The sequence below is a fragment of the Megalobrama amblycephala genome, linkage group LG6, assembly GCF_018812025.1.
Source record: "Megalobrama amblycephala isolate DHTTF-2021 linkage group LG6, ASM1881202v1, whole genome shotgun sequence".
Lineage (NCBI taxonomy): Eukaryota > Metazoa > Chordata > Actinopteri > Cypriniformes > Xenocyprididae > Megalobrama > Megalobrama amblycephala.
Window position 1 is genome coordinate 14,015,137 of NC_063049.1, and position 72,089 is coordinate 14,087,225.

At 37.8% G+C, this 72,089-nt stretch overlaps 2 protein-coding genes across 4 annotated transcripts; both read right to left on the bottom strand.

Moving 5' to 3' along the window:
• Positions 1-2,843: 2,843 nt before the first annotated feature.
• Positions 2,844-42,478, bottom strand: si:ch211-141e20.2 (nectin-3). Of its 3 annotated transcripts, XR_007185216.1 has the most exons (10): positions 42,178-42,478; positions 19,498-19,845; positions 18,902-19,204; positions 16,669-16,774; positions 15,451-15,593; positions 12,109-12,199; positions 7,426-7,476; positions 6,235-6,280; positions 5,939-5,986; positions 2,844-5,841 (listed from the first exon to the last, which is right to left on the bottom strand). XR_007185216.1 is itself a non-coding variant. In XM_048193047.1 (9 exons), exons 1-8 carry the CDS (start codon positions 42,245-42,247, stop codon positions 5,969-5,971), a joined length of 1,125 nt encoding a protein of 374 aa, XP_048049004.1. In that variant the 5' UTR covers positions 42,248-42,478; the 3' UTR covers positions 2,844-5,841; positions 5,939-5,968. The 3 variants fall into 3 exon arrangements, 1 of the variants encoding a protein (XP_048049004.1); XM_048193047.1 differs by lacking the exon at positions 7,426-7,476; XR_007185217.1 differs by lacking the exon at positions 2,844-5,841 and having other exon boundaries at positions 5,938-5,986; positions 6,235-7,476.
• A 17,053-nt stretch (positions 42,479-59,531) lies between these two features.
• Positions 59,532-61,768, bottom strand: LOC125269491. Its single transcript, XM_048192388.1, has 5 exons — positions 61,516-61,768; positions 61,006-61,314; positions 60,761-60,872; positions 60,405-60,453; positions 59,532-60,298 (listed from the first exon to the last, which is right to left on the bottom strand). The coding sequence occupies exons 1-5, from the start codon at positions 61,583-61,585 to the stop codon at positions 60,215-60,217; spliced, it is 624 nt and encodes a 207-aa protein (XP_048048345.1). The 5' UTR covers positions 61,586-61,768; the 3' UTR covers positions 59,532-60,214.
• Between the last annotated feature and the right edge of the window lie 10,321 nt (positions 61,769-72,089).

Genomic DNA, 72,089 nt, shown 5'->3' on the forward strand with positions numbered 1-72,089 from the left:
CCTGAGAAAAGTCTGTTGTTAAAGTGGTTCTATATCATTCCTGCCCAGAAGCGCTTCACAAAATTGCATTCACAAACAGCAGACATGACATTATTGGGTTTCATCTGCACCTTTAGGCACAAGTAATTTATTATACAGTACATGAAAATTATTATTATTTTTTTATTTTTTTATTATGCAAACAGACAATTATAATATTTACAGATGAGAAATGGAATGCAAAATACAAATACAAATACCAACAAAACATTCATAACAGCCAGTAAGATTTGTGTGTGCGTGTGTGTGTGTGTGTAACTCTAAGTGTAACTGGGTGTGGGTGTGGAAATATATGAATAAAAAGAGCATGTAGGGAAGTACAACAGACATAACCAAGTTAAGTTAAAAAAATATATATATCAAAGAGAATAATAAATAAAATAAAAAATAAATAAAAATCAATAATAATAATAATAATTTTAATGACAATAATGATGATGAAGATAATAATAGTATCACACAAAAAAAAGAAAAAAAAAAAGAAAAATGGGTGATGAGGAGGGTGACAATAGCAATAGTAATAGCAATATATTAATAATAACAACAATAATAATAATGTTAAATTAAATAAATAAGAAATGACAAATAGTAATAATAGTATTAGCAATAGTAGTAATGATAAACATATTAACAAATATACTAATTTCATGAAAATTATTAATACAGTGGGTTCTACCTCCTCTCCTGTTTGGGAACACTTCAGTTAAAAAAAAGCTCTGAGTTTCTTTTTTTTTTTTTTTTTCCATCTTTCAAATTCAATCCATCATGAAATTCAAACAGAAAATGCCGTTTTGACGCTCTTTAATGTGGCGTGACAGATGATAATCTCTGTATAGGCGCCAAAAGCGGCCTTCAAGTGACAGCGTGGAGCGTTACATATTACATGTTCAAGTAAGGGCTACCTATATAGTTTACAGCATTAGCAGACATAACTGCTAAAGTTTTTATCCTTAAAGGTGCTAAAGAGGTTCTTTTTGTCGACTGAGTTTTTGAAATGAGCGCATGGGTAAGAACAACCCCCCTCCTTCACAGCTCATTTAGAGGGAACGCCTCCCAAAACTCGTGCACGAGTATCGGAACACGAGTGTTTACCACCGGCATTCGCTGTGTTATTAAGCCGGGCACACATTTAACGACTAGCTAAAACATTCTGACTATGCTCAACATACAGCGATTGTTTCCTGCTCCTGAAGCAGATTTATATACTTTCACATGGAATTTGAACACCGACTGTAATCGCAGACTGAACGCAACTGGCTCTGACTGGACGCGTTTGAGCGCGATCAGTCATAAGTATCAATTTACATTCATAATCGGCCTTACAATCATTAAGTGTGTGCGCGACCTAAAGCCGTGGATTCATTATGTCGGACTCACCGCAGGTAACTCATAATCTGCAGTTGTTACTCCTGTCTCCTGACAAAAACATTGCATGCGGCGCCTGTGGAGTGTGGAAAGTTACTGGAGCGCGCAGCCGCGCACGTCTTGCACAAGGAACGTCATGGCAGTGATTGACAAGCCAGAGGGCCAATCATCGCGTAAACGATTGGCTGATGTTTTTAAGGCCCTACCTCATGCACAGATGATGTATATTAATATTGTTACTTTCAGTGCACCTAATAAATAGTCTTTTATTAGTTAGTAAAGACAGTTTCAAGTAATATTGCAAAAATGTATAAAACAAAACATCCTCTTTAGCACCTTTAAGAAACTTTTAGTTATAATTTTATTTATTTAAAGACAATTAGAGACAATTTGTTCAATAAATCACTGTTTAATGAAAAAAGTTTTTAACCCCTGCTGTACCGAACCCGTACTGAACCGTGACTTCAAAACCGAGGTACGTACCGAACCGTCAGTTTTGTGTACCGTTACACCCCTACCGTTTATATACTGTTGGCATTTTAAGCCAATATATTAAAAAGTATTATTGCTTTGCATTTATTTAAAAGATACATACGTGTATGCTGGTGATGCTGAGAGCAAGGGTCCTGAGACAAAGACTTTTGCTGTGCTCATGTTTTTCTCCTTAGCTAGAGACTTTGGTGTTTTCATATTTGTCTCTTCTAAAGTTTAAAAGAGATCTCAATAACATCAAACACTGCGCTCATATTTTTCTCCTTAGCCAGTGACTCTGGTCCTCCTACTCTAGTCTCCTCTAAAGTTTAAAAGAGATCTCAATATCACACACTGTGCTCAGACTTTTCTCCTTAGCTGAAGACTTTGGCATTCTCATATTTGTCTCCTCTAAATTTTAAAAGTGATTTTAACAACTTTGCAATGTGTATACCAAGTCAAATGTCTCAATGTGAATTCAAACATTACTATACTATGTATTAATAATCAAATTAGTCAAGGATTGGGTCTTAAGCCATTTAATGTGCCTTTCAGCAAAGAAAGTGAAGGGATACTTTATTGGTGCACAATTTGTAAAGTTGTTGAGATCTCATTGAAACTTTAAGACGAGACAAATGTGAGAGTTTTAGCTAGTCTTTATCTTAGATAGAAAAATCTGAGCAGAGTGTGTGATGTTGCTGAGATCTCTTCTGAAGCTTCAGGTAAGAGAGATCTCTTCTAAACCTTTAAAGAAGACCATTGTGAGAGTGGTAGAGATTTGTCTCAGGAGACAAGTGTGAGAAGGAGCAAACTTAACCAAAAGTCTCCATTTGAAGATAATTTAACCTCATTTATGTCTAGCAGAAACATTTCAGATATTAAAAGTTTTTTTTTTTTCTTTCTTTCTAACATTTGGGTAGCTTCTATCTCATTCATGCACACCATTTCAATCAAGCACAATACAAGCATTTTCATATTTGAAGTTTAGTGTAGACAGTTTTGTTGAACAATGACTTGGAGGAAAACATGACCTATATTTACATGCATGCAAAATGGGTTGTACAAGACAAACTTAGCAATGTTAAATGAAGAGAAAAAAATAATAATGCAACAACCATGAAGCACTGTAATAACACTAGTATTACATTTGTTAACAAGAAACAAATGTAATACTAATACATCAACTGACCACAGGGGTTCCTCAGGGTTCAGTTCTTGGACCCCTCCTCTTCTCCATTTAAACTACATCACTTGGTCCCATCATACAGGCACATGGTTTCTCCTACCATTGCTATGCTGATGACACACAAAGCTCTTCCTTTCATTCCATCCAGATGATCCCACAGTAGCTGCACGAATCTCAAGCTGTCTGGCGGACATCTCAGCATGGATGAAAGAACATCACCTGCAGCTCGACCTGGCAAAGACTGAGCTTCTGGTCTTCCCTGCCAATCCCACTCTAAATCACAATTTCAGCATCCAGCTAGGTACATCATCAATAACCCCATCAAATTCGGCCAGAAATCTGACCAACTGACCTTCAAAGACCACATTGCAAAGACAGCTCGGTCATGCAGATTTGCACTATACAACATAAGGAAAATCAGGCCCTTTCTAACAGAACATGCAACACAACTTCTGGTCCAGGCCCTGGTCATGTCTAGGCTTGATTACTGCAATGCTTTTCTGGCTGGACTGCCATCATGCACAATCAAACCTCTACAAATGATTCAGAACGCTGCAGCACGTCTTGTCTTTAACGAGCTCAAAAGAGCCCACGTCACACCTCTCTTCATCTCTCTGCACTGGCTACCACTTGCTGCTCGCATCAAATTCAAGGCGTTGACGCTTGCTTACAGATCTACCACAAGCTCAGCACCCTCCTACTTCCACTCACTCTTACAATTCTACACTCCTACCAGAAGCCTACGCTCATTAAATGAGTGAAGGCTCGTGTTACCATCACAGAGAGGCACGAAATCACTCTCCAGAACATTCTCGTTTACTGTTCCTTGCTGGTGGAACGATCTTCCTACTCGTGCTGTCTGAGGAGCTGCTGTGTCTCAATGTTGATGTGCGGTCCACAAGGCTAAAAAAAAAAAAAAAAAAAGCAACCTCTGAAAATATTTTTTACAATAAACAGATTTCTTTTTCTCATTTTGGACTCCTTTTCTCACAGATATTTCTCATGTCTCAGTTGTGTCTACTCTTATTTCTCCTTATTAAACATCTGAGACAGTGTTGATACTACAATGGTATATGAGAATCACAACTAAATTTCATGAGCTTAAAAACAGCAACCTCTAAGCAATAAAATGGAGTCTTGAAAGAGACTACAGCAAGTCAATAAAGAGATGTTCTAAGTTTCTTCCACCACTCTCTCAGTTTTGACTCCTTTTCTCTCAGATATTTCTCGTCTCATTTGTGTCTATTCTTATTTCTCTTAAGGAATTTTAGGAGAAACATCTGAAACTCTATTGATACTAAAATTAGGGATATATGAGAATTGCAACTAAGTCTCATGAGCTTAAGAAAAGCAACCACTGAGCAATATTTTTTTTTTTCTATGGGACAGGCCAAATTTCAAAATGATCAGCCTGTATTAGCTGTTAAAACTTGATTAGCTGATGGTCATGTTTGACGATTTGTCTGATAGATATTTGATGAATGGGATAGCATTTCTACCAAAAAAAGTACTACATTTCCATGATCAAACGGTTGTGAACTGCTCACTGCGTTCTGTTGTGTTTAGATTCCACTCCCTCACTCTTTCAGACCTACTGTCTTGTCAAAGAAAGAACACAAAGGAAGAAAAGACAGTTAGACAGTTGGTCTACAGCCCAAAGCCAACATCTGCCTGTGAAAGCGATCCCCCACCCCTATAACCACCCTGCTCTATCAGGTTTAACATACATCTGTTGATCTAGGATATCCTGTTCTGCCTTTTGTGCTGATGATTCACTCACAACATAATAAATAACGGCACATATGTCAAGATGTGGTTTGTAATCCAGCACACTTTCAGCAGTTTAAAGAGATGAAACACAACAAGTAAGCTCAAGTACAGCTCAAGAAATGCTTGCCAGATCTGTCTAAGTTTCCAACGCCTAACAAGCAGACAAAATGGGAAACTGCACCGAGCATATTGTTTTGCTCTAATTTTTTATTAGTCAGCTGCTAAAACAATGCAGACACAGACAACACAATATGAATGTTATTCATTCCGCCTCTAAATAAAGCTCTAGAGTCAGGAGAAGGGAAGAGGTACATAATGCTTAAAAAATGGTATCGTTTTGCAGCTTGAAAAATAATATCACTATCTGTAACACGGTTAGTAGATGTGGGAAGAAGGAGGCGGGAACCGGCGAACGTTCAACAAAAGTTTAATTCAAAATAAACAAAGAACAAAACGAAAGTAATGCCGGCAGACCCTCGCGGACGTCTGCCGGCCACACAAACATAATAAAACATAAAATAAAGTCCAGGCCTGGTCCTCTCTCGTCCTTCACGGTCGTCGCTCCTCCTTTTATGCCTCCGGAGCTCCTCCGTGAGAGACTCGAGGCCGGCGCGCCTCGCAGGTGATGCTCATTATCACTCGCGAAATAAATATCCCTCACGGCTCTCGCCCGCCCTGCTCGTCACACTACCTTTTTATTGAAAGTAAGGTACTTTCCTGTGCACCACTTCTACTTTCAACTTAATCTGATAGCTTATCTATTAGCTTGTCTTCTTTAGTCAAAGTCTTGTGTGATCTATGTGATCCCCATCATGTTAGTTGAAGTCTACAGTGATTTCTCTCTGAATCCTCCCCTTATCAGTCCTTAAAAACTTAAGGAACTTTGTTCCAATCAGTATTATTCTTCTCTCTAAACAAAGGCACATCCGGTAATTTAGTACTTTTGGTTTGTGATGGAGCGCTGACCTGCACATAGCTGTCATTGTCTGTAAACTGAAAGCCCTCCATTCCTGTGAAATCACAAATCAAACAGACCACAGTTACTTATTTACATCTATGGACAAACATATTTGTTATAATGATGACAAATCAAAAAATATCACCAGCCTGTTCATCACAGCCATCTTCCCATCTTGTTCAGAGTTCTCTACTGTCCTGTAGGAAAAGTTCATACAAATTTAAACTTTTTACACTACAGTTCAAAAGTTTGGATCTAAGAGATTTTTTTCTGAAATAAATTATTATCTGAACTTTTATTCAGCCAAAAATAAATTAAGCCTTGGTGAGCATAAGAGACTTATTTGAAAAACATCTTACCAACCCCAAACTTTTGAACAGTGTATGTACAGTATACAGTATATATCAAAAAGTATACACAACATGGAATTTTAGAACAAACACACCTGTGCTCCTTCGTCATTGTTACGCAGTGATACTGGAATCCATTCTCTAAAATTAAAAACAAATTAACATGGCAGCCCAAAATTGACTAAATATTGGCAAAGTCTGCTGTAATGTTTAAATACAGTATTAGCGGTAACACATTACAATAAGGTTCATTTGTTAACATTAGTTAATGTATTAACTAACATGAACCAACCATGAGCAATACATTTGTTACTGGATTTGTTAATCTTTGTTATCGTTGGTTAATAATATACAGCTATTCATAGTTTGTTCATGTTAGTTCACAGTGCATTGACTAATGCTAACATACAACTTGATTTTAATAATGTATTAGTAAATGTTTAAATTAACATTAAAAAAGATTAATGCTGTAAAAGTGCAGTTCATTATTAGTTCATGCTAACTAATGTAGTTAACTAATGCTAAGTAATGAACCTTATTGAACCTTATTAAAATGTCACTGTATTAGCTCAGTGGTTCTCAACCCTGTTCCTGGAGCCCCCAACACTGCACATTTTCAATCTCTCTTTGGGTGCACCTCATTCAGCTACCTAAGTCAGTCAGTCAGCAATTAAAAACCCCCACAATGCACCACAAAAAATAAAGGGATCTTCTATGCTCACTATGCTCCTTTACTGGAAAATACGTCACATTTCTGAAGCGTGAAACATAAAATGTACGAGCCAACTCAAATATAACGACAAACCATTTTTTTTATTTTTTTTTTACTATTATACGTCAGCATAAACACTAGTGTTGTCAAAAGCACTGACTTCGGTACTAAGTTGGTACTGAAATTTAAAAAAATGTGACGATATCAGCATCTCCCCCTACCATTTTAAGTACTGTTGAGTGGATTCTTAAACACCTCTGATTGGCCATTGTGTTCACATGTTGTGAACTGTACAATAAATAGGAATAAATATACAACAATATTATCAAGTAATCATCAATCAGAAACAGCATCACACTATAAAAAAACACTTTATATGGGACATAAGTTACAATCAAGAAAAACTATACATAGACCATGATAATCCCATTCATAGAAAACAACTTAGATCAGAATCGACATTCCGGTATGTATAAATACATTGGCTGCATGTGCCACATCGAAAGTTACCTTCAGGCATTGATGTTAATATAGTTTGTGTTGTGACAGGTGGAGGAGGTAAATATGATCTCACCAAATGATCTCTCAAGTTACATCCGCGCCTGAACACCATGAGAGGAGGATCCTGGAAGGATTCAAGTTTTTCATCAGTTTTCAGAATACACCAATGTTTGTTAATTATCTTCTTAAATTGTTCTGCAGATTTAGTATATTTTGTAGTAAAAATCACAGAAAATCTTAACAGGTCCAAACGTGACTGACCCTCAATTTGTTGTTCCACTGGTTGTATTTGCTTTATAGTTTAACCTTTATAATTAAATTATTTTTTTAAATCATTAAAATTCCTATTAAGATCACCTGGTTTGCAACAAATTATCTTTATTCGACACATTTGACTAAACTGTTCTTTAAAGGTCAAGAATGATAGTCAGCTCTCAGAAAAGTGTTACGAGCCGTAGGTTTCCTAAAAAGATTTTCACTAAATAACGCCTTGACATCATGTTCAACCAATCTACATGAAGTTTTTGAACAGAAACTGAATTCTGTTCAAAGGTGGATTAAAAGAACTTGTAACTTTAAAAGGGGTTCTACTCTTCTCAGCTTGAGTTGAGATTATACATTCTTGTATATGTGATTGAGAACTAAAGAATTCTTTAATCCAGATGTTTCTAAAGAATTTGCACAGGACCATCTTAATATCAAAATCTTTTGCTTCAAAACACAGAACAAATGATAATTCTTTATTCAGAACAGAAATGTGAGAGGAATTCAGTGTCTTATTAGAAAGGTTGAATACAGTCATTTCCTGATCGTTGTCCTTGATCGGGTCCAAGGGCCTCGATTTGCAGTTCCTCTTTCCCCGTCTGGCCCGTGATGTACGTTTCCTTTTTGATGTCTTTTCGGGTCGTGTCTGCGTCGATTGACAGATAAAAAACTCGAACTTGAGGTAGTCGATGAACATAGGGATGATGAGTCAGATGCTTGCATTCTTTGCGGTCGTAGTGTATTAGTATACCACCGATCAGATCTGGATTCTGAAGACCTCCAAAAGTAGGTTCTGCCTTCCTGTTTCTCCCTTTTGTCCCGATTAAACTTCTTTATTTTTAATTCTTTCAATTGTTGAGTGAGTTTCTGTTGTTGGTCTTGACTTTCATTCAAAAAGTCGGTTAGTGTGTCCTCAGAAATTGAGGTTTGCAGAGATTCAACTTTTTCTTCATATTCCTTCTTCATCTCTTTGAAATCCTTCTTAAGTTGGTCCACTAACAGAGTCATGAGCATTTGTTCAGGATAGCGCACCAGCATTCACAATTCATTCAATTCCTCAGTGCGTTTACTCAGCATTGGCTCCTTTTTCCATCTTAGTCCTCGGGGAATAATCCCTTTTGTAATGTAATCACTGAGGGTAACAACATGCAGGTGAGTTTTAGTTTTTCTTTTCACAAGATGGAACAGTTCCGTATGGGTTTCAGAATCCAATCGATATGTTGCATCAAATAGTGATTCTTCTGTAACAATCATGTTGTTGTCTTTGGCTATATTAAAAAAAAATCACTTTTTTTTCAATATTCAAATGCTTGCTCTGAATTCTTGACATTTACAATGGACTTTGATCCAAATAAAGTTAGTTTTTTGGATTTGTGGATAATCAGAGAAGGTAACTGTCTTTATACAGATCTTTTTAGGAAACCTACGGCTCGTAACACTTTTCTGAAAGCTGACTATCATTCTTTACTTTAAAGAACAGTTTACCGTATAGTGAAATGTGTCGGCTAAAGATAATTTGTAGCAAACCAGGTGATCTTAATAGGAATTTTAATGATTTAAAAAAATCGTTTAATAATAGGGGTTATACTGTAAAGCAAATACAAGAAGCGGAATCCCAAGGTTGACTCGTGTATGGACATCTTGTTAAAGTCGTGTGCTGTTTGCTGAACATACTAAGTTATCAAAAAGACATGGACAAACGCACTCCGTCTGAGGTGCAGGTCAAGAGAGATAAATCTATATATTTGAGATCTGACCACACACTCACTTGCAAAATGTTTTTTTTATTATCCAACATTTCGGCACAAAGCCTTTGTCAAGGTATGATTTCTCTTAGAGTGAAGAGAGGTATAAGTAGACAATCATTCACAGGTGCATACAATAAATCCCAGTTAAATATACAATCAGTCAATTAGCAACTCTGAAAAAAACCCACTGTCAAATAAAACATGACAAAAATAGGAATAAATATACAATATTATCAAGTAATCATCAATCAAAAACAGCATCACACTGTAAAAAAACGTACACTTTATAGGGGACATAAGTTACAATCAAGAAAAACTATACATAGACCATGATAACCCCATTCATAGAAAACAACAGATCAGAATCGACATTCAGACCATAAGGAACCAGAGTTCTCAGCTTATCCAGTAAGCTTCATGTTTGAGTAGAATACAATCAGGGTCACCCCCTCTCCTTGGTAAAGAAACTCTCTCAATACCTACATACCGTAGAGAGGTAATGGGATGGTTAAACTTAACAAAATGGGGAGCCAATGGATAGTTCATGTTTCTACTTCAAATTGTGCTATGATGTTCAGCAATGCAGTAAAAAAGCACGTACGCACATGCGCACTCTTCAAAAACGGTGAATTAAATCTCATGACAAACTAAAATATAAAAATGACATTTGTATATTTTCGAAATAAAAGATATACATTGTACTTAATGTCAGCTTGCTTATTTTGCTCAAGATAAGAATTTATTAAGTCCACGTCATAAAAACAGGAAACTATGCTTCTAACTACAGCTCGAGAATGCAAGCATCTGACTCATCATCCCTATGTTCATCGACTACCTCAAGTTCGAGTTTTTTATCTGTCAATCGACGCAGACAAGACCCGAAAAGACATCAAAAAGGAAATGTACATCACGGACCAGACGGGGAAAGAGGAACTGCAAATCGAGGCCCTTGGACCCGATCAAGGACAACGATCAGGAAATGACTGTATTCAACCTTTCTAGTAAGACACTGAATTCTCCTCACATTTCTGTTCTGAATAAAGGATTATCATTTGTTCTGTGTTTTGAAGCAAAAGATTTTGATATTAAGATGGTCCTGTGCAAATTCTTTAGAAACATCTGGATTAAAGAATTCTTTAGTTCTCAATCACATATACAAGAATGTATAATCTCAACTCAAGCTGAGAAGAGTAGAACCCCTTTTAAAGTTACAAGTCCTTTTAATCCACCTTTGAACAGAATTCAGTTGAAACTTATTGTAGATTGGTTGAACATGATGTTGAGGCGCTATTTAGTGATTAAATAAACACAAAGACGATATGATAATTTTTCTAAAGAGGAAAGAGATGCTCTATTTTACTTACACACTGATAAGACAATTATAGTAAAACCAGCGGGCAAAGGAGGGGTGATTGTGATTCAGAATGTTAATGATTACGTAAGAAAATGTGAAAGACAACTCTCAGATCTGGATTTCTATGAAAAACTTCCAGGAGATATGACTCAAACTTTTAAAAAACAAATAAATGCTGTTCTTGATTCAATGTTACAATTAGGTGAGATTAACAAAATAGAATTTGAATTTCTTAAAATAAAAAAATCCCATTATCTCATTTTACACCTTACCTAAAATTCACAAATGCCTTGAATCTCCTCCAGGACGTCCAATAATATCAGGAATTAATCATCATTAACATCCTCTACCTCTACATTTGTGGATGTCTTTTGACCATTCCGTGAAAAAATACCTTCTGTTTTGAAGGATACCATGCATATGTTGTCTTTCATTGACTCATTGATAAATCCAGTACCTGAGAATATATTATTGGTTTCTTTTGATGTTCAATCTTTATATTCCATACAAAGAAGGTATTGAATAGGTTCAGAATTTATCTGAACATGATGATCTAACTCCTTCTAATGAATGTATTAATTCACTATCTGAAATTGTACTTTCTATTTTATATTTCGGAATGTTTAACCATCCCATTACCTCTCTACGGTATGTAGGTATTGAGAGAGTTTCTTTACCAAGGAGAGGGGGTGACCCTGATCGTATTCTACTCGAACATGAAGCTTTCTGGATACATAAGCTGAGAACTCTGGTTCCATGGTCTGAATGTCGATTCTGATCTAAGTTGTTTTCTATGAATGGGATTATCATGGTCTATGTATAGTTTTTCCTGATTGTAATTTATGTCCCCTATAAAGTGTATGCATTTTATAGTGTGATGCTGTTTCTGATTGATGATTACTTGATAATATTGTTGTATATGTATTCCTTTTTATTGTAATGTTTTATTTGACATTGGGATTTTTTTTTTTATAGTTGCTAATTGACTGATTGTATATTTAACTGGGATTAATTGTATGCACCTGTGAATGATTGTCCACTTATACCTCTTTTCACTCAGGGGTGCGTTTCCCGAAAGCATCGTTGGTGAACTATGGTCGTAAGTCCCATTGAACTCTATTGGTAACGACGGAACTTACGACCATAGTTCGCTTTGGGAAACGCACCCCAGAGTGATGACCAATCTCAATGTTTAAAATCCAACTCCTCATAACTGCACATTAAAAATCAAATGCACTAAGATTGGCTGTGAATGTGTCAAACAAGCTATCACTGGAAAATTTGTTGCTTTGTGCCAAGTTTGCACCAAAATCCAAAACAAACTAAAATTTAAGATACAAAGCTCCAAACCCTCATGCCACACTCATACAAATCAAGTGTTTGTACTCACGGCTTTTTTTTGAATATCACAGCACCGACAATAACCCCAAGAACAGCACAGTTGAAAAAACCAAACAGACCCCAACAGACAGTGTTGGATTCTAGGAAAAAATTGTGGAGTGAAGTGAAAAAATTGTCAAGTTCACACGTCTACAGTGTTACTGTTATTCTGAAAAGGCTGACAAAACCCTTATCTGTGTAAACAGATATAGTCTGTCACAAATTCGATTTATCCTGGATTACCATGTCCAAGATTGATATTAAAGGTGCCCTAGAACCCTTTTTCACAAGATGTAATATAAGTCTAAGGTGTCCCCTAAATGTGTCTGTGAAATTTCAGCTCAAAATACCCCATAGCTTTTTTTATTATTCAATTTTTTAACTGCCTATTTTGGGGCATAATTAAAAATGTGCAGATTCAGCGTGTCCCCCTTTAACCCTCTGGGGTCTAAGGATTTTTGGGGCCAAGAAGTTTTGACATGCCCTGACATTTGTGCTTTTTTCAGTTGTTCATAAACATATTAATGGAAAAAGTGTCATTACACTGTATTCAGCACAAACTAGGCTACAATAAAATGTGAGGAACTTGTATGTACATGTTTGTTTTTTTGAAGGAATAACGTTTATGTGTGGTCACTGAAAAAAACAAAAACTTAAGTCACTGAAATAAGTCCAAAAAAATAATTCAATCTGTGTTCACAAGACTTCTGGGTATTGGAGGTTGTAGACTAGAGTTTTTGCTTCAAAATGATGTAAAAATTCTCCTGCCTACTCGTTCATATCAAACAATATATTGATTTAGATTTTGTACGACACTTTTTGTCAAGAAACACAGTATGCGTGGAGGCGTGAATCTTTGTGAATAATGCTGAGATTCACACCTGAGAAAACAAAAGATCTGCATAATGACCTGCATAATGAGCTTATTCAGTCAGGTAGGCTGTGAAAAAACCCTCTGTGATCATGCTGATAACAGGATTAATGTCCACTCTTGACAAAAAAAAAAACATAATTTTTGTGATCTCATGCATGCACGTATTATTGCACATGATGTGAAGAAAATTTTGTATAGGCCTATGTTAAATTACAGTACCAGTCAAAAGATTGGATGCATTACTATTATAATGCTTTTAAAAGAAGTCTCAAGTCTCTAACCAAATAATGGTTTTCTATTTTAATATACTTTAAAATATAATGTATTTCTGTGGTGCAACGCGTCTGAACATTTATGTTACCTCTATCATAGAGGTAACATAAATGTTCAGACGCTTTGCATCACAGAGGCTCTATGGCATTTCATACTATTATATTTGTTGTATTATATAGCCTAAATGTTAATGTGCAGTTGACAAACTATACATCATTAAAAAGATCTAAGACTCAAGCTTCACATTTTGACCTCTGTTTTACTCTTAAAATCTTATATTGACCATAATTTCTTAATATGCTTAAAAGCATACACATTTGGAGAAATATTGATGGATTCTCATATGTTTATATCAATTTTCTATACAGAGGAGTAATATTTATTCTATATTTATTGTCATCACTATGAGCGCTGGATACTGTTTTTTCAATTCATACTTGCAGCCGGAGGGCGCTCTTTACACCTATAGTCCACAAATGCCTCCTAATGAAGAACAGGCATATCATGTGACATTCCAGGAACTAACAGAGGCTTCCAGAGATCGATAACCATGGCTATAACATGCAGATAAACACTTTTGAAGATAATAAATACACGATTGCGACGATGTATACATTTATTGCCTCAGAATTTGCGTCTGAATAGTGCTCGCTCCATGGGCATGGCCGCATTAGCGGATAATGAGCTGAATTGCAGGCGTCTGACATGGCTCTTTTTTCATACAGATTACATAAACAGAGAATTTTTGTTTTCGATTTGGGGCATAAAATCACTCTCACGAACCTTCTCCGGGTCTGTTCCTGGCTGGTGGAATGACCTGCCACGCTCTATCCAAGCAGCTGAATCTTTAGCCACTTTCAAAAAAATGCTAAAGACGTATCTTTTTCGTCAGCACTTGACCCAGTAATAGTAGCACTTACCTCAATTTCTATTTTCATTCCATCTATTTGTGTATTTATATAAAAAAAAAAAAAAAAAAAATCCTTGCTACGAGCACTTTACTGTCATAACTGTGACTTCACACAGCACTTACATACTGTTGTTCTCATGTTGACTTGATTGATTCTACTGTTCTCATTTGTAAGTCGCTTTGGATAAAAGCGTCTGTTAAATGACTAAATGTAAATGTAAATGTAAATGTTTTCGATTAGGACTCTATAATACATTGTATAAACAAAGTTCACACAGCTAATATAACCCTCAAAATGGATTTTTACAAAGTGTTTGTCATGCAGCATATCAGGTCATGTAAGTATAGTATTTATTTGGATGTTTACATTTGATTCTGAATGAGTTTTATAGTAGCCTATGTGTGGCTAACCAGGCTAAAGCTAACATTACACACTGTTGATTTATAAAGACTGAAGATGTGTTTATATGAATTATACAGACTGCAGGTGTTTAATAATGAAAATAACGACATGGCTCTGGTCTCCGTGAATACAGTAATAAACAATGGTAACTTTAACCACATTTAACAGTACATTAGCAACATGCTAAATAAACATTTAGAAAGACAGTTTACAAATATCACTAAAAATATCATGATATCATGGATCATGTCAGTTATTATTGCTCCATCTGCCATTTTTCGCTATTGTCCTTGCTTGCTTACCTGCATAAAGTCTGTTGATTTGGCTGTGCTGTTCCAGACATTAATACTGGCTTGTCTAATGCCTTGAACATGGGCTTGTATATGCAAAAGTTGGGGACTTACATATTAATGATCCCGACTGTTACGTCACAGTCGGTGTTATGCTGAGATTTGCCTGTTCTTCGGAGGTCTTTTGCACAAACCAAATTTACATAAGAAGGAGGAAACAATGGTGTTTAAAACTCACTGTATGTCATTTCCATGTACAGAACTCTATTTAACTATGCCGAGGTAAATCCAATTTTCAATTCTAGGGCACCTTTAATATGATAACAGTGATATCCAGTTATGCAACGCAATCATAGTATCAATGCTTGGAATCTCTACATAAAGACATTTAATCATTTTCTTTAGTTTTATCTGTATGTGTAGCTTACATTTTTTACTGCCAAATGCATATATGTAAAAATTCAGCAATTCAGTTAGACAATAAACAGCATTCTCAATTCTGTTGTGAATGGTGAGTGAGCATGCTACAACCTTTTTCATAGGATAAGAGTAGAATAACAAACAACACATATTATAAACTATAAAAACAAAAACAGACTCACCAGTATGAACATTTACATACAGAGAACCTGATGAGCTTCCATACTGGTTTGAAGCTTGACAGATATACAAGCCATTAAAGTCAGGGGACAGTTTTGGGACAGGAAGTTTGTTGCCTTTATAATAGGGAGTACTTTTATTCACTCTGTTAAAATGGAAAGATATGAAAGATCAGTGAACGTAGTATATAACAGTACATGATGATGTTCAGCAGTAAAATATCTATAAAACAAGATTGGATAACATCTGGAAAACTAGCAACTGCCCATAAACACTTTAACAACCATTCAGAACTCCTTAAACTTCCATGTCGGTCTCTCTCTAAAACCTACAAAAGCTTCATGCATCTAAGCCTATAGCCTTTGCACTTGGCACATGCTTTTATCAAAAACAACAAAGTCAGTGGGCCCAAATTAACACTGACCCTATGTATTTTATTAACGGATGTCTCTGATCTTATTGTGAATGATTCACACATGCATTTAATTTTTGACCTTTAAACTTTAAATCAAAATGTCACAACTTGCTTTCCAAGTGAAATGACTCAGTTGATGTATATGAAATGACCATGTTGCAGTTATTTCAATCACACTCAGATCTGCTTCCATTCCAATATACAGCGCTCACATGATCCAAACAACCCATGGATAAAATCAAGTCCCATCCTATGTTTTTTCTTGCTCCCTAAGCCGTTTCACATGGAAATATGTCCCAATAGTTAAGTCCTAGCAGTACTCCAAGTAGTAAAATCCTAAAACCTGTGAACTTGACAGTTTAGCCACAAAATGGAAAAGCAACTTGTCAGCTTTGTGCAGGCATTAAAAATGGTTAGATAACAGGATAACAACCGTTGCTAAGAAGCTTGGTGACTTTGTCATAAAACATGCCTTTGATTAAATAATGTATTTCCTTTTTGCTAATTACTGGTCTGATTTTCCTGTAAAGTCAAAGTAAACTCATGAAAATGGATATGCAACATTCAGTGCTGCAATGCAATTCAGATGAGGAAAAAAAAGAAAAGTTGCAGGCATTACAGACATTGTTTATATGTTTTATGATAATTTTCTATTTTAGTGCACTAACACAAAATTTGGCTGAAATGATCAAAGCTTCTCCATTCAACAGTTATTTAGAACAGAGTACAGATTTTGTTAGCAAATAACTGTCAGGGGTAACACTCAATTATTTAAAAATAAATAAAAAAATAAATAAAAGATTACCTAGTCCAGGTGTAGTTGGTTGGTTCTGGGTTACTATCGACTATACACTTGAATTCTTTAACATTAGCTGCACTGTAAGGAATTATAACCACTGACCCTGGAGGATCTAGGAAAATAAATTAAACAGAAAAAATAATTATATATTTATTTATCCATAAACACTATTTACTGTATGTGAAACTAAAATTGTTCAAAGAGGTGGTTGATTATGATTTCACTTTTTTAACTTTAGTTAGTGTGTATTGCTATTAGAGCATAAACAACATCTGCAAAGTTATGATGCTCAAAGTTCAATGCAAAGGGAGATATTTTCTTTTAAATAATTCTCTGTTTAAGGACTACAACAAATGGCTGGTAGGGACTACAATGAGCTTGGTGACATCAATAACCTTAAAATTAACATTAACCCTGCCCCCAAGAACACGCAACAAAGGGGTGAGGCCATGTTATTGCAATACAGTATGTAGCACAAATGCAATAACATGTCATAAAAGCATGATGACAGCATGATAAATTATAATCGTAATTAAACTAAACTATACCTGTTCTATCTTCATGCCAGTGGCATAGCAAGTCAGCCCTAGGCACATATGCAAATATTTTTTTTTACGCCCCCCTTTTTAAAAACTTTTGTTTTCAAGCACTCAATTCACTCTCAAATTTGCGGACGTCCGCGAACCCTCCTGATAACGAAAATTACACGATGCGTGCAGTGCGCTGGCCACCCGAAGTATACTTTAGGGTTAAGCCGGGTGTGCCTCATACGTCCTGGAAAGTGAGGCTGCGGGCTCTTTGATCGCCCCCTGGTGGCTGGATGCAGTACAGGTCATAAACCTTTGCCCTCTCCATTCAAAAGAACGAGACTCGAGTCAAAACATAAAAATAAATTATGCTTCAAATAAAATTTTCCGAAAGATGGTTTTGGTCATTTAAGGTAGTTGTTATCACGCCGATATATATTCAATTGTTCGTTTTTGAGATAAGTTTGATTTTAGCTAGCAATTTGATGCTATAGAAATGGGGCATGTTGTCGTGATTGACAGTTGTGACTGACAGCTTCTCTGAGGACTGTCAGAGCTTAGAGGGGAGATTGAAACTATATTCTATAACTAACTATTAATTTTTGATTCCTGTGTTATTTCACACCAACAAAATGAGTTGTTCTGCAGTAAACTGTTCTAACCAACCTACAGGATCTGACGAATCACTGAGCTTTTTTCGGTAACATTAAATGTGGGCGTTATTAGTTAAGATAACACGCCTAACGTTAGCCATGACGGGAAAAAGCAGGCGATCGTTATCTGGCAGTTACTATTTATTTTTATGGGTATAAAATAGCCTAATTAGCAGGACAAAACTAATGATAGCCTACTCTAATTACAGCAATCAATCTCCTGTAATGTTAGTTTAACTTTATTTAAAATGGCAGGACCGTTTCTGACATTTTAGTTGTTTCTAGAGGTATATTATATTGAGTTTATCTACTGAATTTGCTGATTCAAAAATATTATTGCTCTAGAAACAGAATAGCCTATTATTTTAAGGTAGAATTTTAAATTGTGTATAATTTATATAGCCTATTTAAAATACATCAATGATGATGCAGTCGTCTGGGCGGAAGTTTGATACCGCGACTCCGCCTCTGGGCGCCATTGGCAATTCCTTCTGTGCATGGCCAGGCTCCAAACTGATGTTTTTGCATAACGTGTCAGCGCCCATCGTCGTACGTTTTACATTCGGTTCATTTCAATGGAAGGAAGCGGCGTCGCATATCGTCCATCTTTTTCACAGACTATGGGTTAAGCCCGTAATAGCGGCCCCCCCAGTCCGCCGGGCCCATATACACATGCATACACCGCCCTCTTCTTGAGAGCAGCAGCTCATTTGCATTTAAAGAATTTAAAGACTCAAACTTCAGAGTTTTCCCAGTGTGAACCAGTCTGATGAATCCTTCTCTAAATGAACTCAGAATCCATCAGAGCAGTTACTGAATGAATAATTTACTGAATTGTAAATTCATGTAATGCATCATTGCTTAATTTTCAGTTTCTGTGCCAACAAGAAAGCAAAAATGTTTTCTTCTTATGATGTTGTTTATGGTTATCTTTATCTTGTAAGTCTTTGTTTCACAAAAAGCTGGATTTGGAACAAGTTTGGATTTTAAATGAAAAGCACATAGCATTCACTTGTATGCAAGCTGTTGCAAGCTGAGGTTGATGCATCACATACTTACATTCAATGTTTATTATGTAGTTCATCACAAGGTCTTCTCTTAGGGTGTTGTGTTTCACCACACACTGGACGTTCTTTTTGTTTAAATGTTTGAATGGGACACCAAGTAGGTAGGACACAACAGTAATGGTCCCATTGGGGTGCACTGTACGGTTGGTTTCAGTCCTCAGAAAGTTTTCCAGATCTCCTAGTCTCCACATCACTGCTGCTGCAGGCAATGCATTAGAGGCAAAGCATGATGCCAACGTAGCCTCTAAATGACCAGCAACAGGTGCCTCCCCTTTCACATTAACCACAGGACGAGCTGCATTTGAAATAGAAAAAAAAGGGAATTAATTCAATGCATCATTAAATGTGAACTGTGAAATAATTACTTTACTGAAATACATAATTACTAATAGCATTTACTCATTTCTCATTTAGAAACTTTGCTTATCACAAACCATTTATGTAGGATTACAGTTGTTTAAGACTTGTAGTAAGCAAGAAATATTTAAAATAACTCCATGAGTTCCATCATTGGTTAGGAATCAAAACACAGAAATATGAATGTAAGTAGGCATTATGTAACAGAATAACATAAACAAGCCATCATACCAAAAACTGTTACATTAATGTCAGTTGTTAATGGCCCACTGTAAATTAAGTTGAAGATGCATGTGTAGATCCCTTCATCCAGAAACCTCATTCTGAGCAGCTGAATTGATCCATTTTTCTCTGCAAATTTCCCAACGAATTGTATTCTGTCCCCCAATCCATTTGACTGTTCAGTTGTGCCATCTGGATGAATGACAAAGAAGATCTTCTCTTCAGGGTTTTCTTGTGTCTTTTTCTTCCACAAAATACGAGTTAGACTTTCATCAGTCTTGGTCAGATGGCACAACAAAGTGGCGTTTTCTCCATATATTACTGCAGTATCAAGACCAATAGGCCTAACCTTTACACCTGAAAAATAAAAGAGTAAAAATAGTAGTAAAAATTAATATTGAGTATAATTCTGTGGAATAGAACAGAGTACAAAAAATAAAGTAAAATGGTAGGCTACTTATGCTAGCATCAATGTTTGGGATCATTACTCATTAGGCCTACTCCTTTCAAAAGCAACATTATTACTTTACTTATTACTTCCTGGTAACAGTAATTCTTTACACTAATTTTTATATTACTTTTCCATTTCACCCCACAGAAGTGGTAATTGCCTATTTTCTCTAAATTTGCATGCACACCTCTTTGTGAATATTAGGGTATATTTAAATCATTGAGTTAGTATTTCATTAGACAGAATCATTCTTACTATTAATTTTCCACTGAAATATGTGATCTTTCAGTGCTGTCTCCCTGTGTTTTTACTTCTGCAAAAGCTGTTATTATGACTCAGAGGACAATCATTCACTGCACGTCGCTCATGTGTTCATAACCCGTCCGGTCTCTTTCGATGATGAAGTTACACTACACTTTTGCGCTCTGTTTCGTACTCAGAGAAACATTTCTACACATGAAACATTAAGCTAATTAACATATGACAACATATGATTTGTATGTGATTTTTTAATGTGATTCGGGCTATTTTTATAAGAATAAAGAATGTTTACATGAGAAATTCTAAGAAGGTGAAGCGATAAGCTTATTCTAAAATGCTACACTCAACATATTTATGCCTCATCATTTGACAAAAAAAAATGCAAATGAAACTGATTAAAAACACTCGATGATGGATTACGGTGAGTTTTGAGCATAGCATTAATCTCATAAATTATATTATATCATGTCTTAATGTTAAATGTAGCTATAATTCACCTGATACCAAGGTACAATTATAGTTCATGATGTATGTCAAAAAAATTCACATAAGGTCGTAAGAAAATGTTTTGTTTCCTAGAAAAATTTTGATAATAGGTAGATATAATGTATATTGGGATCAAAGGGATGTGGGTGGGAAAGCCATGTAATGCCAAAATAAAATAATGCCACAACTTACATTTGACAACATTGTTTTTGTCATAATTTCTCCCAACAGAATCAAAGTAATGTCATGATAACATGTGGACATGCGAGTCGTTATGAAAATGAATCTAGGAATGACTGGATTGTTGGATTTCAAATCAGTAGGGGTTGAGTCAACAAAAGTAACCTTATAACAAGCTATTTTATGGATGTTAACTGTAATATTATTAGTGTTGCTTATTAGTAACTAGTTCACTACTAGTTACAGAAAAATGTAATATTACTGTAACAAGTTATAGTAACACATCACTGTGCCCAAAATAGGCTAGCATACATTGTATGGAGCCATTCATTGTATTGTATGCCTGGGACACACAAACCCAGATAGCATATAATAATCAGCCCGAGCTGCTCCGTGGCACCTGCGGCTCAGACTTGGCATTGGCGTGTGTTAACCGGGCCGATTGTGGCACGCAGCTCGCTCTGGCACATGTATATTTGTTATGGCTGTAAAGCACCAGGTCGATTCCTGTTCACCGTAACTGGCCCGAATCTGGCTGTAGAGATCAACAGGGGCACATTAACGCACAGGCTGAAGCAGTGACAACAGCATTCTCTAAACAAACTCTCACACTCATACATTTTAAGGACTCACAACTGCATTTTCTGAGAACTAAGGCTTGCTGTGTGAATGGAACCAGAAAACTAGTTTTCTGTAGTGTCATACAGTGTGTGAGAGCTGCTCTACGCTGAACACGGGTTCGGTAACTTGCGCATGGATCTAATCAGCTGAAGGCTTTAGATCCAGTCATCTGTGTTCCATCAGACGTGCTGCTTCAAAGTCTCAATTTTTTTTTCAAAGTCAATTTTTTTTTTAAATCTGGGTATGGAAAACAGGAATTGTAATATACTATTGCTTAAATGTGTTAATTAAACCTTAAACGGCTATGATTTAATTAAACGCAAGCATGGCATGCTTCAAAATACAAACGCATAAAAAGCGTTGTTGTGTGTTCTCATGCTTTTAGAGCAGTTTGCAACAGTGGTAAGGCCACATAAGGGCCAGGGTGGCACTGTCCCACCCAGATTGATGGATGGCCCACCCAATCATAGGTGCCAGAATATACTAGTAATGGTCTGAAAATAAAACAAAACTGCAAAATAATCATATCTGTTGTGTATACTGTGTATAATTTGTGCATTATTAAAAATACAAATAACATAAATGTTTTTATTTTGCACCAGTAAACTGTTTCCAGAGTCATGACAGCAGCTATTTCTATGAATGCTGCGTGCCTCACCATCCATAATTCACGCTAATAATATTGTGCCTGTTTGTTTCATTTTTACACTGATTATTTATTCTATGGTAACAACAACATGGTCATCTGTGCGTAAACAATTTCTACAAAATGAAGTGATGACAATGAAATAAAATCTATTTATAATTCAGTGTTATTCCTGCTGTGGGAGAAATTTAGAGTTTCTGTATAATTTCCATATGATTTTCCTTGTATGCTTATGTTTCAGTGGAAAAACATTGAAGTGGTAAGGACAGAGGCAGAGGTATTTGATTTATTTGACTTCTACATTTTGCCTAAAAACTGCAGCTTACTGTATGATGCAATTATCATTATAATCCTTATTTTGAAGAATATAACATACAATAAGAAAAAGGGTCAAAGAGCTGCAATTAGTGCCTCCCATGTGAATCTATCTAATACTGTGGGTTTTACTTTAACATTTCAGTAAGTCTAGTCATTGATGATTTTCCCCCTCCCCTTTCTGTCAAATACTCCCTGTAGTACCTCTGCATAGGGGTACATGTACCCCAGGTTTGGAACCACTGGAGTATGATCAGTAGTATATTGAACTTGTGAAGAACATAGAACATTCCTATGTAATTGTCTGTAATGTAGTGTATGACTCTTCTGTATGACTCATTTGATGTTCCCTTTCAGTCGGTCACGTTCGACGTACGTCAGTAGTGACGACAAATTGGGATATCGCTAGAGAGCCCTATCAGCTTCGAGTAAACTAAAACAAGCCAATGGAATTGGCGTGCGATATTTGCATAATGCGCACCGCCTCCGACAGGTGTATATAAATAGGAAGCAGATGCAATCGCACTCTGTCTTTCGCTTCGGAGCCATTCAGTGGTGTCCTGTTTAAGACTTCACTGTTTGTGTGAACTAAACTGCCTCGAAGAGGATTCACAGCAAGCCTGTTTGTGTGCCGGTGTAACGGCACTACAGCGAGGTCGCGAGCTTCACGAGGATCCTGAGCTATAGCTCTCAACTGCTGTTTTCACAGCACACTGAATTCCCTAGAGTGAAACGTGTGTGTGTTGCGATTTGGGCCGGTTCCTCCCGGTGTGTCCAGGGAGTGGTGTACCTGAACACATCGCGTCACTCCCTGTGTGCTTCAGCACGAGCGAGTTGACTCTTCCCCTTCTAAAAGAGCTTTACAGACGAACTGCGTCTTTTGACAGTATGTCATGTCGTCTGTGCGTTAATGGGTGCGGTCGTTTCCTATCCTCCTGACGGCCACAATCACTTTCTCTCATGTCTGCTTAGCGTGCTGAGACTGTGTTTGTGGGTGGTTCATATTCTCTCATGAGAATATGCCCACGTCGGCGCGTTGTTTGTCTCGCCTTTCTCGTAAGGGCTTGAGCGTTCAGCGCGCCGTTGCCGTTGAGCACGCTGACAGCAGCTTTTGTGAATGGTTCATGTTCCCATTGCGGGAACATGACTATCGCGGTGCTGAGGTCGAGACTCGAGCTCCTTCCTGAAGTCTCAGGAAGGGGAGTCCCCTCCCTTATTGCCCCGTTCGACCGTTTTTTCCGGCCCGGGCCGGAATGACGGTTACGGCGGTGTATAGGAAGGGTGACCTGAGGATTACGGTCAGGGCTTCCCCGCCGAGCGGAAACGCTCCTCGGGCCCCTGCCGCCTCATCAGCACCGCAACCCATCGTGCCACCGTTGGTTTCCGCTGGGCCCTCTACGGACTGTCCAGCCGTTACCTTTGGCGCCGGCGGCGGATCGGATGTCGACCGCTGCATCGGAAGGTGAGCCTGAGTCCTCGGGGGAGGAAGATCCGGACGCGCTGCCGCCCGGGACGGTAGCGTTGCCCGAGTCGGATCCCGAGCTCACGGCTGTGCTCTCCCGGGCCTAGCCTTGTGCGTCGGGCTCCAGAGTGGAACCCTCCACCCTGTCCCGGCCCATCTCGGTTGGACGATTGGTACTTGGGGGGGGTCGCGCTGGTCAAATCCAGCGTCCCGCCCCAATGCCTTTCTTCCCGGAAGTACACGATGAGGTGACCAGGTCTTGGCAAGCATCCGTATGGGGCTCGTACAGGGCCTGGTGCCTCGTCCGCCTTCACCTCCCTGGACGGCGGGGAAGCCAGGGGATACGCGAAGATCCCGCCAGTCGAGCGGTCTGTTGCGATGCAGTTGTGTCCAACGGCCGCTGGCTGGCGCGGTGAGCCGCGTCTCCCGTCCCAGGCCTGTGAATTCTCAGCCGGTCTGACTGAGAAAGCTTACAGTGCCTGTGGGCAGGCTGCCTCTGCCCTGCACGCGATGGCCCTTTTGCAGGTCTATCAGGCAAAAGCGCTGTCGCAGATGCCCCAGGAAGGTCCTGACCAACAGCTGCTTGGGGAGCTGCGCGCTGCCACTGACCTTGCCCTCCGGGCAACGAAGGTGACAGCGCGTTCTGTTGGCCAGGCGATGTCTACTCTGGTAGTCCAGCAACGCCACCTCTGGCTGACCTTGGCAGACATGAGGGAGACCGACAAACATCGGTTCCTGGATTCCCCCGTGTCTCCGGTCGGCCTTTTCGGCGACGCGGTGGAGAGCTGTGCCCAACAGTTCTCCGCTGCACAGAAGCAGGCTGAGGCTATCAGACATGTCATGCCACGGCGGTCCGCTGCTGCCTCCACCCAGCCGCCCGTGGCTCAGCCTCAGCCCGCTCGTCGCCGAGGGCGCCCGCCTGCGTCTTCCTCCGCCCCTGCTAAGTCGGCAAAGCAGCAGCCTACACCAGCCAAACAGCAGGGTGCTGGTCGCGGACGTGGTGCCCAGCCCGTCTCTGTCAACCCAGGTGGCAAGCGGTCGGGGAAAACTCGGCCCTGAGACGGGCGACCTGGAGCGGAAGGTTCCTGCCCTTTGGGAGAGTATTCCATCTGCTCTCCCACCCCCGGAGGAGGGCCGGGGGAGATTTTGTGGTCTGTCCATCTACCGCCGCTGGCTCTCCGGAGTCCAGCGGTACCCACTTTGCCACAAAAAGAGCAGTTTCCTCAAACTCCAGGTCACAACTAGGGTGTGTCTGCCAGTGTGTCAGGCCGTCTTGCGCTCTCAGCCCTCTCTCACTTCACCAGCAGGTTCCAGTGTGGTGGTTCAGGCCGCACCCCATGTGCCGTCTCCCAGTCACACTGCTACCTCGCAGAGTCCGACCCCACTCCGGGCCGCTCCCAATGCCGTCCGAGTCGGGTCCCGTCTCTGCCTTGCTGCCCCACCCCCGGTGCGTCTGTGGTGCCTTTGGTCCCGCTGGCTCAGTGTCTGGAAGCGTGGATAGCGCTCCCCAGCCCTGTCCAGTTGGCTCATTCGTACTATCAGACTCGGCTATGCGATTCAGTTCGCCCGGCGTCCGGGCGTGTCCACTTCACTCAGGTGTCGTTGGACAATGCACCTGTTCTCCGGGCGGAGATTGCTGTCCTCCTGGCGAAGGATACAATCGAGCCGGTCCCTCCAGCCGATATGAAGTCGGGGTTCTACAGCCCCTACTTCATTGTACCGAAAAAGGGCGGTGGGCTACGGCCAATCCTGGATCTGCACATCCTGAGCCGGTACCTTCACAAGTTGCCGTTCAAGATGCTCACGCCGAAGCGCATTTTTGATGCGTCCGTCCCCAGGATTGGTTTGCAGCAATAGACCTGAAGGACGCGTACTTTCATGTCTCGATTCTGCCTCGACACAGACCCTTCCTACGGTTCTGCGTTCGAGGGTCGAGCATATCAGTACAAAGTCCTACCCTTCGGGCTGGCCCTGTCACCCCGCGTCTTCACGAAGGTTGCGGAGGCGGCCATTGTTCCCCTCAACTATCTCGACGACTGGTTGATCCTGGCCAGCTCGCGAGAGCAGTTGTGCGAACACAGGGACATGGTTCTAGCTCACCTCAGCCGGTTGGGTCTTCAGGTCAACTGGGACAAGAGCAAACTTGCCCCCGGGCAGAGGATCTCTTGTCTCGGTCTCGAGCTAGACTCGGTCGCACGGACTGCGCGTCTCACCGAGGCGCGCGTCCAGTCGGTGTTGAACTGCCTGAGCTCGCTCAAGCGCAGGACAGCGGCTCCACTGAAAGATTTTCAGAGGCTCCTGGGGCATATGGCATCTGCAGCCGCGGTCACGCCGCTCGGATTGCTTCCATATGAGACCGCTTCAACACTGGCTCCGCGGCCGGGTCCCGAGATGGGCGTGGCAGCGCGGTACGCTCCGTGTCCCTGTGACACCGAGCTGCCGTCGCACCCTTGTCCGGTGGTCGGACCCTTCGTTCCTGCGGGCCGGAGTACCCCTCGAACAAGTGTCCAGGCACGCTGTGGTCTCCACAGATGCCTCTGCCACGGGATAGGGGGCCACGTACAACGGGCATGCAGTGACAGGTCTTTGGACGGGGCCTCAGCTGCATTGGCATATCAATTGCCTCGAGTTGCTAGCGGTTACCGTCTTGCGCTGGCCCGCTTCAAGAAGCTGTTGTCAGGCAAGCACGTTCTAGTCCGCTCACACAGCACTGCGGCCGTTGCGTACATCGACCGTCAAGGTGGTCTACGCTTCCCGTCGCATGTCGCAACTCGCCCGCCATCTCTTGTTGTGGAGTCAGAAGGATCTGAGGTCCCTTCGGGCCACTCGTGTCTCAGGTGTGCTCAACCGTGCAGCCGACGAGCTCTCACGGCAGCCTCCACTTGCGGGCGAGTGGCGGCTCCACCCCCAGGCGGTCCAGCTGATTTGGCAGCATTTCGGCGAGGCCCAGGTAGTCCTGTTTGCCTCCCCGGAAACTGCCCTCTGCCAGTGGTTTTATTGCCCTGACCGGCGGCACGCTCGGCACGGATGCCCTGGCACACAGCTGGCCCCCGGGTCTGCGCAAATATGCGTTTCCCCCAGTGAGCCTTCTCGCACAACTCATGTGCAAGGTCAGGGAGGACGGAGGAGCAGGTTCTGTTAGTGGCTCCGTACTGGCCCACTCGGACCTGGTTCTCAGACCTCATTGCTCCTCGCGACAGCCCCTCCCTGGCCGATTCCTCTGAGGAAGGACCTCCTGACTCAGAGACGGGGCACCCTGTGGCACCCGCGTCCCGATCTGTGGAACCTCCACGTGTGGTCCCTGGACGGGATGCGGAGGTTCTGAGTGATCTCCCGCAAGCGGTCGTAGACACCATCACTTCCGCTAGAGCTCCTTCCACTAGGAGTCTCTATGCGCTGAAGTGGAACCTGTTCGTCGAATGGTGCGCCTCTCGCCGAGAGGACCCCCGATCATGTTCGGTCGGATCCGTGCTTTCCTTCCTGCAAGAAGGGTTGGAGCGAAGGCTGTCTCCCTCCACCCTGAAGGTGTATGTTGCCGCTATCGCCGCACATCACCACGCAGTTGAGGGTAAGTCCCTGGGGAAACACGATCTGATCGTCAGGATTCCTGAGGGGAGCGAGGAGATTAAATCCTCCTCGCCCTTCCTCCGTACCCTCTTGGGATCTGACCCTGGTTCTCACAGCTCTCCGGGGTCATCCCTTTCGAGCCTTTGCAAGTCAGTCGACCTGAAACTATTGTCTCTTCAAGACGGTTCCTTCCTGGTTGCATTGGCTTCCCTTGAAGAGGGTAGGGGATCTGCATGCATTTTCGGTCGACGAAATCGTGCCTAGAATTCGGGCCCGGTGATTCTCACGTTATTCTGAGACCCCGGCCTGGATACGTGCCCAAGGTTCCTACCACTCCCTTCAGAGATCAGGTAGTGAACCTGCAAGCGCTGCCCTCGGAGGAGGCAGACCCAGCCCTAGCTTTGCTCTGTCCCGTCCGTGCTCTGCGCGTTTACGTGGATAGAACGCGAAGCTTCAGGACCTCAGATCAGCTCTTCATCTGTTACGGAGGCCAGCAGAAGGGAAAGGCTGTCTCCAAGCAGAGGATGGCCCACTGGATAGTGGATGCCATCGCCTTGGCGTATGAATCCCAAGGGCGTGCCTTGCCCGCTCGGGTTGAGAGCCCACTCCACCAGAGGGGTGGCCTCTTCCTGGGCGCTGGCTCATGGCGCCTCGCTGACAGATATCTGTAGAGCTGCGGGCTGGGCGACACCAAACACGTTCGCTAGGTTTTATAGCCTACGTGTAGAGCCGGTATCTTCACGTGTACTCGCATCCACTAGTCGGTAGACGTGTTGTACCCACTCTAAGTGTCGGCTTGCAATGCCATTCCCGCCACTGGCCGGATACGTGCATACTTCTGACTCCAGTCGTGTTCCCCGCTTGGCGAACCCTGTCGAGTTCCTCCGCCTCCCCCTTCGGCTCGGACATTGCGGAGTGTCTGATGCCAGGCCTACATCCGTCGCTGACGCTGTCTGTTGGCTGGGGCCCATATGTCGTGACCCCTCTACGTGAGCGGTCCCATATGTGTATTTGTCCACGGTTTAAAACTCCCTACGGGCCGAGTCCGTGTCTTTCCCTTAGCAGAGCCAGCTCTGCTGTCACCTGTCAGATGAGTCTCCCCCTACCCAGGTGGAGCCATCCCAGGGACTCCATATGCGTACTGCCCCCCGGGCCAGTCCATATGTGTATTTCCCACGTAAACTCCTCCCCCATTGGGTAGGTAGTGGTCTCCGCAGCGTCCCTTACGGGTTCGCTTTCCCCAGTGTAGTCTAGTTTACTTAGTGGGTATGTGGTTAGACAGCAGTAGACTCTCTCGGTGTAAGCTCGCCCCCTTCACCGTCCCAGCCGGTGCTATGGGCGGCTGAGCTTGCGCTGGGCACTGGAAGGGGTTTCGTAACTGTGGCGCTTTAGTTGGGATCCCAATTCGTCGGTCACTACTGACGTACGTCGAACGTGACCGACTGAAAGGGAACGTCTCGGTTACGTATGTAACCCTCGTTCCCTGAAGGAGGGAACGGAGACGTACGTCCCGTCGCCATAGTTTCTGTACCCTCGCTGTAGTGCGGACACCAGTTGTCTCCTCAGCGAAAAACAGAGTGCGATTGCATCTGCTTCCTATTTATATACACCTGTCGGGGGCGGTGCGCATTATGCAAATATCGCACGCCAATTCCATTGGCTTGTTTTAGTTCACTCGAAGCTGATAGGGCTCTCTAGTGATATCCCAATTCGTCGGTCACTACTGACGTACGTCTCCGTTCCCTCCTTCAGGAAACGAGGGTTACATACGTAACCGAGACGTTTTCTTTTTTTACGCTATTGTAGAGAATAATGGCATTGGAAGGAAATGAGCGACCAGTGAAGAACTGTTAGTTGTGAAACTCCAGCTTTATTTACAGCACTGTAGGCTTCATATAATATTCAGTGTTTTTTGTTTGTGTGTTTATATTACAATATATTATGCTGTATACATTTTCTTTTTACTCTGATGTATGGAAGTTACTTTATGTGTGTGAATGATAATGATTACAATTTCCTTGGCAGTATGAGTGCAATGTGTGATGTCAAAGCTTGGAGGCTACTCTTACCCTAAAATCTATTTCTTTTTTTCAGTTTTATACACAATTGTATTCTGTTAGCTAGACAAAAAAAACAGTAAAAAACCATTGTCAATGAAGGACTGGGCTAAGACTGAAAGGTGGACATGAGGGATATTTCAATGGTCCTCTGCCATAGTGACAAAACATCTCAACATTTTGACTTGCAGTGCTTACACAATGCCAAAGGGACGAAGCATTTTGGGGGCACTGACTGTTTAAATGAGAAGGAAATTTAGTTTTGACACATGAGTGAACTGTTTTAAGAGAGGTATGAGCTTTTGCATGTGAACCATGGTGTTGTGCCGAACCATCCACGTTACTTTGGCAAAAGCACCAAGAGTGTTGAGAATGTCCGGTCTGTTTCAAGAAATGAGCCAAAGCAATTGAGAAGGATCTTTGCCATTTCTGTGGCACTGACTCTTTATATGGGAAAGGAATTTAGTTTTAAAGCATGAGTGAACAGTTTTGGGAGAGCTTTTGCAAGTGAGTTATAGTGTTGTGCTGAACTGTAAAACTGTTTTGCCAAATGATCTTAGAGTTTTGAGAATATCATTTCTGTTTCAAGAAATGAGCCAAACCAATGGAGAAAAACTGTAACACACAAATTGTGTAAGGTAATTTTAACACACAATCGTGTCATTTAAACACAGTAAGTCTAACTGAAAATGATCATTTCTAATTAATGTTCATACAACAATTTTAAACATTACCATCCATTTGTAATTCTACAAAATTGAAATAAAACAGACAAGATATAAAATTTTTATTAATTTATAGTCAAATTTTGTCAGGGTAGAGAACAATGCATTCACAGAGGCACAACAAAATGCTCTAAATCTCAATTTCATAAATTTAATTTAGATGATTAGATGACACAAATGCTTTGTAATGCTATTATCTACAATACAGTATACAATTAAAGTGTTACCAACAACTACACCTTGATTGATTGAAACAATCATGCACAGTCAAGACTAACACATTTCTCATAACATAAGATCAACTTATAAAATGTTGGATACAAGATAAAACTTTCCAAATCAGACAAACAATTTTAAACCTGTAATAACAGTCAATTTTCAAAATCTATAGAATGTTGGTCAATTTTCTTCATGAAACAAATTCATTTGTAATGCACTAGCCATTAACGACCGTATTCATTCAAAGTGTTGCCAACATCAATTACACTTACAAGTAACAAGACTAGTGGATGACATTTCTCATAAACTCAAGTCAGACAGATACTTTTGGATGCATTTAAAGAAACATTTTAGATCAGACAAACATTCAGGCACATATTTTGAAATTTTTTGCAATGACAATCACTTGGAAATATTGTAAAATTGTAATTGTGTACTAATTGAAGTAATACTTTGTTATATCTGCTATAGTTGTTTTTGATGAAGAATATATTTGGGCCTCAAAAGACGCAACACGGGAAGTAGGAATGTCAGTTTTAAAAAGAAGAGAATGTGGCTTTTCAATATTAGATGCTCCAGTCTCAGAAAGAGAAGACCAAACTAATCTGTGGTGGACAGGACAAGTTTCACACCTAGAATATATTGTCCACAGCACGCCAGGCCCTAATCCACAGGAATGGTTACTCTGTCAATCCTCGCAATGATGTACTGTCATGTTGTGCTCTTCAAACTTCCAATGTAGATCGGCTGTGGTCTGGTCTTTGATGCGGGTCTCAAAACTGCTGCAGAGGGATGCAATACTGGCTCCAAGCTTAGAGTTAAGGGGGGAAAAAATACATTTTAGGAGTTTATAATGCATCAAGACATCATTACAAAAATAACGGTCCATGTAAAACTTACCGGTACAAAATTAAATTGAAGGAATGAAATTTCAGATTTAACATTGCATCGACTTCCAGGCAACGGTGGCAGAAGATATGCAAGAACAACCATCATTGTGTAGCACTTTTTAATCTGAAAATTAATGAAAATAGATTAGAGATACAACAAATGTTAAAGTGTAGGATTAAGAGCAGCCTATCGGCCTAGGGTTGTTGTGATAACCACAATATTACAATACTGACAAGCCAGCCACAGAGGATGGCAAATAACTGCTGCAACCATTTATTTTATTTTATTTTTTTATTTTTTTTTTATGACTAAACCGTCCTCATTTTACACTCAATGCATGTGTTTTTAAGGTTAAATAAGTTAGTAAGAGTGAAGAGGGTTTTTTTTTTTTTCATTAAGACTTTGTCTACCATTACCATTATTATGTATTTACAGCAGCTCCATAGATTTGCACTAAAGAAACCTAAGCAGTCAGAGATCAACATGTGCAATTACCTGCATCTGTCCTCCTTCACGTCAAGTCATATTAATGAATATTTGTTATAATAAATTAAACAAGAGATGTGTGTGTAAGTAAAGACTTCACACTTACATAATATCTGCTTGGTCTTCCATCCCCTCTAAAAGAGAAAATTACTCCTTTCCAGGATAGATTCAGCTTTCAACTTCTCAGTCTTTCCATCTGTTATTTATCCAAACTCAATATCGAGCTTAAAAGAGGAAACCTTTTCAAAATATATCAGTGTTACTAACAATATCAGAACTTTTGCATTGTCTATTAAAATATCTTAAAGGGATATTACACCAAAAAATGAAAATATTATTGTTACTCACCCTCATGTTCCAAACCGGCACGAGTTTCTTTCTACTGCTGAACATAAAAGATATTTTTAAAGAATGCTGGTAACCAGACAGTTGACGGTAGCCTTTGACTTCCATAATTGGGAAAAATATATATAAAAATACTATATGGACGTCAATGGATAGCATCAAGTGTCCTGTTACCAACATTCTTAAGAACGCCTTCTTGTGTGTTCAACAGAAGAAACTCACACAGGTTTGGAACAGTATGAGGGTGAGTAAATGATTTTTGGTTGAACTATCCCTTTATGTAAAAGAAGAAAATAAGTAAAGACTGAAATGCAATGAGACCTACCTAACCCAGCATATCCGAGCAGCATTAGCACTCAAAGATTTCAGCCATTGTGGGAGTCCCCTTCAATGTTCATCTCCACTGCTGATTAAATCAAAGAACAAAGAATTGAAGAACAAAGTATTGATCTCAACAAAATACATTAATTTCTAATATCTATCAAACAGTCAGATGATGTAGTAAGCTGCAAGTTAGTATATCATGAGAAATTTAAAGGCCTAACAGTCAAGGCCTTAGATAGACAGACAGAACATGGATTGCAAATATTGCCCAAAAAGTCACCTAAAATATCCTTTCATTAAAAATGCATTTACTGTACAAAAACAAAATACGTTACCTGGATTTGACAGCACTCTCCGGCATTTGTGGTAGGGCTTCTGTGCTTGACGTGAAATCGGTCAAACCTTCATCTCTGTCAACATCAACAAATTCTTGAAAATAAGTTTAGTGTTAATCTAACAACGTCCTTGAAGTAAATTCATACCGTAGAAAGTAATGCGATGAGAACAGACATTTCCCTCGGTCAACCGCAAAAAACATCACAGGAGCACTGTGAATGCACCTGATGCAGCAAAGCAAACGATCCACGTTAAATTCTTCACTTATAATGCACTCTTTTATGTGTTTATAATGATCTGGTGTGCTGGACAGCTTGTAGCTTAGCCTCTGCCTGGCTAATTCACTACCGGTACACTGCTCGATGCACGTCGCCACTTTCCAAATAATTAACAACGTATTTGTTAGCTAACTATTTCCATGATCGATTTTTTTTCAGCACTACGCATTTTAACAAGTATTATCTACTGTAACTTACGGATAGGATGGGTCCAACGCACCGCGATTCCCCTCAAACCAGGCCGGAGAGAAAAGAGCGCGATCCGCCGCAGTTTGAAAAGACGAGAGGCGTGACGTGATTGGCCGACAAAAACAGCCGTTAATATTTCGTGTAATACATTGAAATATATATAATGTATATTTATTGTTATAAATGATTATTCATTATTCATAGAGCTTTTTATGTGCTATATATGAAATATATGTATTGTTTTTATTTCCATAAACACAAACTGCCCACCCAGGAGATAACACATTTATTGTGTCAATCTGTCCAAGGCAGTTTTTTTTTTTTTTTTTTTTTTTTTTTTTTTAATTACACATTGTGTGTTAAAATCCTACACAACATTTGTCAAAATGCTGTCAACACAGCCATGTGTGTTGTTTTTTGATACATCTCTTTTTGCAGTGTACACTCTTGCAGCTACTTGTGTTTCTGTTGACTGTTTGACCTTTCTTGCAAGAAATAAAACCTTTGAAAGACATATGGACGAGTTTGTCTCTTATGCAGTAAAAGTCCTTTTTATTTGGTGTCAGAAGAGTGGCATTCCTTGGATGTGCCTTTTGGAACCGAGAGTGGGAAGTGGTTGATCACCCTGAACACAAGTTTCAGCCCTAACTTGAATAGATTTAGGGATGAGGGGCCGACCACCGGGGTACAGAAGGGAACACCACGACTCTATGGTAAGAGATAAATCAAAAATTTATGGGGAATTGAAGTTTTGAAATTTTGTGATTAAGAGTGATTAAGAGTAAAATTTGGTAAAATTTGAAAAATGGGACGAACCATAGTGGTTGGTCTGGCTAACTCTGTGGTACGTGATAAAGGGATTTCTAAGGGAAATGAGATCACATGGGCAAACGCGACATAGTTATTTCTGGAAGAGAAATTAAAACTTTGTGGGCGAAGGCAACATAATCAAAACATTCCGGAAGCGTAATCATGTTAGGACACAGTTAAGATGTTTTCAAAGGGGAAACTGCATCAAGCGGTTAAAGCAAATTTCTGGATTCAGGGGAATCCATCTGTAGTCAGTGGACTACAGAGAATTTTGGGGTTCAGGGGAACCTGAGGAGATTAAATCTGTGTGGCACAGTTTAGAGCGCCAGGGGGTGCTCAACCTGTCCAATTTTAGGTGAAAAGTCGGATCTGTGGGAGACGTCCAACAGATTATTTAGGTGCGCGCCAACAAGGGAATTCCACAAGGGTACGGGACAGCTAATATGGGGAAATCCCAGAGCAAGCTCGCAAAATATGATACATTGGCCAAAAATGCATGCAAGATAGGAAATTAGTGAAATTCCGAGAGAAGGAACATTGAGTGTCATAAGACTTAAGGTCGTAAGGGAATGAGTTGAAAAAGATAACTGCGATGTGGGGATGTTGTGTGAAAGCAGTGTGTGTGTGAAATGTAACCAGACAATAGATTGTAGGCTGGAGGAAGCAGACAGAAGGGAAAGAAGGTTGATGCAAAAAGAATTGGCATGTAGGGAAGGAGGAGTGAATGTAACTTACAAAAAGTTTTGTTTTTCATCCATTAAATGGATGCATGGCATTAGATGTCTAGAGAACTAAAATTTATATAATAATGGTTGAAGGAGAAAGCAGCTATAAGGCTGTCGTGCGACCTAGTAGTTGAGATGTGGGTAAAATAAAATTGTGGTTCTGCAAAACAGTAGAAACCATATTGATAATATGTTTGCATCTGCAGACTAACTATTTGATAGAGGAATATGGGATACCTAGCTATAATGAAGAGAAATATAGTAGCAAAAATTTATGTTATGAAAAAAATTCTGAAAAAATGTTTCACTTTATGGTAAAATATTTGAATAGTCTTAAGTATGTTTTTTATGTGATGAGCACATCGCTATCATAGTGTAAAATAACTAAAATGATTTAGGACCTTTAATTTCTAAATGTTTAGTTTAGCAAAAATGAAGGAGTGTTTTGAAGGAGTGTTTTGAAATCAGCCATCACTATATAAGTCTTTTTTTTTTTTTTTTTTTTTTTTTTTTTTTTGGCGCACCAAAAATATTCTCGTCACTTTATAATATTAACCACAATATGAACCACTGTACTCACATGAACTGAATTAAATATGTTTTTAGTACATTAATGGATCTTGAGAGAGGCTATGCAGGCCTCACTGAACCATCAGATTTCATCAACAATATCTTAATTCGTGTTCCGAAAATTAACGAACGTCTTATGTGTGTAGAACGACATGGGGGTGAGTAATTAATAACATTTTCATTTTTGGGTGAATTAACCCTTTAAGCTGGGCCAGGGTCAATCATGAGGTGATTGTCCGTAATTTCTGAGGAGACCATAGCAAAATTTACCATTGCAAAACTAACAATTTTGATTGAATCTGATTAAAAGACGATATAGAACATGGGACAAGCTTAAAGGATTAGTCCACTTTTAAATAAACTTTTCCTGATAATTTACTCATCCCCAAGTCATCCAAGATGTTCATGTCTTTCTTTCTTCAGTCAAAAAGAAATGAAGGTTTTGGTTAAAATATTCCAGGATTATTCTCCTTATAGTGGACTTCAATGGCCTCCAAGAAGGTTGAAGGTCAAAATGACAGTTTCAGTGCAGTTTCAAAGGGCTTTAAACTATACCAGAAGAGCAATAAGGGTCTTAACTAGCGACACGATCAGTCATTGTAAATGTATATGCTTTATATAAACAAATGTTCACCTTCTAAGTGCTTCTGCCAAAACCGCATTTCCGTATTCTCCAAAAAGTGTGCGCTGTATGTCCTTCCCTATTCTACTTACAGATAGAACGTAGCGGCAGTTACATTTTTTTCCATAAGTGGACCGACGAGTCGCTTTCACCACAAAATGGCGGAAATGCAAGGCCGCTGTTGGGCGCCGGTGTTGCGATGGAACGTTCTATTGAGTGTCACTTCTTGTTAGTGTATATACTTTGACTAAACTCAGGAAGACTGTGGCCCTCCAGGAACTGAGTTTGACACCTGTGTTATAAAGGGAACAGCTAAAAATCCTATTTATATATAATTTAAACATTAATTTGATTATTTAAATTTTTTTACAAAAGTTTGTTTCTTTATTATAAAAATCTTAATCTTCATATAAAATATAAGAAAGATTTGCGCACATTTTATTTATTTTGTTTTAAATTTATTTGTTGTTTGCCTTAATTAAAAATGCATTGGTTAAATTCAAACTTTGTTTTTCTACTGGTCTTTTTTTAAAAAGGTTATTAATTTTTTCAATAATTATTAATACCGAACAATATGAAACATTATATCATGATACATTTTTTAGCTGTATTGCCCAGTCCTAAGTGCTTGCTGAAGAGCAGAAACTGACACTATTGTGTGCTGGCATCCCTTTGTAGCTTCTGTATGCTGACACATGCCACATCACTAGTTATGTCATGACGCAGCACCAATCAAGGTTGGACTACTTTCACACATACTTCAAATGCTTGCACACCAAAGTGGTGTCATATGATACAGCGCAAGTTCCTTCTAAAGCAGGGGTGTCAAACTGCAGAGTTTAGTTCCAACCCTCCTCCAAACACACATAGCAGTAGTTTTCAAATAGGCCTGAATGACTTGATTAGCTGAATCAGGTGCATTTATTCAGGGTTGAAGCTAAACCAAAGAGTATAGAACCCAAGAGGCGTCACTCTGATACTTTTTGAGCAACAGCCACTAGATGGCGCTCCGGTAGCACGGCCGCCATTATGAGGTGAAAATACTAAAGCCGCGCACACACTTAACGATTGTCAAAGGCCGATTATGAATGTAAATTGATACTTCTGACTGATCGTGCTCAAACGCGTCCAGTCAGAGCCAGTTGCGTTCAGTCTGCGATTACAGTCAGTGTTCAAATTCCATGTTTAAGTATATAAATCAGCTTCAGTTGCAGGAAACAATCACGTGTATGTTGAGCACAGTCTTAGAATGTTTTAGCTAGTCGTTAAATGTGTGCCTGGCTTAACTGGACCATAGAATCCTTAACATCTTATGCACCCAAAATCGGCGAATTTCACTGCCAAATCAGAAGCACAATAGAACAGTTTTTTAAATTAAGTCACCAGTAAATTGTATGGCTCCTACAGTAAATGTTGTATTGTCTTATATATGTTTTATTTTACCAGTTGTGGAATCCAACCATTCAACCATCTGAGGTAATGTATTTAGCCTACTTTATTGAGTATTTCCATTCAATGCAACTTTACACATTTATTAATAGTAAATTAATAATTAATAAATTTAAGATCATCATGTTTGCAGTGAACAATATAGATCAGACCTAGTGGAGTAATAGTAATAATAGTATCACTTTCACTAGGTCTGAATTGAAATAAGCTATATTGTACATACTGGATCATGCTACAAACATAATGATCTTAATACATGATGTCTCTAGATCTAAGTGATCTAGAGGGAATATGACTTACGAGGAGGGTTACAAGATATGATGGAGTGAGGTTATTGATGGACTTGTATACAAGACCGGAATGTTAAACAAAATTTTGAATCTTAAAAGGTAGCCAATGCAACGAGGCAAGAATGGGAGTAATGTGTTCATATTTTCGTGTCTGCACCAAGAGTCTAGCAACAGCAACTCTGCACTAGTTGCAGTAGTTTAGGCGGGAAGATATAAAAGAATGAATGTCTTTTTGAGTATCTAATATAAAAACTGCTAAACTTTTGCAATATGACATACATGAAAAAAGCTAGACTAGACAACAGCAGTAATTTGTCTATGTAGGAATGACACTCAGTGGTTGAAATAGGTACTGCAGCCCAAATTCAAAGTATTGTTAGCCCCTCCACCTCCTTTAAAGACACGGGTGGCCAGCTTGAGGACACGCAACAAGAGGGAGTGCAATTGACAATGAAAGCTGAGGAGACTTGCACACTGTAAGCTGATGAGTTGATTTATCTGTGTTTTAATATGCTGTCGTTCATAGAGATTTTTAGATGGATGCAGAGGCTTTTTAGGTCAGGTAGAATCTGTGATTCTCTGACCCAGTTTGTTTGTTGGTTTCCATGGCTACAATACGCGGTGTTTTCCGCCAACTGGCAACCTGTGATGTCGAAATACTATTGGATAAACTGGCAGCACGCACATTTCAAAGTAGAATATCTGGATGTAGCATTGTTTTTCTGAGAAACAAGTAGGTGAACTTAGCATGTTTCTTAAATATCTGCTAACATATCAAATATGTATTTTTATGCTTTATTAAAGTGAAAATCTTACATATAGCCCCTTTAAGATCATTATCGATTAGGATGCCAAAGTTAACACACAATCTCATATTTGGTTCGAACTGTTCAAGTTTAGTTTTTAGGACTGCCATTGCAGACACTGCCCAGATAAAATGATTTCTGTCTTGGGATTCATTGAGATGAAAAACATTTTAAAGACATCCATTCTGTTAGATCTTGGAGACAAGCTATCAAAGTGTCTAACACATTTGCATTTCCTTTTTTGATCAGAATATAGGTTTGTGTGTTGTCGGCATAGCAATAAAATGATATCCTGAGTTTCTCAAAGATATCACATAGTGGGAGCATATATAAGATCGAACCTAAAATGGATTCCTGCAGGACTCCACACTGTGCTATTTTGAGACACCAGGAATATGAACTAAAATATGCTTTTAACATACTATCTCTGTATTTAAAAAAAAAATATTTAGTTACCACTTGTAGCACACTCTGGGTTCAAGTTTAGTTCATATTCATGGTGTCTCAAAATAGCACAATTAAGTACACTTAGATGATCTTAAAATTATCTTAAAGCTGCAGTCCGTAACTTTTTTTGGTTAAAAATTATCCAAAATCAATTTTTGAGCAAGTACATAACCAGCCAGTGTTCAAAACTATCTTAGCTCGATTTACAATGGTAAGCTTGTAATGTTTTATAATAAGAGCGACATGGTGGATTTCCGCGGGAAATTCGAGCATGCAGCAGTTCGTCTGTGTCTGTAAACATTAAGGAAGGAGTCCTGTCCAGGCTAGTCGGTGTAAGGATGCTGCTGGTTGCGGCACATTTATAGCCTTTTCTCACAGCAGCTGAAATAATTAAACCTATTTTGATGGCGGATTGTAATCCAGAAAGATCCGAATGACAATCATCAGTGACAACTGGAGATTCACCTGTAGTCAAAAAGCAAAAGACTTTGGACTGTGGAGTGGCTACAGAAATTGAAATCTACAGGTAACGCTAATATACACCAAATACACATAGTCACGTAATGCTGATGTTGTTAACATTAACAATTTGAGAACAATGTAACAGTAATCATAATTTGCACGGTTTGACGTGATCCGAGCTAAGCGATCGTTAGATTTAATCATCATTGGCAGCATAGGCTTAATGCTTTTCCCCTCAGTTGGTCAGAACAAAAGTGGCAAACATGTTACTTACTTGTTCAGATGATATTTTCCAGTGAAAATTCTTATATTGGTCATACTTTCAAGACATAGAATCTGTGATTCTGAAGTACAGTATCCACACTGGTGCGGTGATTGACAGCAAGCATTAGATTCATCCGCACTGACGAGCTGTGCCGAGGCACAACGCACGTACAGATAACTGTTCCGCTTATGACTGCAATTGCAGGTTTCAAACAGAGATGGCGACAAAGGAAAAATCACAGACTGCAGCTTTAAGAAGTAGTAAAGAAGAATTTATACCCCCAGTTTCACAGACAAGACTTAAGCTAGTCCCAGACTAAAATGCATGTTTGAGCTGTTTTAACTGATAGCAACTTGTACTGACATCTAGGGTACATTATACAAAAAGATACTTAAATGCCCTAATTGAACAAAGGCCTTATCCTAGCTTAGCTCTGTCTGTGACACCAGGCCTTAGTATATTAAGCACAAAATTAGTGCACGAAAATAGAGTACTTTAAATATATTATGGAATGTACTTTTTTTTTTTTTCACCTGGGGAATCACGTTTGACTTAAAAAAGACTTTGTATGATTTCAGTGATCTGGTACAGTTCCGGTGCTGAGACATTTATGTATAAGAGACAAAAGACTAGATCCCAATGAATTTACAATCCGTTTAAAAGAATTATGGAGGAATTGTGTCATGAGGAGAAGCAGAAGGCTTTAAGTGATCTATAATTTCATAAAGTGAAACAAAGGAAATAGGCTCAAACTCAAATAGCTCGGCAAGTATGTGGTTAATCAGAAGAGCTAATGATGTTATATTCTGTGATAAATTTCCTATTTTTGCAACAAAATGACTCACATAAGTCTGAGGATATCTCTTAAAAGATCTGAGTTGGAGGGTAAAGAACATCATTGCAAAAAGAACAGAAGGTTTATGATGACTTTTGGCAATAACATTTGAGAAATATTTATGCCTAGCTACTCTTACAGTTTTCTGATTATTTCTGTTACTATTATTAATCAAAGAATAAGGTTTTGATTTTAAAGATTTATGTTCTACGAAGGCCATAGTTCATTTTTTTCCAGAGGGGCTAATAATAAAGTACTCTGAACTTGTTCAAATGTTCACCAAAGACAACATTTTAGTACAGCACAATTATCTACATATACAGTATATTTAACACCAAACCCAAAAAGAGCATGGTAAACATAACAAACTCACATTATATTTATAATAATCAGTGTTGATGCTTGAATTATGACAGTTTGTGATGACAAAGAAACATAAGAGTACAAGAGTCTGTTCCAGTTCCACCAACATGTACCAGACACTCTTCCGTAAATGGATGGCTGTCTAGTGTCTATGTTCTCTCATCAGAATTAAGTGTAACATACAGATATTACTTGAGACATGCACACTTGAATATACATTTTACATTTACATTTAATCATTTAGCAGATGCACTTACAAATGAGGAGAACAACAGAAGCAATCAAACTACAAATAGGGCAACAATATGCGACAGTCTAACAAAGGTACATGTAGCAATTTTTTTTTAAATAAATAAAATATAAATAGACATAATGGAATATGTCTAAAATAATAAGTAAAATCATTTACTTGTTTAGTAAACTATTTACTTATTTAGGAAATTAATGTTCATTGCACTTAATTTTTTTTTTTTTTTTTTTTTTTTTTTTACAAAATGTCTAAAAGCCAATTAAAATAAACCCACCGACCGACCAAACAATACCAAACAAGACCATTTATGCAGCTTGATATAGCAGTGTGAACTGGCCTTATTACAGTATGTAAAATGTAACTTTGAGGTTCCCTATACACTTGTCTTTAACTTGTTTGAATGAAAACATTCATTTATGAGTCTATCAGTTCATAATTTTGCCACATTTGCTGTATATCCTTAAAGGCATAGTTCACCTCAAAATTAAAACAGTCATCATTTACTTTCTATTTTCCTTTTTTTCCCTAACCTTTATGACTTATTTTGACGGAGATTTTAGGCAGTACTCACCGTTCACTTTTTATTGAATCAAAATGATAAAAGAAATGCATACAGGTTTGGAAGAATATATGAGGGTGAGCAAATGGTGATTTTTTTTTTTTTTATTATTATTTTTTTTTTTTTTATGTTTTTTTTAATTAGCCTTAAAATAGGCAATTCAGATTTACCTGAAAAAATATAGCCTATGATAATTTGAATAATTTACCAATTGCTATTAAGAAATATAAAAAGAAATCACTTCGTTTGTCCTTTTTTTTTTAAAGTAAAGGCCGTTTTACTTAGAATTTTACTGCGTTATATCTTTCATTTGGCAGAATGAAGCTCAAATGTGGCAAATGTTTACATGATTAAAATCCGCCCAATCCACAGAGTAGACATTTAAGCATGTACTCACCATCTATTGTGAGGTAAAATAAACAAAGCACTGTCACCGAAGCTATATTCCAACAAAGGCAATGAAGCATCGTTGCAGTTAAGCCACACCGCGAAGAGCACAATTCATTCGTTGTAGCAATCTTTCATTCGATCCTACTTCAACTGCATACTGGGTTTGCTTTTACATAATTCATTAATTCCGTACACAGAGTAACAAATAAGTATTTTGATACAAATAGAAAACTACAAAAGAACACCACCATGTATACGTCTCAGGACTACAGCACCAGACAAGATGCACGCTCACTCTCCGCGCATGCGCATTAAGACGCATGCGCTCTCAGCCGCGCATGCGCAGTAAGACACATGCACTCTCAGCCGCGCACATATATATATATATATATATATATATATATATATATATATATATATATATACACTACCGCTCAAAAGTTTGTGATCAGTAAGATTTTAATTTATTTGATTTTTATGTTTATCAAGGCTGAATTTTTTTGATGACAATTACAGATACAAAAGATACAGTATTGTGAAATATTACAATTCAAAATAAGAGTTTTGTATTGTAATATATTTAAAACATTTATTTATTTCTGTCATGCAAAGCTGATTTTTCATCATCCATTACTCCAGTGTTCAATGTCAAAGTGTTCAGAAATCATTCTAATACGCTGATTAGCCTAATCATCAATATTGGAAACAACTTAATTCTTTTGCTGTTTAATTCTTTTTATAGCCTGTTAGGATTTTATTCTATTCATTCTGTGGAAAAAAAACACACCAGAATTTGTTAAATATTAAATTCTTTAAAAAAAAAAAAAAAGTCTTTACTTACACATTTTAACATATGAACACATATCCTGAATACAAATATAAATTTTTCAAAAAAAAAAAAAAAAAATTAAAATGATACTAAACCTTTGAAGTGTAGTTGAAAGTATATTAAAATAGAAAACTGATATTGTGAAATATTGTTGCAATTTAAAATTTCTCTGTATTTTTTTGATCAAATAAATGAGCATATCTGAGGGTGCAAAAACAAAAAAATATTGAGAAAATCACCTTTAAAGATGTCCAAATTAATTTTATAAATTAAGTAAATCATAGCCTAACAAGTCAAAGTCACATTGCTACTGCTACGGTCACATTCAATGTTAATATTCAACGTTAATATAGTTCCAAATACACACACACATATATATATATATATATATATATATATATATATATATATATATATATATATATATATATATATATATATATATATATATATATATATATATATATATATATATATATATATATATATATACACACTGAACATTGTAAAAAAAAATGTGTATATATATATATATATATATATATATATATATATATATATTATTTACAAAACTTGGTACAATCTGAGATATAGGTGAGATAGAGGTGTTTTTTTACACGCGAAACATGAACACATGTTATATTGCACACTATAAACACAATCAAAGCTTCAAAAAACCACGAAAAATGGGACCTTTAACGCGCCCTCAAAAGCAGCTGAGATATAGCGCCTCCAATTGGGCCAAAAGTGCAATTTCTCATTAAACTTTTGTCACATTTGTAAAATTCATGGGTCCATAACATTAAAATGCTACAGTAAAAATGTCTGACAATGTGCATGGTGACAGTCAAGTGCATAATATGGAATAAAAAGCGTGAAAAGAGAAAAACCACACGGTCCTTCAAGTTGAGCTGATGACACGTTCAATAAACAAAGAATACTATATTTTAAGTGCCTTTATATTTTTGCAGCCTATTTTCGCTGATATATCAGTGTTATTTGCATTTCAAAATAGTTTATTTTCCTTTAATTCTGAAAATAGACCCAAAAAGCAACACAATACCTTAAAAAAGCGCGAAAAAGAGAAAAACCGCACTGTCCCTAAGTTGAGCGTGAATAAGAAGCTACAAACGCGGAAGCCGCGCGTCTTTTAAGGTGGACCGGATAGCGTCAATAAGAAGCTGCGAATAAGAAGCTGGATTCAGCCTCCTGCCTGTAGGTGCATTAAACACGTGCGTCAGAAAGTGCATGTAGCTGCGTGTCCACGGGCTGCTGAGAACGCGTGTCGGACTGCGCGTGCGTGATTGAGAGCAAATGTGTTGGACTGCGCAAGTGCGGCTGAGACTGCATGTATCTGAGTGCGCATGCGTGTCTGAGAATGCATGTCTGCAGCCAGACCAGTCTATCCATGGGTTTCATGTGACGTCACTGTATTCTATCGCCGCCATATTTGTAACCGGTCACAGCTGCGCGCTCTGTTTAAGTCTATGGTGACAGCAGCTACAACTAGCAGAGGAAGGCCAACAAAACACTCTCAGAAGGTTCACAACAAATTTACAATATGTGTGGGATATGTGGTGCTGTTAGCCGCTTTAACAGTCGTCAGAACTACACATTTATTTGATCCCAAAGGAGTTAGATCGGCAGAATTATTGGCTTCATTCAGAAGGGACCACACCACTGGCAGCCAAACAGCAACGCACAACATTAATAACTGCTGGGACTGTCATTTACATAAGATTATAATTGTATACAATATTGTATTAAAATATTGTGAATTCTAGTTGCTGTGTTTCGGCTTGTTATTACAGGATGAACAAATTCACGACACGAGCTGACTACATTACTTAGTTCAAGTACATGCGTGCATGATTTTGTGCAAATATAAGTTGTAATTTTATGTCTATCTTGTATAAATATATATGAATTACCCTATATAGGATGTGTTCCTTTGAGTTAATTAACTTAAAGCGCTTCATTTTACGGGTGTTCATTCAGCGCGCAGCTCAAATAATCAAAATGAGATGATTTGAGAAAAAAATCTGTTATTGTTCGTGATCCTTATTAATCAAACCATGTGTTGCTGAATATAATACAAGAACAATATAAGAGCTAGTTATTAAAAATAATGTATTTTTTTTTTTTTTAAATATGAAAGTTTTAATATTACTGTAAACATTTTAATGACTTAATCACTGCTGTTTGAGCTGCGCACGCTGAAGCTGAAGAGAATAAAAACCCCTAAACAAAGTTAATTAACTCAACGGAACACATCCTATATAGGGTAATTCATATATATTTATACAAGATAGACATAAAATTACAACTTATATTTGCAAAAAAATCATGCACGCATGTACTTGAACTAAGTAATGTAGTCAGCTCGTGTCGTGAATTTGTTCATCCTGTAATAACACGCCGAAACACAGCAACTAGAATTCACAATATTTTAATACAATATTGTATACAATTATAATCTTATGTAAATGACAGTCCCAGCAGTTATTAATGTTGTGCGTTGCTGTTTGGCTGCCAGTGGTGTGGTCCCTTCTGAATGAAGCCAATAATTCTGCCGATCTAACTCCTTTAGGATCAAATAAATGTGTAGTTCTGACGACTGTTAAAACGGCTAACAGCACCACATATCCCAGACATATTGTAAATTTGTTGTGAACCTTCTGAGAGTGTTTCGTTGGCCTTCCTCTGCTAGTTGTAGCTGCTGTCACCATAGACTTAAACAGAGCGCGCAGCTGTGACCGGTTACAAATATGGCGGCGGACATAGCGGAAGTGACGTCTTTGAAACCCATGGATAGCCCTATTCGGACGGGATTAGTTTTACATGGGGAGGTGGGGGTAAAGTAATCATTACCAGAGCTTCTCAGTGATTTTAGTCCCGTCCGAATGTGCCATCTCAGTAATCATTACGGACAATGTCAGTAAAGATTACGGCGACTTTACGCCCTTCTTTTTCTTTTTCTTACCATTAACATGAAGATCCCACAGAGCCAGTCAACTGTTGTGAAACATTCTAAAACAATAGAATATTATTAAGTTATTCCTGAAAAGATTTGACAGATATAACAACACACCATCTGTATAAGTAGCTTGAGTTTATGAAGGTCTTATGAAACTAACCTTGTTTTTGATCAGCTTCCATTGTCCTGGGGTGATTCTGCTTGTCAATTTACTGCATTGCAAAATCAAAACAGAAAAACTTAAATATTTTAAATTCAGAATACAAAAGATATGTTTTTACCTCCATGGACAACAGCCTTTTTGAAGTGAATGTAAAGGTATGCATTCACCTTGTGCCGTCTGGTCAGTTTAAGAACACTGGGCAGTGGAAATTGTTGCCGCATGTTTTGCATTGCTGTAAATGAAGTAAAGCGGAGCATCTCCCAATACTAATATGGCTCTAAAAATCCACAAAAACATTGATCAGTATTGTAAAATGTAACCAATGAAATAAAATACAGCACCAACAACAAAATCACAAACAATGAATATGTAACCACCCAGATGAAAAAATACTATATTAAATACTTGTTGTGAATTAATTTAGAGTAATAATAGCAATTACAGAATGTTTAATTAATTGTCATTGATAATAACAGATAAAGTTTAAATTGTCATATATTGGGTTGTTCAGCTTTAAGAAAAGTCTACCCATAATGCATAATGAGCAAGTGAGAGCGTGCAGAAAAAGAACATGTGATTGATTCAATGTGTGTGCGCTGCATCTGTGTTATCCGGTTCAAAAACTTCAGTAAAACAGTTTGTTTATTTTATTTCAAGTCGTCAGTAGTCATTATTGCTTACTAAGAAGAAAAGACACGACAATACTACAGTGTTTTTGAACTATACTATAGTAATTTTTATATATATATACTTTATATATATATATACTTTTAGTATACTGTATATATTATAGTATTTACAACGTTAATGAATGCTACAGAATACTGTAGTATAGTGAACTGATAAATTGTTATAAGTACTGTAGTATATTTTTTACTACAGTAAACTGTAGTGTATATTGTAGACATATATATATATATATATATATATATATATATATATATATATATATATATATATGAAGACTTCAGATGCAATAAGTGCCGTCTGAAATGTTCTTCTAAAATAAGCATTTTTATCAAGCTTGTATGTTTATTTTCAGTTATTTCACTTTAATGGCAATGAAAAGGACATATTAATTGCCATTAAAGTGGAATTACTCAACCTAAACATACGAGCTTGATAAAAACACTTAAGTTAGAAGACAATTTCAGATGGCTTTTGCATCTGAAGTTTTCATATATAAACAAACTGTGTTCTGTACATAAAAGAAGGTACTGGCACAGTTTCATCTGTAGTAAGTCAGTCTGGTCACTACAACCTTTGGAACAACAACAACAAAAACTTTTTTGGGATTTTTTTTCCTGAAAATAATTGTTTATTGTTTATTATACATGAAGGGAAGTATTGACAAAATGTCACCTAAAGTAAGTCAGTCTTACCAACAGGAAGTAACAAGCTTTGGAATTTGAACATGTCTGTTTTAAAATGTTAAACAAAGTCATTGTAATGAATACAAATTATACGTTTTAACCACTTGCTGGAATTGGCAGACTTTCCCTTCATCATGTCAAATCATTCAAATCAAGCTATTTGAGCACATTGTTGAATTTGAATTAATATTTCATGTTGATATACAATGTTTACATGCTTAAAACTAATCATAGTATTGACATCTTTGTAAAACTGTCGACTTTATAGAACAGTGCAAGGAAATCTAGCTTTACCGAGCTCTGAGAGCCCCCTAGTGGTCGGGAGCATTTCCGTTTTTTCAATTTTGTTGTGTTGTGAACTTATCCCTCTACTGCACACATGTTGATGGCACATGAAAAAAAAAATATTCCACATAATTTTTTGGTTAATTTGGGAACATTTTATTGATTAAAAAAAAAAAATATTCGACAATGGTACAGAGACATAGAGAAAATTATCATCAAAATCAATTTAAAAAAAAAAAAAAAATTCAAGAAATCATCAAGTAAAAAGGAAAAAAACAGTACTCTCTAAAAGCTCCTCGAAAAGTACCCCTTATCGCACAACGTTGCCCTGAGGCAACGAAAAGAAAAACTGAATTTCTGAACATGCAAAATAAAAAAAACCTGACAAAAGGCTTCTCTACACCTTCATACACACATACATATTTTTTATGTACAGTTCATGTCGTTTTAAATAAGATTACTAAAGCAAATAATATTGCCTTCTTCTCACACCATGTGCTCCTGTGAGCACCTTTAAATGGTACTTGACTCCAACACCTTACTGGACTGTTATTTGGTACTTTCTCGACCTTTCTAATTGGTTGTTATCATTTAAAGAAACATTTACTAAACATAGGGCTTAAGAAAACTTTCCGTTGCCTGAGGGCAACGCTGTGCTGTAGAGGGTTAAGTTTGCTTTTTTAATTTTGTTGTGTTGTGAACTTATGTTTGCTTTTTTAATTTTGTTGTGTTGTGAACTTATGGTTGCTTTTTTAATTTTGTTGTGTTGTGCACTACTGGGCCACCGTAGTCATAGGCATGTACTCACCATCTATTCTGAGGAAGATGAAGGAAAACAAAAACAGCAGTGTCACTAAAGCTAAATTCCAGCAAGAGCAATGAAGCATCGTTGCAGTTAAAGCACACCACCCACTACAAGAGCACAATTCATTCAATTCATTCTTACATCCAATCCTACATTAGTCCAAGTGCTCCGGGGTTGTTTTTACTTCATTCATTAGCTCAACAAATGGACGTAGCCTACTGAAAAGTATAGGGCGTGGAGAAAGGTAGAATAAAGTTCATGCCTAGCTAGGCTATGTCAAAGCCGGCTCTGGGCTATGTAAAGCAACTGTATGTAGTTATGTGTATTTTAGCGACTTGGGAGCCCCCTACAGTTAAATCAACTGTATGTAAGATTTTTTTTTTTTTACCTTTAAATATCAGCTTTCAAATCATTCAGGGATTTTAATGGCAGCTTGCATTCTGAATGTTACACTACTGCCATCTTCACAAAACATCATGTCACATTCTCGCCATCAGTTCTGTTTTTATTAGGAAGCAGCTCCCCCCTATTTCCTACAAATAGCAAGCACGTGTTCTACTTGATTATTACTGATATTTGACAATGGTTGGATACCTCTCTAAAATGTGAAGTGTGCTATTCAGTTTATTATGTTGTTAACCTGGTCATGTTTGTCTCCTCTTTCAAGATTCTTCCCTTACTTTCCAAAGTGGCAACTTGTTATGCCCCGCTCTAATAAGAGAAGGGGCTGACGTGAGTTTGGTGGTAAACGGGGAAACCGACTCCAGCCGACGGATCACCACAGACATCAAAATAAGATCCACAAATGATTTATTAAGGCTGGTTCACACTGTGCGATTTTGGCCACGATTTGGTCTTCTGAGACAAATTTTGCAAATCCTAAAAGATTCCTATAATCCTGGCCCAAAATCTGTAATCTTTGATCGCTAGTTTGACATGTTCACAGACAGCCGGTTAATGACCGTTGTCAGAAGATTTAGCGCAAAATCCTCCAGCGTGACTTCTCCTATGACAAAAGTCAAATTGTCTTCGTTTTTCAACACAAGCCATGATAAAAATTAACACTAGAGATGTCTTTGTTAGCCACCATTTTAGTCCAGCGTGTAATGCAGCTCACAGTCACCGAACGCGTGTGGTTTGATGATGTAAAACTCCAGACAATTTTTCATGCACGCGTCCATTTTTAACGCGTCTTCACTGCCGTACAGTCTGACATTAATGACAGCTGAGATCCCACAGTGTGACATGAGGATCATGTTAGTACAGTCTGACAAGCAACCATCCTAAAAGACTATTATAAATCGCACAGTGTGCACCCGGCCAACACCAGAATGAGCTTGCCATCTTCCAAGAGCCCTTTTAAGACGGAGCAACGACAGGCTCAGCCAATGACGATTTCTCTGCAGCAACCAATCCCTGCACAGACATTTTAAATAATAATAAAACGTAACACAACTCTATTCTGAATATGCCTAATTTCTGCTCCCACTGTTGTTGCCTCTCTTTAACAAAGACTATAGAATAACACAAGACGGGTCACTCGTATTGTTTTGAATGGGAGAAAGTGTAACGCGCAATATGGCGGAATAAGCCCCGCCTTCTAAATAAGAGCCAATCGCCGACTGGTAAAGTCTTCGCGTCACTTCAGCGGCCGTTAGAATCATATGTCTATGGTTAGAATCACCGGTTTCTATAGAAACAGCAGACGCGCGCCTCCGAAGAGACGCACATTTAGGTCTGCGCATGCGCATTAGCTTGATCCAGCCTGAAAAATACAGTTTTTTGTCATGATTCGAGTGTTTAGAAACTAAATTTATGAGCTGGTTGTTGTTAGATTTCATTGTTGATTTCAAATATGAAATTTAATCGTAAGGTTGGCAAACAGTTTTGGAGAATTTGATGTTTCCCCATTCAAAGTGATTGCATGATGCCCAGGATGCCCGAGAGGCGTTTAAAAGATGGCCGCCGAGTGAAATGACTGGTCTTAAAGGGACTATAGTTGCGTCCCAAATGACGCACTATACACTATGCACTTATACACTATGTACTTGTGCACTATGCACTCATCCATGTAGTGCGTGAATTGTATAAGGTTATTTTGTCATTTAACAACGGTGTCCGATCCTCCCTTCCCCTCCACTACATAATTAAAGCTGCGACAGTTGAGTGCACGAAGTGTCCAACATTCCACACTTCGTTTTTTCCGTTAATTTAGTGCATCATCCGGGTATTTAAAGTGTACTTTTTCTTTTTGGAATTTTCAGTGTGAACGCACTACTGCACTACTGCACTATTTATACTTAAAAACGTCATAGAATAGTGCACAAGTACGTGAATTGGGACGGACCTTTTGTCTTTAACAATTCCTTCCCATACAATGCTATTTGGATAATGTATCTGCCCTTTCATTGCTCATAATGCCTATATGTGCAGGGACCCAAATAAATACAACCAAAGTACCTTGGTTTCTTTATTCTATATTGTCATTATTCCATAAAATAACTCCTTTTTGGTCATACTTGTTTTGAGACTACACTAGACAGAGACTGAGTAGCCTACTACTTATTAAAACTTTGTTGGTTTATTTTGCTCAGGCTATCAAGATGACATATAACTCAACACTAGGCCTACAATATCACATTTCTCTGGCTGGGAACTATTACTGAAGAGACTATTTTCCAGTTATTGGATCATTTGATCCATCAGAATTTATTTTTTATTTTTTTATAATTGTTGTACTTCATCTTTTTATATCTATAAAACTTAGTAAATTTGTATATTTATTTTTTTGCCTTAATTTGTAATAATCTTATATGTTGCATGATATAACTTTTTTCCTCTTTCCCTGGTGCTGACTTCCCAGTTTGAGCTGTCTTGTATATGGTGGTTTTCAAGAGATGCATGACACAGAATTACAAATACTTTATTAAACCCTTACCATATGCACATTAACAAACACCTTCCATGGCATTTAGATAAGACTGTGGTCACTCCCCATAGATCTTTCCTTACACATTCAAGTCTGATTGTTAATTTACTCCTCTCGCCCCATATTTCTAGCTCCATGTACTCCCTCTATCTTGCCTTACTACTACATATCAATTTTTACTGGCTATAAACTGCATATAGCCTCACCCATTTGCAACCAGAATTCTTGCATTAAATGTAGAAATCAAAATGTTAAAATTATAAACCCACTTATGCTAATTCCTGACTCGACTACATAATAAGCTTATCCCTTACTTCACTTCAACCCTGTAAAATACAAAAGGTGTACTGCTGCTTTGACAATAATCTGAATCCTTTCTGTCTTGGACCTGATCTCAGACTTTATTACCCCTCCTATATATTCCTGTTTTTTGGTCATATTCTGCCCTTTCTCATCTTCTCTGTTCTAAGTCTGTTTTTTTGTTTTGTTTTAGAAAACCTTTTTGTTTTCTTTTCACTTTAATCTGTACTTTCACTTCTCACCTCATTACTTCACAGCCCAAAAATGCAACACTGCACCCAAATTTCCCTTTGTCATTATTTTAGCTCTTTTTACTGATTTATTCCATAACCTCAAGTTTGCTGTTTCATAAAAACAGTAAGAGGTTCTCCAAACATCACTCCCTTGGAATTATCGATCCACTCTTACCACTTTTGCTCATTTTTTTTCTAAAATACACATTTTCTTTGCCTTCTCCATCTGTGCTTCATTGCAGTCTATAAGCAATTTTGTACTTGTGCCATATGAAAAAAAAAAGATAGACTGGTTTATTATGCCTTTGTATTGTGTATCGTGCGATTTTTCAGCCTGGTCTCATATAAGTACGTAACTTTCAAAGACACAAAATGTACATTTATGTACGTTTAGAAAGGTGCTGAAACATACAATATTGACGTATTTATAGCACTAAAATGTAAAAATATATAAAATATATTTTCGAAACTAAAGATTTGTTACGCTTCGAAGCTTCATGAAGCAGTCTTTTGAAATCGCCCTTCACTAGATATTGTTGAATAAAGTCGTTATTTTGTTTTTATGGCGCACAAAAAGTATTCTTGTCGCTTCATAACATTAAGGTTGAACCACTGTAGTCACTTGAACTGTTTTAAATATGTTTTTAGGAGCTTTGGCCTCATTGAGCCATCAGATTTTTTCAAAAATATCTTAATTTGTGTTCTGAAGATGAACGAAGGTCTTACGGGTGTGGAACGACAATTAATGACGTAATTAATGACATCATTTTCATTTTTGGATGAACTAACCCTTTAAAGCTCTTGAACCCCAATAATTGCTACTCACAGCATTATTTTTCTTTTCTTGTTGTTCCTCTTATTTTCAGTGATTCTGCTTGTAACCTCAAGTGTCATCACTAATGCTCAATCATCACTTGTAGAGTGAATCTACTTTATGTCACGAACTGCAACTTTCCTTCAGTGTTACTTTTACTCTCTATAGTTTGGGTCCATATGAAAACTGAGCAGTGTTTGTTACACACTGAGGATTTTGCTGTGTACCAGTAAACATGTAACCTGCAACATGAATTTTTCTTTATTAGATAATTTATTAAAAGTAATTGGAAAATTGTCTTGGTATTTATTTATCTTGAAAACACAATAAGAAATGTGATATGTAACACATACACAAATTTTGTTGTGGTCTTAATACCAGAAAGACAAAATATGCTGTTCCACCAGCATCGCAACGTGGTCCCAGCATGCAAAACTTATGCTGGTGACCAGCAATGCTGAATTTTTCAGCAGGGGTGGTGAAGTAATTTGAATATTAAGTGTTTATCTGCTTAAAATATTGAATTCATGCAAGTCTTTTTTATTGTATTATAGAAGCTTACATTTGTTGTCATGCTTTATTGTACAGAATATTTTTTTTTCTGTGTTCAATTTGATTTCTGTTCGGATTTTGCATTTATCAAACATTTACAAATATAGCCATCTAGTAGTTAAATCATTGTATTACTTTTAATTTAATTTATTTATTACTACCAGATACCACTAATCTGCCTATTTTTAACTTACATGTTACATTATATAAAAATAATATAAAATGTGATTTTTCTAATATTTTTATTTTATACAAAAATAAATCATGTATGTATAATTTAGAAGTGATTATTTTGATCCCTCACAATGGCAAACTTCATTCGAGATATCCAAAAAACAAAGTTTGGTGTGAATCCGTTTGTATAAAAAATACACATTCAAACCTAAATAGCAGACTTTCTGTTGGTGGGAGCTAATGACTGTAATTTAGAAACGTTGTCCAGCTTTTTGAGAACAATATATGTAACTGAGTTTGATGACTTGAAAAGCTTGCTGTAGTGACACACTTCCAGCTGCAAGGTGGCGCTATGACTCACAATAGTCACATCTATGTGATCATAGATAGAATACTGTTCCTTATAATTAGTAATTCCTTCTGAAAGATGTAGTAACACTTGAGTCATTACTATCCATTACTTTACAAAAGCTTACAATGACTTTTTAGGCAGTTATTGTGCTTTTCACTATAGAATACTTAAAGCTGCAGTCCGCAACTTTTTTTGGTTAAAAATGATCCAAAATCAATTTTTGAACAAGTACATAACCAGCCAGTGTTCAAAACGATCTAATTATCTTGTCTCGATTCACAACAGTAAGCTTGTAATAATGTTTTATAATAAGAGCGACCTGGAGGATTTCTGCGGGAAATTCGAGCATGCAGCAGTTCGTCTGTGCGTCATTACATCACGTCTGTAAATAGAAAGGAAGGAGTCCCGTCCAGGCTAGTCGGTTTTATCATGTGAGGATGCTGCTTGTAGCGGATCATTTATAGCCTTTTCTCACAGCAGCTGAAATAATTAAACTTATCATTTTGATGGTGGATTGTAATCCAGAAAGATCCAAATGACAATCGTCAGTGACAACTGATTCACCTGTAATGAAAAAGCAAAAGACTTTGGACTGTGGAGTGGATACAGAAATTGAAATCTACAGGTAACGCCACGGGCAGACTGGCCATCTGGCATACCGGGCACTTTCCCGGTGGGCCGACGTGCTTTTTGGGGCCGACGGTCGCCGACCGCAAAAAAAAAAAAAAAAAAATGAAAGTGAAAGTCTTAGGCCTAGATCGGCGGCCCAGTTCTTTTTCAATTGACACTGGGCTGCTGGCCCAAAACACTTTAGTCAAAAATATCACATAGGTTAGTTTTTTTTCCCTTCTGACAGACGCGGCTCATGAAACATGTAGCTCAGCGGCCCATTGGTTGTTTTCTTGATTGACACTGGACTGGCCCAATCATATCTTTGAACAGTACCATCTATAGGATTTCTGCCTGCACGCAGTTTCAGTGTGATGGTGATCATGGAGAAGAAACGCAAAGGAGATGCAGAGAAGCTGCGTGAGAGAAAAAAACGCTGCCAAATGTGTCAAATTGACACAAATGTTTTCAGCAGTAGCAGCAGGGGTGTAAATAGCGGGCGTAAATAGTCAGGACCCCCCTATCTGAGTGCTGTCCCTCCCAAAAATATCATTAATAACCACACTAAGTATTGTGTATAAATTATATAAACTTAAAATAATTATGTAAGTAGTAAAGCAATACAAACGGGCGTTTTAAGTTTAGAAACATTTTGAGTCACCCCTCCCTTGCCTCACAGTGGTTTGGTCCACCGTGCACGTCACACTCGCTTGTGTGTAGATTCCATAGACAGTAAAAGAAATGGACACAGCGACCCCATTGGAACTCAATGGACTATATGCACGGAGCGTTCTTTAGAACTTCCGCATTAATATAAGCCAGCTCGATAACTTCCGGTGAGATGTCATTTGCTGGTGTGTTGAGCATCAGTAGTGTAATACTTAGTTTATAATCAGAATATAGTCACTTAAATAGTCAGGCATAGCATTAATTTAGTTATTCAAACGTAAGACAGCTTAGAAAATAAATAAATAAAGACGTACCTCAATGTTCCTCCTCGGCTAAATTCAATTCGACCATTAGTTTTCACACTTTTATGTGATAAAAAAAGCTTCAAAAATTAAATATTTATTGTGCACTTTAGTTAGATTAATTGAATAAAATGTGTGTTTTCACAAGTGTGCTGAAATCATTGATCTTGCGCTGCTCTGACTGACATCTGCTGTGATTACAAAGGGAGAGCGCGGTGCTCGCTTTCTGTGTAATTAATTCACAATAAAAGTTATTGTTTTTCATAAGATTTTGTGAGTATTTCATACTTCACATTGACAAAATGTTTTTTCAAACCTAGTTATTTTATAATGTTTAATATTTAGTCAAAAACGAAGTGAAAAACGTTTAGAGGAAATGGCTGATATGTGCGCAAATAAATGCTACTTTGCCGCCACCTGCTGGTTAAAGTGCTAATTACTGTCTTTTTTATTTTTAAATAAGTGTTTTTTATCAAATGTTAAATTTCCTACATTTTTAAACGTTCGGTTTTACAATGCGGGACAATCTCAGAAGGATGAACAAATTATGTTATATTTTACATGTGGTCATCGCATTAAAAATAACATTTGAAGTGCTGGGGAAAAAATGTGTGTGTTTGTGTCTAATTACAGACATGGCATTTTTAAACAGTCCCAATAGCTTCGTATTTATTGCAATCAATAAAACTGGTTTATTGGCAAATTAGGAAATGTAATAACTGCATTAAAATATAAATACAACATTAAAAAGTCAACCATAGATGGTTTTGTGTCGATGTACAAGGACTTCAGAATGAACAGCTAACAGTTCACCGGAAGTGCCCGAGCTGGCTTAACGACAACCAGGAAGTAACCCGTGCATATAGTCCATTGAGACAAGTGAAGCCCATTTTTAGCGATTTTTAGCACTTCCGTTTCTGACGCGCAGACTCAAACTAAGTTTGATGACGTCAGCAACCTGTCTGACAGATGTAAATCTTCTAGTAGCTGTGCGTGCAAACTGCCATCGTTAATCTTGCAGAGACGGCGAGCTTGAGCGGGGAGTTCTTTGGCGTGAGTGAGCAGGAGTAATTATTCTGATTAATTATTTTGTATAGTATTTTAAAATGTAACGCCAGTACGCCATATTAAGTTAATGCATACTATTGCCAGCGAGCTTCTCCTCCTGTCTGTACGGTAATTTCTCTACTTGTGCGACAGAGAGTCGAGTGGTTATGACGCAATCGTTAGCCTATTTTTACAAAAACTGTTTCTACGGGGCCATAATGTAACATAGAAGGTAATGGAGCCCTTTATACATTGTCGTGTATCTTTAGAAATAAATAATGGACAAATGGAGTCTTTAAATGCCTCAGATGTAAAGTTATTCGCTGTCAAAGTGACGCCAAAATGAATGGGAGTCAATGGGATGCTAACGCAAGTGAAGTTCTGCTACAAGATGGCGGCACGCGGCCGACTTCAACTTCCGGTCGACTTCCTTCCCGATTGGTAGATTCTGTAGAAGTCCGGCGGCGCCGGTGAGAGAGAACAGTTCTACAGACAGATGAGTTCCAGCAGAGCCATAGAGAGACATGGCTCTGAGTTCCAGTAAGTTGGCTGTCAAGGCTATTTTATTCAAAAACATCGGATGAATTATTTTCTATAAATTATTTTCTAAATAATTATTATGATTATTTTCTCTTTAATGCTGACGGTGCTGAGTAATTAGTCATAACAACAACAACAAAAAAAGATGATAACTGATGATTTTTTTCCCGTGAGTCTGCTATTTTAGCGATTATAATGTTACCTAGCTTGTTTACCATAGCTTGTTGGATATAAGTCACCCACACCAACAACAATTAACATTGTGATAAGAATATGTAAACTGTAATAAGGCTAATAGATTTACTGTTGTGTGTTGGGTTATGCTCAGTGTGTATTCATCGTATTTTGGTGACTTGGTTGTAAACAACTTAAAAAAAATAAATAAAATTGTATATATAATTTCATGACTATATAGTTATATATTACTAATTATATAATTTCATTATATATATATATATATATATATATATATATATATATATATATATATATATATATATATAATGAAATTATATAATTGCGTGAGTCCATACATTTATTAATATATAACTATATAGTCATGAAATTATATATATACAGTACAGTCCAAAAGTTTGGAACCACTAAGATTTTTAATGTTTTTAAAAGAAGTATCGTCTGCTCACCAAGGCTACATTTATTTAATTAAAAATACAGTAAAAAACAGTAATATTGTGAAATATTATTACAATTTAAAATAACTGTGTACTATTTAAATATATTTGACAAAGTAATTTATTCCTGTGATGCAAAGCTGAATTTTCAGCATTATTACTCCAGTCTTCAGTGTCACATGATCCTTCAGAAATCATTTTAATATGATGATTTGCTGCTCAATAAACATTTATGATTATTTTCAATGCTGAAAACAGTTGTGTACTTTTTTCAGGATTCCTTGATGAATAGAAAGTTCAAAAGAACAGCATTTATCTGAAATACAAAGCTTCTTATACACTACCGTTCAAAAGTTTGGGGTCAGTAAGAATTTTTATTTTTATTTTTTTGAAAAGAAATGAAAGAAATGAATACTTTTATTCAGCAAGGATGCATTAAATCAATCAAAAGTGACAGTAAAGACATTTATAATGTTACAAAAGATTAGATTTCAGATAAACACTGTTCTTTTGAACTTTCTATTCATCAAATAATCCTGAAAAAAAAAATTGTACACAAATATTTTGTACAATTGTACACATTAAATGTTTCTTGAGCAGCAGATCAGCATATTAGAATGATTTCTGAAGGATCATGTGACTGAAGACTGGAGTAATGATGCTGAAAATTCAGCTTTGCCATCACAGGAATAAATTACTTTGTGAAATATATTCAAATAGAAAACAGTTATTTTAAATTGTAATAATATTTCACAATATTACTGTTTTTTACTGTATTTTTAATTAAATAAATGTAGCCTTGGTGAGCAGACGAAACTTCTTTTAAAAACATTAAAAATCTTAGTGGTTCCAAACTTTTGGACTGTACTGTATATATATATATATATATATATATATATATATATATATATATATATATATATATATATATAAAAGCGGAAGGACGGGTGGTATTTGTGATCTTATGTGGTGGTGGGCCGTCTGGGCCAAAATGCCAGAGCCGATTTTTGGTCCCAGTCCATCCCTGGGTAACGCTAATATACACCAAATACACATAGTCATGTAATGCTGATGTTGTTAACATTAACAATTTGAGAACAATATAACAGTAATAATAAATTGCACGCTTTGACGTGATTCGAGCTAAGTGATCGTTAGATTTAATCATCATTGGCAGCGCGATTTATTGTAGGCCTAATGCTTTTTTCCTCAGTTGGTCAGAACAAAAGTGGCAAACATGTTACTTACTTGTTCAGATGATATTTTCCAGTGAAAATTCTTATATTGGTCATACTTTCAAGACGTAGAATCTGTGATTCTGAAGTACAGTATCCACACTGGTGCGGTGACTGACAGCAAGCATTAGATTCATCCGCGCTGACGAGCTGTGCTGATGCTCAACGCACGTACAGACAACTATTCCGCTTATGACTGCAATTGCAGGTTTCAAACAAGAGATGGCGACAAAGAGGAAAAATCGCAGACTGCAGCTTTAAATAATAAATAAATAAATAATTTGGTAATACTTGAATCATTACTAGTGGGTTACCATTACCTTTACTTTAGAATGACTTATACATTATGCATTATTCTCATTAATTGTGAATTTGTCTATAGTAGTTCTTAGTAGTTCTCTGGGAGGTATGAAAAAAAAAGTAGTTATTGATTAGCTAATAGTGAACTACCACATTCAACTGATAACTATTGCTTGCTAATTCATTAATCAGAGTTTCTTGTTAGTTAATAGTAGTTACAAGAATGTTAATAGTGCTACTCATTTGTTCCTGTGTAGTTATTCATTAATGATGGAACAGTATTCTAAAGTGTTACCCTGTTTTCTTGTCACACAAACATGTTTGACCTTCCGCAAGAGTTTCTTACTCTGCCTCATAATCTAGTACAGTTTTACCATTGGTGAAATTTAAATTGGGTATATAATATTTCAATACAAGAATTTTTGTCAAATATAATTAATTCAATATGTCAAACCTTTCACCCGCAGGGAAAAATATCAGTCTGCAGCAACAGTTTAAAAGTCCAGAAAACCGAGGACTTGGCAACATTGTTTATCACCTCACTAACACACTATAGTGGGCCAATTTATTTGTATAGTTCACAACTAAATCCTACTAAATTTAATTTTCCTTTAAAAATTATTTTGAAATACTGTATCATTTTTATTTACAAAATGTCAAATAAGTTCACAAACCCCCTGCAGTCCTTTATTGTATATCTATAGTGTTTGAGGGTGTGTTGTATATTGGCATTAATACATACACATAGATACAATGTAAACAAATACAAATATTTCAATTATACAGCTTCTTCTTTCACTGTTATGTTTTTTTCTTTTACATATCAAAGTATGAGGTAATTTAAAACAAAACAAAAAAAAATAGCTAAAAATGTAGCCTAAACTTATTCTTAAAAACAAAAAGAACAACAACAACAAATATGCATCATACTTGTCCATACACAGAGTTGTATCTCTCAAAGTACTGACTGTTTTGAGTCTGTATCCTCCCTCTGGCTGGTGCTTGTGGCTGTAGTGAAACAAGAAATTAAACTCAATCACTGATCTACGGAAATATTGTTTGTATGAAAGAAATCATTTATTACTAAGATATTCGTGCAAAGGGAAAAACTCACAAAGTCATGTCCTGCTTCTCTGTGACTTTGTTTGTTGTTTTTACATCTCCTTTAAATATAATAAATAAATAAATAAATAAATAAATAAATAAAGCCTGTTCTCACATTTGTAAAAGTTTTAATGATACTAAAACAAGTACTAAGATATGCTCAGCTTTGCATCTTTCAACTCATCATCTCTTAGCAAAGATGACACAATAATGCTGGAGAATAAAAAATATATGCATACTCTTGAATATGTGATAAATTTTTACAAGGACATATAAAGGCAATTAAACAAACAAACAACAACAACAACAACAAAAAAACTGAAATCAATAAACAATCTCAACCCTTCATGTGTTAATGTCTCTCACCTGTGAATGCAGAAGCTGATGGTGATTATCAGAAAGATCATAATGACTCCAGAACATGAGATGATGATGATGATGTAGAGCGGCATTTGTTTGGGTGACGCTGGTCTGTTTTCTGACATACACAATAGAGTCAAACACACATGATATCAGTCAACCAGCACTCTACTAGATACTAGTCACTAAACATATTTCATTCAAAACCTAGTTTTATATTAAAGAATCAATAAATAAAGTAATGAAATAACCTGTTATTGTTAAAGTCCATCTTATTTCTGCTGGATAACAGGTGTAGTTTCCTGCATCAGATGCTTGTATTTGATGTATTTTTAATTCTCTTGGAACTGCTGGGTTGATGTGAATCCTGTTTGAGCTGAAGTTTGTTTTAGTTATGTTAAAATCAGAGACCTGCCTAAAAATAACAGAGTTGTTCATTTTCCATGTGAAATCGTAATCAAATTTGGTTTTGTTGCAGTGAAGTGTAACTGTTTCCCCCACAAACACTGTTTTGTTGATGTGCTGCTGAATCCTTTGCTCTTGATTGGATTTGGAATAATCTGATAAAAAGACAGAAAATCACAATCACTACAGTTACTTTTTTTTTTTTTTTGCAGCAACTACATCAGGCAGTAAAACTTTCATTTGAATGCACACATGCAAAAGCTCATAAGACACAACTGTTACTCATGTCTTTAGTAACCGCTAGCAGACATGAGGACATCACACAACACAAAACCAAACAAACTGTTACAACATACCTGCATTGGTCAGTAAACTAATGATAACACAAAAATTCAGATGCAGGGTCCTGGTTTTAAAAACCTCCATGATAGCAGAAGGTAGACATGAACCTGTCACTCTCCCTTCAACATTTCAAGCACTTCTGATCAACTGAGAGAGTCTGCAGACAGGAACAAGGGGAAGTGGTTACATGAGAGTGGGACACCGCCGAGAACCGCTTAGCTCAAGAGAGCAACATGATGATCACAGTGTGAAACAGCTTAAAATAATGATTATTAATGTTGTTCTGTGACAACCTAAGGGATATCTACAACAATATTCAGAATAGTATATTCCTTACATTAATATTTGAAATGTAAGGGTAGTTGACATAAGATGCATATAGTCTTCGTTTTTTTTTTACCAACATCAACACTTTGTTCAAATGTATTATTTTTAATGATATAAAAATAAAATATAAGTATTTAAAATTTGTTTTAAATGCCTTTATTAGTTTATTTAAAATGGTCCTGTAGTTTGACAAATACATTTTTACTATTACATATATTCTATGTAGATTCTGAAATATGAGATCATGAAAGCTACATGTATAACAATAAATAAAAAACAAATATCAAAATACAGTTTGAAAGGTTTTAGATGAAATTCAACATGTCACATCAGCATGCAGGTAATGTACTGTCTCAAAAACAATTATTGTTCTACTGATTTATAGTTCAGTGCTGTAAAAATTGGTTTTGTGTCTGAGGTCATGAATGAACTAAGGCAGAAAATAACATCTTAATATGATCATTCGTTTATGCTTGGCCTGTATGGTGTAAATGCACCTAAAATTCATATACACACTTAATTTGAATTAAGTAACTAATGGCAGGACTATTATTTTCTTTATATTCAGACACTAAACTCAGTAGTGTGCATTAAAACTGTCTCTTTGATGAGTTGTGAGACAAGCCTCATCATAACCCACACACTTCCTGTATTCTAGGACCCTCTGTACCATAGAAAACATTTGCGGACCAATGCTAAAACACGTGCAACTGTCTATTCTTATGCTTCTTTCACAAAAGCACTTGACTCTTCAAAATCTTTAAGCACATTTAAAGCACTTATAAGGATGACCATGTTCACAGTTTTGACTGGACTTCTTCAATGAGGGTGAAAATGAAAAAGGGATATAAGTATACAGAGGTCACCATAGTTTAAAACTAATTTTAAACAGGATATATCCAGTTCTGGATGTTGATAATCTGATGCATAACACCTCTTCGCCACATCACCGTGCAGCTCTCATATAGTTTGTTTTTTCTGCAAAGAAACATAGTATCAGGGGTTATATTGTTCAGTGGAAGAATGTCACTATATATAATGTTGAAAATGAAAAAATTAACTTGTGCTTAAAGGGATAGTTCACCCAAAAATGAAAATTCTGTCAGTAATTACTCACCCTCATGTTGATACAACCATGTAAGTCTTTCTTTCATCTTCGGATCACAAATTAATATTTTTGTGATTAAATATGAGCGGTGGAATACTCCTCCATTGGCTTTAAGGGGGCCCAAACTTGTCCGTCCAGAAAGTCAGTGAAGAAAATGTTTAAATAGTCCATGCCACTACAGTGGCTCAACCATACGTTTCTCAAGCGACGATAATACTTTTCGTGCGAAAAAAACAAACAAAAGAACGGCTTTATTCAACTATTCATTTTCTCTCTTGTAGGCCTCTGACGTTAGTTCACGAGAGCTCCATGACGCATGCGCGAGAACTAAACTGACGACGGTCTTCTTCTACTACTACTTGTTACTGGCTGCTCACTCCTTAGGAGTATTACCGCCACCTAGTGTTGAAGATGAAGTGCTGGCATAGCCGGAAGCGCTAAACTTTGTTTACAAGCAGGTGAACGCGCGCGCTGTATGTAAGCTATTGAATTCGACATTGATCGTGCTTTTGGTCTCGCTCTAAGTAATTGTTTACAATGGTTAGAAAGTGTGCATTTCCTGGATGTCCGAATCGTGAAAAACTAACGAGTAAACGTAAAGGTGCCTTAACATTGCCACAAAATGAACGGCTTACCTTTCACCATTTCCCATCAAATGATCGTGAGCGACTGAATCTATGGCTGCTGGCTGTTCAACGGGATGTTAATTTACCGATTAATTTCGTCAAGCACATGAAGTTGTGCAGTGAACATTTCTCTCCAGACGACTTCAAATCAGTTCAACAAAAAAGATTACTGAAATCAACAGCTGTGCCCAACTTGTTTATACAGACCAACAAGGTAAGTGGAAGCAATATGTGGTAATTGTTAAAGTCATGATACACTCATTTAGTTTTGTCTTTATTTGTATATGGCTATATATTAAATAAAAAAAAAACATAATACATGATACAGTGAATTATCTTTCGGAAGCTTGAGACTGTGGTTGTGTTGCAGCGGCAGCCTCTTCCATCTCTTGCATTTCAATGTCTGTGTATTCAGGTTCGAATAAGTAAGGTTGGTTAAAAAAAATTCAAGTCTTCATCTACGTCAAAATCTGCCGACATATTTACAAATAATGGTTTTTACATACAGCGCGCGCGTTCACCTGCTTGTAAACAAAGTTTAGCGCTTCCGGCTATGCCAGCACTTCATCTTCAACACTAGGTGGCGGTAATACTCCTAAGGAGTGAGCCGCCAGTAACAAGTAGTAGTAGAAGAAGACCGTCGTCAGTTTAGTTCTCGCGCATGCGTCATGGAGCTCTCGTGAACTAACGTCAGAGGCCTACCAGAGAGAAAATGAATAGTTGAATAAAATCGTTCTTTTGTTTGTTTTTTTTGCACGAAAAGTATTATCGTCGCTTGAGAAACGTACGGTTGAGCCACTGTAGTGGCATGGACTATTTAAACATTTTCTTCACTGACTTTCTGGACGGACAAGTTTGGGCCCCCTTAAAGCCAATGGAGGAGTATTCCACCGCTCATATTTAATCACAAAAATATTAATTTGTGATCCGAAGATGAAAGAAAGACTTACATGGTTGTATCAACATGAGGGTGAGTAATTACTGACAGAATTTTCATTTTTGGGTGAACTATCCCTTTAACAACAGCCATGACTGTACTAACAATATAGCATGACCTTTGATATTTTATTAAATAATCTTTTGTGTGAGAATGGAAAGATCTGTACGATCAGGTTTGTGGGTGAATGATGCATGTGGTGAATAAATTCCACTGGTCAAAGCAGTTCAAAGAAAAAAGTGCACAGACCGTTGTATCGTTTTTCCACATTGGTTAGCAGCATCATAGAAGAAGTAGATATGAAGCAAATAGACCAAAAACCACTAGAACATTAGATGTAGATCTGGGCTTGTAACGGAAAGGTTGTTGGTTCAATTCATAAGCTACTAAAAGCAATAGTCTTGTTTATTTAGTCTCCTGTCTTTTATTGACTGGTATTGTTTCATGCCTACTTTTAAAACAGCACAATGTGTCACCATCTTTACATCATCATTAGTGCAGTAAAAGATGATTCAATAGATCTTGAAGTAATGAATCATTTTAAATGTTCCAATGAATTTGCTGGCGTGGTCCAACAGTTTCATTTAATTTAATTTTTAGTATTGCACATTTGTTTTATCAATTACCTGCTTAAACACTTTATGAGGGAAGATAAAGTGTAACTTTTTAAAGGTGGATTCAGTGTTGCTTGCTATTGTGATTTGACATAAGCTGCACTGAGGTCATCATTTAACACACTTCAACAAGCTAATAAAAAAGATACAACATTTGCTTTAAATAACTATGCCATTTTCTGAACAGTTTTCAAGTCAGCACATGTTATGTTATGTTATGTTATGTTATGTTATGTTATGTTTTTAACTGAATTACAAACATTCATGTTGTACAATATGATATTCCATAGGTAATTAAAAGTTCTGTATAACTCTTGTATAAAGTAGCCAGATCTTTGACTAACAGCATACAGTTTTCCCCACATTGTAGCTTATTGAAGAACCACCCACTTACACAGGAAGAGTCCGTCTGACTGATATATAAAGTGACCAATCACAGTTTGGTTTGTTTTTATGTAACATTTAGGGGCAGGTTTATCATAATTAGTTAATATCACATTATTAGAATGACATGGAGCATCAAGCAGTGTTGTTTCACAAATAGTTGCACAGAAAACACCAAAGAAATTAATAGAATTTTTGTGAAAATTCTGCACCAAAAACTAAAAAATATTTAGTAAAACTAAAACTAAGGAATAGTTCACAAACAGAAAAAGCAGAATACACAGATTGTCAATAATTAGATTAGTTGCTGAGTGCCTCTAACAAAACTCTGAATGTCTTTCAAAGATTTGTTGCCACTAAACCTGGCAAACTTCAGTAAATCCTGTGATTAGTTCTTCTTCAAAAGTGTTTATTGGAACACAACTTTGTTTCCACATGCACCCAAACTGTTACTGCATAGAAGCCAGACAAACAGACTGAAATTTGCAATTTTCAGACAGTATTTGGCATTTATGGGTCAGTCAGTGAACCGACTTGTGGGTGGTCTGTGGGCATGTCGTCTGAGACTGAAACTACACGTGAGACCTTATGTTCATGAAGTAACTATTACCTAGAGTAAATATCATCTATTTTCAAAAAGGAAAATTTCTGTCTGTAAATTCATGCCACCTATCATCCTGGAATCACTAAGCTTCTAAACTAAAACCACAGAGAGAAACAGGAAGTGTCTTTATTAGCACTGAGATATTATATACTGATGAAAGGATGACTGTTGCACATGATCAAAAACACTCATCTGAAACAGCTTTGAACTGAACTAATGATAGTACACTAATTATAATAACACTGCTCTGCAAGTATAAACTTTTGTCATGTGACAGCCAGGTGAGATATAGTAAAAGTGGAAAGTGCAAAAAGACAAAGATGATCTTTACACATAAACACTAGAGGCACAAGCATCTGCATATCAAAAGCACCCATAGTCCTTTCACTGATCGGAGGCATGTTGCACACAACACTGAAAAGCAATTTCTCTATATAAACTCTGTTCTGATTGGCTGACTGTAAGTGAAGTGCACATCTGATGATCATATTTGTAAATGGTTGGGAACAATAATACACCTGTGAATGGATTGTATTCATACAAGATGCAGAATCGAGTGAACAGTGTTTGATTGTCTTGGCATGTTAGTCACTCTGTCTTTCTTCCTGTCTAGGTGAACCAATCTTGGCCTGAATAAGTTGCAATGTGGAGTCGATCTAATGCCTTTTAGTCAATAGTCAAGTGTCTTTATGCAAAACTAGTTTGAATGGTTTAATGGAGTTGAAACTAATTTTGAAGTAAAAATTTGTGTTTTGTTTATTATGCATTTTATGTTTACATGTGTTCTAACATTGAATGTTTGCAAGGTGCAGAGTTGGTGCTAAATTACTGGTTTATATGTTTGTGTGATTACAAAACTGACAAAACATAAAATAATTAATTCACTAGATTGCTAGTAAACAAAAAGAAATGTAAATAATGTATGGAACAAAAGAACAACACAGCAGTGGCCTATATTTGTTCTATACTAGTCTAAGAAGTTAACTGGAAACTGTTTTACACCTCAACCACAAGGCAGAAGTGTCATGTGCCTTTCTTTGCAGCCTTCAGTGCCCTTTCAGGTTAAAAGACTTACAAAAATCATAACATCATTACATGTTAAATAATAAATTATAATAAATAATATAATAGTATATGCATAAAATAATATCAAATATAATAATATTAAAGTATATTACAAAACAAATACAATGTTACAACAATAGCTTTCAGAATTCAGAAAGTGTTGTACTCACTAAAAAAGCATACTATGTTTAGTTTTAGAAGTACTAGTATACTATAAAAGTAACTATAAGCTAGTCTGTCTATATGCTCTTGTTAGATGAATACAGTTTTATCTGAAAATTAAACAGTATTTATCTATTATGTATTTACACAAATACAGACCAGGTACTGTACAACTGAATAATGTTATCTATATTGTCATCAGAATGTACAGAAGATGTGGGTAAAGGTATGCTGTAATAAAAAAACCCTTGCAGAAACTGCCCTGATTGTGTGGTGTTCATGACAGTACCCACATACATCCTGAGAACAGTGCTTTCTACATTTACTAGCTGTCATGAGAGCATCTAGACCAAACACTATGCACTATGAATATTGTCACAGCTGTAGGGAGTTGTTTGGCATGACGTGCAGTGGAGTGACTTATATTCATGATATAGCACTACCTTTTTGTATTTATAAAGTGCTATCTGCATATTAAAAATATTCAGGACACAATATTTTATTTAAACATTATTTTATTATAAAAAAATATTAACTGGCAACCTAGGCATATGTGTAATAGTTAGATATGATCTGCATCTCTGCCTTCTTTGACGTGTAAATCTTCTTCGCTTCATTTCTTCTATTCAGACCATCAAAGTCGAACCTGAGTAAAAACATGAAAACACTGGAGAGTTGCCTTATAGTAGAAATGGACCCTTCACAAAAATTGACCCTGTTGCTTTGTCGGACAAGCCATGGGGCTCTCATGCCACACATCATGTTCAGCAGCTTATTTTTGGTAAGTCTTAACTTTTAAATTTTGTAATTTTTGAAGAAATTTAAAAAAAAAACAGCAACAAAACTGTTTTGTGACTCTATTTGTGCTGGGGGAAGTCGTTAGCCTGCAAACAAAAACAGCCCTGGAACAGTCACACATGGCAAGGGAGCTAACGTATGTGGCAAATGGAGGCTGGGGTCATTCAACCTCATCTGTCCAGGGCTGTAAAGGTTCACAGAATACTTTGACCTAGACATCCTCTGCAAACCTGAGACAAGGGAGTCAGCACTCCTTCCACTAGGAGCAGCCAACAAAGCAGGTAGACATGGGACTGTTGGGACGACTGTCAGCCTCAGGCATCACACATGTGTACCCAGAGCCATTGGGTGCTCAATAACCTAGGCTCAGGGTACAGACTCAAGTTCAGAGCCAAGTCCCCTCCTGTTTGTTTGTTTGTTTGCCTTGCTGCTTTCTTTATACAGATGTAGTTCCTGTTTCCTGTCATGTGACTGGTCAAATGACAGGCCAACCATTAAATTCTTAAAGACATACACACACTTAAAATGGTAAGAGTAATAAAATGGACTAAAAATGTTGGGGATTGCCCCAATGAAAGCTGGTGTATATGTTATTGACCACTGCAGAACTCTGGTCAGGGAGTCGGAGTCATCAGATAGATTTGAACTGTTTATTGCACAAGAGTGACCATATACACAAAGAAGTGTACTTGAGGTAGTTTTCTGAAATAACTAAAATAACAGAAATAAATATTCATTTTCTAAATATAATCAACAATTTAACAGATTACAAACTGAATGATAAACAACTTACATAAAGAACTGATATATAAATATGACAGTAATATCAGCATGAGTCAGCAATATTAAGCTGCAGTGTAATAAAGATTACAAAACCCCCAAAATATGAATTATATAGGGTAATGAGTAATACAGGCAGTAATAATAGCGACCACAGACCACAGTCACGGTGGCAGGTAACGTACCAGATGAAATTGGTGAGTACAAAGGGAGTGAAGTGACTGGCTGTATTGGTACGAAACCGGGTTCGAAGTGCTCGGCCGCTGCAGCAGGTGTACTAGCATTCAGCTGTGTGGCACTCGCATGTCTCTTGGCATGCAGCTCAATATCAGGTGACTGTGATGAAGGGGTAGAATGACATGAGGAATGCGGAGGTGAAGAAATTACTGAAGGAGACCTTGGTGGTGTTGTGGCAGGCTTTCCACTTTGATCCTCCTCCTCGTCCTCTTCTCTCAGGAACGATGTAATATGTTCCATCAGCTCTTTGCGTCGACGCTGTCGTTTCTCATACTGTTTCAGTTCCTTATCAGAAATGGACTTCAAGATTTTTCTCAGTGAACTCATGCTTAACAAGTCCGTGGAGCTTGTGTCTGGGTGCTCACCCTGGCTGGAGACTGGTCGTGACTGACTAGTGGGGCTCACTGCGGCTGCTGCTCCTCTCTGCTCCGCTGGCACCTCTGCTGTAGGTGGGGAGGAAAGTGCAGGTCGGTGATGGCCATAGTCAAGATGATACTCCTCCAGATGCTTGGGTGTGCGGCGCTGCCGTGAGGGCCTGTCTGACATCTCAGCATGAGGTAGAGAGGTGGCTTGCTCTTCCGATGACATCACTACAGTAGTCAATAGCTCCGGCTCGAAGGACCAATGTTGGGGATTTCCCCAATGAAAGCTGGTGTATATGTTATTGACCGCTGCAGAACTCTGGTCAGGGAGTCGGAGTCATCAGATAGATTTGAACTGTTTATTGCACAAGAGTGACCATATACACAAAGAAGTGTACTTGAGGTAGTTTTCTGAAATAACTAAAATAACAGAAATAAATATTCATTTTCTAAATATAATCAACAATTTAACAGATTACAAACTGAATGATAAACAACTTACATAAAGAACTGATATATAAATATGACAGTAATATCAGCATGAGTCAGCAATATTAAGCTGCAGTGTAATAAAGATTACAAAACCCCCAAAATATGAATTATATAGGGTAATGAGTAATACAGGCAGTAATAATAGCGACCACAGGATGATATGATCTAACTGAGAAATGTTAAACTTGGAGCAAACAACTTTAATAAACATTACTGATACTAGCCGCGATGCTAGCGGCACAAATCCGCTCGTTAAACAGGATCAAATTACATTCAGAAAGATCGCGAAGCATAAAGAACATAATGAACTAAATCTAATACTGCTGCAATACAGTGTAACGATCTGCATTAATTACAATATACACTGAATTAAAACTTACTTGTCATTAACTTTCTCTTGCGCATGAATGCTGCACTTTAGTGAGAGTGTGCGATCTGACTGCTCCGCTGGAGTGATAGTGAATAGGCAGATATGCTGAGCTCATACACGCAAGAAAACTGCACTACGTTAAGTCAAAACTTAAAACGTCACACACATAACGAACTTTAAACTTAAAAGGAGAGAATTCACAACAAAAAACATGTAAACCAAATACAACTCTATTATACATAAAAAAAAAATGTAAGAAATTGACTGGTAAAACATGTCTTTTATGTGTCACACAGTTTTTGAACACCTGCCATCAAGCCGCCTGCGATGATGTCTGAGAGCATCCGCTTAGCATAAGTGAGCAGCCTGTGATGACAGCGCCAACCATTGCCCTGGAGCTGATGCCCCAAAAGTGAGTCTGACCAGGGGTGTGAGCCGGCAACCATTGTAACAGTGGGAGTCTTGGTGGAGCTTGAGACTGAGGACTGTATGATAGGCTGGGTCTCGGATGTACTGCTTTCCACCATTCCCTAACCTGAATCATCTGTATTATCATCTGTGCCTTCATCGCTGCTGGTTCAGCCCAGCTTAATGACAGTGAATTATCATCTTTGATCCCTCCTAACTTCCCTCTTACACCTCCACCTTGGCTCCTCCCACCCTCGGCTCCACCAGACTGCCTTTTCCCACCGGCTTCACCTCGGCCATCCGTCACCATGCCTGCACTGCGGGCTTACAAGACATTCACAGCGCTCTGGCTTTCCACCCCTTTGGCTCCAGTAGGCTCCATCCTCCCAGCGGCTCCACCTGGGTCCTCTGTCGCACTGGCTCCTCCTCAGTCCTTGAATGCTCAAGTTACACCTCAAGCTCTCGTCACTGCACCCTCACCTTGGTCTCCAGACCAGCATTGTCACTCAGGCCCATCAGCCCTGGGATCTCCTAACATCAGCTCTCCCTGTTTTTGTTCTTCTTATGGCAAGAGGTCACGCCTACTCGGAGGGGGTGTTATGTCACAGTTATGTTCAGTTTGTGTTAGTTTTCATGGACATTCAGATTGTTTTCTTTAGTCACGTCATCAGGGGCAGATGATGGAGAACAGATAACAGCAGACAGATGACAGAAGACAGGTCAGTATTCCACAGGTCAGTATTCCACAGGTAAGTACTCCGGTAAGTTTGCAGGTAAGGGGTCTTATGAGCTTGTCATAGACTTGACCCGACACTGAAGTAAAGGGACAGATGGTTGATATAGGCTGCGTTGATGAGAGTGTGCAGGTGCAGGGAATTAGATCGATCGTGGGTGGGTGGAGCATGGTGATCTTGTGCTGATGAGTGGAATGATGGTGTTGTTGACCTTTGTGACAATGAGAGGAGTGCATTAAGTTAATCAACTCAATTAACGATAACAGGAATATATACAGCAGACTTACCTCTGATCGTTGATAGTTTATCAGCATCCTTCCTCCACCCCATCTCCTCACTTGTTGTCCTAACTATTCCTATCTCAACTGGGGGGAGAACTCTGGGTTTGGGGCAAAATTCCGAGCTTGGATCCCTCCCCCTTGACAGCATGACAAATACGCATTGCCTTAATTATATGTAAGTGTGAACTCGTAAATGGTCTATTTGTCCATTTAAGAGGTCTGGTGATGTCCCAGATGTAATTAACTGTATTTGCACACTTTTTGTCCATCTAAGATTTCTGTATTTTTTGGTAGTATTA

What these genes read in the sequence shown, in the direction of transcription:
- LOC125269491 (XM_048192388.1), bottom strand. Translation starts at nt 61,585, where the DNA reads ATGGAGGTTTTTAAAACCAGGACCCTGCATCTGAATTTTTGTGTTATC. An exon ending in TAGTTTACTGACCAATGCAG is followed by an intron (nt 61,315 to 61,515) that starts GTATGTTGTAAC and finishes TCTTTTTATCAG; the next exon opens with ATTATTCCAAATCCAATCAA. An exon ending in GAGAAGCAGGACATGACTTT is followed by an intron (nt 60,299 to 60,404) that starts GTGAGTTTTTCC and finishes GTTTCACTACAG; the next exon opens with CCACAAGCACCAGCCAGAGG.
- si:ch211-141e20.2 (XM_048193047.1), bottom strand. Translation starts at nt 42,247, where the DNA reads ATGCTTCATTGCCTTTGTTGGAATATAGCTTCGGTGACAGTGCTTTGT. An exon ending in ATTTTACCTCACAATAGATG is followed by an intron (nt 19,846 to 42,177) that starts GTGAGTACATGC and finishes TTTATTTTTCAG; the next exon opens with GTGTAAAGGTTAGGCCTATT. An exon ending in ACCAACTACACCTGGACTAG is followed by an intron (nt 15,594 to 16,668) that starts GTAATCTTTTAT and finishes CCATTTTAACAG; the next exon opens with AGTGAATAAAAGTACTCCCT.